General features: G+C 38.9%; 7 protein-coding genes, 2 long non-coding RNA genes and 1 other non-coding gene across 14 annotated transcripts in view; 5 read left to right on the top strand and 5 right to left on the bottom strand.

Annotated features, from left to right (window-relative positions):
• The first annotated feature begins 2,216 nt into the window (after window positions 1-2,216).
• Window positions 2,217-8,766, top strand: LOC143878741 (WAT1-related protein At1g43650-like). Its single transcript, XM_077380984.1, has 6 exons — window positions 2,217-2,356; window positions 3,140-3,479; window positions 4,806-4,967; window positions 8,183-8,334; window positions 8,430-8,514; window positions 8,728-8,766. Exons 1-6 carry the CDS (start codon window positions 2,217-2,219, stop codon window positions 8,764-8,766), a joined length of 918 nt encoding a protein of 305 aa, XP_077237099.1.
• Window positions 8,767-17,312: 8,546 nt separating this feature from the next.
• LOC143879756 (uncharacterized) lies at window positions 17,313-18,708 on the bottom strand. The gene is made up of 3 exons (XR_013251387.1): window positions 18,694-18,708; window positions 17,944-18,200; window positions 17,313-17,791 (listed from the first exon to the last, which is right to left on the bottom strand). It is a non-coding gene; the product is annotated as an uncharacterized LOC143879756 (long non-coding RNA).
• Window positions 18,709-19,004: 296 nt separating this feature from the next.
• LOC143879755 (putative protein phosphatase 2C 59) lies at window positions 19,005-26,873 on the top strand. The gene is made up of 9 exons (XM_077382297.1): window positions 19,005-19,179; window positions 19,397-19,653; window positions 22,660-22,787; window positions 23,084-23,182; window positions 23,304-23,462; window positions 25,239-25,325; window positions 25,459-25,550; window positions 26,156-26,230; window positions 26,344-26,873. Exons 2-9 carry the CDS (start codon window positions 19,577-19,579, stop codon window positions 26,497-26,499), a joined length of 873 nt encoding a protein of 290 aa, XP_077238412.1. The 5' UTR covers window positions 19,005-19,179; window positions 19,397-19,576; the 3' UTR covers window positions 26,500-26,873.
• A 4,898-nt stretch (window positions 26,874-31,771) lies between these two features.
• On the bottom strand, window positions 31,772-33,416 carry LOC143879754 (protein translocase subunit). Its single transcript, XM_077382295.1, has 2 exons — window positions 33,267-33,416; window positions 31,772-32,661 (listed from the first exon to the last, which is right to left on the bottom strand). The coding sequence occupies exon 2, from the start codon at window positions 32,483-32,485 to the stop codon at window positions 31,931-31,933; it is 555 nt and encodes a 184-aa protein (XP_077238410.1). The 5' UTR covers window positions 32,486-32,661; window positions 33,267-33,416; the 3' UTR covers window positions 31,772-31,930.
• Window positions 32,925-33,011, bottom strand: LOC143880539 (small nucleolar RNA snoR128). The gene has a single exon (XR_013251759.1). It is a non-coding gene; the product is annotated as a small nucleolar RNA snoR128 (small nucleolar RNA).
• Window positions 33,417-34,832: 1,416 nt separating the features above from the next.
• On the top strand, window positions 34,833-42,039 carry LOC143879752 (uncharacterized). The gene is made up of 4 exons (XM_077382294.1): window positions 34,833-35,153; window positions 35,243-35,476; window positions 39,204-40,487; window positions 41,144-42,039. Exons 1-4 carry the CDS (start codon window positions 34,897-34,899, stop codon window positions 41,766-41,768), a joined length of 2,400 nt encoding a protein of 799 aa, XP_077238409.1. The 5' UTR covers window positions 34,833-34,896; the 3' UTR covers window positions 41,769-42,039.
• An 89-nt stretch (window positions 42,040-42,128) lies between these two features.
• Window positions 42,129-43,047, bottom strand: LOC143879753 (uncharacterized). Its single transcript, XR_013251386.1, has 2 exons — window positions 42,544-43,047; window positions 42,129-42,434 (listed from the first exon to the last, which is right to left on the bottom strand). It is a non-coding gene; the product is annotated as an uncharacterized LOC143879753 (long non-coding RNA).
• Window positions 43,048-50,928: 7,881 nt separating this feature from the next.
• Window positions 50,929-52,371, top strand: LOC143878392 (homeobox-leucine zipper protein HAT22-like). The gene is made up of 3 exons (XM_077380682.1): window positions 50,929-51,436; window positions 51,536-51,615; window positions 51,883-52,371. Exons 1-3 carry the CDS (start codon window positions 51,122-51,124, stop codon window positions 52,133-52,135), a joined length of 648 nt encoding a protein of 215 aa, XP_077236797.1. The 5' UTR covers window positions 50,929-51,121; the 3' UTR covers window positions 52,136-52,371.
• Window positions 52,372-60,168: 7,797 nt separating this feature from the next.
• LOC143878391 (cysteine-rich receptor-like protein kinase 1) lies at window positions 60,169-64,298 on the top strand. Its single transcript, XM_077380681.1, has 7 exons — window positions 60,169-61,055; window positions 61,444-61,638; window positions 61,982-62,109; window positions 62,204-62,417; window positions 62,835-63,066; window positions 63,255-63,405; window positions 63,497-64,298. The coding sequence occupies exons 1-7, from the start codon at window positions 60,281-60,283 to the stop codon at window positions 63,830-63,832; spliced, it is 2,031 nt and encodes a 676-aa protein (XP_077236796.1). The 5' UTR covers window positions 60,169-60,280; the 3' UTR covers window positions 63,833-64,298.
• Window positions 64,299-64,936: 638 nt separating this feature from the next.
• The window catches only part of LOC143879751 (protein ABA AND ROS SENSITIVE 1-like), an 18,940-nt gene continuing 13,744 nt past the window's right edge, over window positions 64,937-70,132 (bottom strand). For all 5 annotated transcript variants that reach the window (XM_077382290.1, XM_077382289.1, XM_077382293.1 and 2 more), the window contains 4 exons: window positions 68,120-68,471; window positions 65,464-65,539; window positions 65,320-65,366; window positions 64,937-65,209 (listed from right to left, as the gene is read on the bottom strand). In XM_077382290.1, the coding sequence (XP_077238405.1) occupies window positions 65,029-65,209; window positions 65,320-65,366; window positions 65,464-65,539; window positions 68,120-68,471 (656 nt within the window). In that variant the 3' untranslated portion in view covers window positions 64,937-65,028. The remainder of the gene's footprint in view (window positions 65,210-65,319; window positions 65,367-65,463; window positions 65,540-68,119; window positions 68,472-70,132) is intronic.

Here is a 70,132-nt window from a genome sequence, read left to right as displayed (position 1 = left end):
AATCATACTACCTGTCAGCTCTCAATAGTGCTAGCTGTCGCTCTCATACTTTACCTTTTTCCCAAAGAACTTGCTACCTGTTGCTCTCCTCGTTGTCGTTGTTCACCTTTTCCCCCAAATTATGTTTGTCGCCCTTCTAAGGTAGTGCATTGTTCCAGAACCCCACTTCCCTTCATGAAGCACCATCTCCTCACATCCCTTCCACATACATGAAGTGTAAACATTGATTAAGAGGATAAAAAAAGCTACGAGGGTTAGAGAAGAGGATCAAAAACTCTTTCTTTTCTTTAGTTTTCTCTGAAATTGGTCTTTGTATTTTTCTTCCACATGTTTTTTAAATTTTAATGTTTGAGTACATAAGCACCATCGCACATGTTTCAATTCACATTTTAGCATTTCTTTTACCGGTCTGTAAAGCAATTTTTGAAGTTGATGATTGAGTGTTTGAGGTGCTTTCCACTCCCATTTGTATAAATTCACGGTTGGTGGCCTTCTCATTCCCATCTATGAAGAAAATGACATTTACAAGCATGGTAAAGGCAATAATGTAAAAAAACCCGACCCGAGAAATTATATCGGGTAGGGCCGGGATTAAGAATCATGGGTTTTCCAAAAAAAACCCGACCTGACCCGACCCGGGATAGTTCCTCGGGTAGGGTAGGGTTCTTGAAAGCCTGACCCGAGTTGCAACCCTAATCCTAACCCCCTCCGTTCTGAACTGATCTAAAAATGGAGATTTCCATTAAAAAGAGTGGGCCGTACCTATTTTTTTGGACTTCATGTGTTTTCACGGCCACCCATCATATAAATTCTCCATTTACCAAGGCCTCCTCCTCCTGGTGGTTACTCAAATACTAAACGAGGTCACACAACCCTAATGCTCGCTTTGAATGCACGTTACGTAGAAGTAGAAGTAGAAGTAGAAGAAGTAAAATGACATCAGTATGCGAGTAAAAGCAAAGGAGTAAAAATCCTACTCACTTTCTCATTCCTCTTGATCTGATGGAGAATGGCAACCAAAAATATGGGAAAGGGAAAATGATGTCATGCTGCTTACTTTTTCCGCACAAATGTTATTTTATTTGGAGCAACCATAGTTGCTCATGAAAGGGTCCGATTCCAACTCTCCCCTATGCCCTTGTTGTCTTCTTTGGACTCCCCCTTCCCTAGCCATGAATGGTATGGAGATTGTGCATGACCCAGCTTTCAACCCCCGTTATTTACAAGAGAGTGGACCGGAATTCAGTTTCCATATCATTTTCGTTTTTATTAAAAATTTAGGAATTATGAAGGGAATTGATATCAGCACAACCGTGTTTTTATATCTGCACTAAATTATCTTGTCTTATATAATTTAAGGAGCTGTCAAAGGTTAATTACAGTTCCCAAATGGCTCTCACCAGCCAATTAATTAAATACGAAAATACAAGCTAGGTTTTTGCAATTATTTAAACATGGTAGTGCCGATATCTCATTTCCCATTAGGAAATGCTAAAAATGTAAGATATCTGGGTTCTAGGCTCCTTCCCAAGGACACTTAATTGGGTCTCACTTCCACTTATGTCTACATGATTAGATGATCGGAGGGTCCCCACTTCTACTTATATGATTATAATCTACATGATTGGATGATCGGAGAGTCCTAAGCAGTTGATCCAGTACGCCTTTGTATGATCTCGTGACATATGAGCCGGGTCATGTTATCTTACAAGATCAACGGTCTCGATTGCACAAACATATGCCCCTATGAGGCGCAAAAGTTGCTTGCTACCATTGATCTGGACAGTGTGCCATGACTTCGGCGTTGTTTGTGGATCCTCCAGATCAGCATTTGACCTTTTGTGAAGGGCTGAGATGGATCAAAGGCTGATTTTTGAGCGATGAGCTCATGATCTTGATTGGATTGGTAATAAATAACAACTTAGGACCATCTCCATTCAACGCTGGTCTCACATCTGCCGACAAAATTTTTCTCAACCATTTTATTTTTGGGCGGGTCAATTTATCACTGCCCTTATTTTTTGGTGGGTAAGCTAGGATTGAGTCAAAGAAGAAAGCCTTAGCCCTTGAGCTAGAGGCTTAACCCCTTCTGAAAGGAGCACCACTTTTCTCTCTCTCTTTACTTGGTTTTCTGCCTTCTTCTTAAAGAAAAAATGAAGTTAATATCAGGATTAGGGTCTCTATTACGTAGTTGCAAACCCCATCTCTTGATGGTGATGAATGAACTCTTCCTTGCAATTCTCATCATTCTCGCCCAATCTATCGTTGTCAAAGGAATCAGACCCCTTGTTTTAATCGTTTACGAGCAGCTAGTTGCCACCCTCGTCTCAACTGCCCTTGCATTCTATTTAGAGAGGTAAATGAGAAACGTTTTTCTTCTTTCTTCCAATCTACTTTCTCATCTTTCTCTCTTTTTTCCTTTGCAGAGTAAGAAGACCCACTCTCTCCATTCAGATACTATGCTACTCCTTCCTACTGGGATTGTTACAGTAAGTCTTTTTTTTCCTTTAGAAGATTATGTTTGTACTTTTATTTCTTTGCTAATTCGATTATAACACTCCTCTCTTTAATTTGCATTTTGTAATAAAAAAGCGGTGCCTCTTTCTTCGTGTGTTGCCCATCACATTACCTTTTCTGTTGAAGTATAAATGATTAGAGGCACCTGTTAAGGTGCATTGGAAACTTGATTTAGCAATCATTTCACATATGTTTTGAGACTTTTACACATATTTTGATAAAAAAAGTCTCAAAACATGTGTAAAATTAAGTTTCCAATGCACCTTAACCAGTGTCATTCTATGATTAAACAACACCAATTCTAACAACTTAAGCTTTTGGAGTAATTGGTTCAAAACTCAACAACTCTTTGATACGTGTACAGCCAAGCTTAGGAAAAAAAGAGGGGCCACATATGAGGGGGAGTGTTGAAGTATAAATGATTAAGGGAAGTGATAAATCGACCCCATGAGGGCAGCGCTCAGAGAGAGAGATATGGGGGTCGATTTAAGATATTAGGGGGTTGATTTATCTCTGCCCATGGTTAAATAGCACCTGCACTAACAGCTCATGCTTTTGGATTAGTTGATTCTTTCATATTTTCCTATTCTCTTAATTTTGGAAATTGGAACCATGTGCGTAGGATTACGCTTTGCCAATTGTTACTGACCATAAGCCTCTGGTTCGTACCGGCGACATACCAGAGCATCGCCTTGAACATTCAAACCGCGGTGATTTTCGTAATGGCACTCGCTTCCCGGCAAGAGAAAATCCAGTGCACTAGTATTGGGAGTCAGGACAAGCTGTGGGGTGTTGTTATCTCTATTGCAGGGGCCATGGTGATGGTCTTGTGGAAGGGACCCACCTTAGTGACTCTAAAATCGTCCTCTTCCAGTGGGTCCATGGCGATCACACACAGAACCGCCGCTGGTATTATTCTGACTGTTGCAGTGCTTGCTGGAGCCTCCTGGAATATTCTTGTGGTAAGCAATCATGCATGATTCAAATAACTTAAAAAATCTAATGGGGCTCTTCTCAACGTGGACAGAAATCCTTGGATAAAATAAACACCAACTTGTTATCACTGTAGAGAACAGCCCCAGTATAGCAAAAGTTCTCTATTACAAGGACCCAATGGGTCTCTCTTGGCGATGCCATAGGCAAATATGAAGAGACTCATAGAATGAGAGAGGCAAATAGAGCTTCAATCCGATTATTCTTAACAAATTAGTATCTGCAATTTGTGAGGGCCATTCTATGGAGATATCGATGGAGATATCGAGGTAGGATTTAGTTAAGGGAGATGATCCCCCGGTAGCATAATGCGTCCCCCTTGTAACATGAGTTGTGGCCACACTTTTAACACTTTGGACGTCAAATCACATTATAAGTGGGGCACATTATCCTTCACGGGGGCGAAAAAATCATCATATCCTCGAATAGATTTACTATTCTTTGTAACGTTGACCTTTTATTTTTTGGATAAAATATTATAAATAATAATAATAGATGAAAGTATTCCTGCGCACGGAGCTTCCCTCCGCTTAAGCTGCTTAAAAAGCCTCCCATTGGTTCGTTTAGCGGGTCCACAAAAGGTGACCTGGGAGGCTTTATAAGCCACTTATGCGCAAGAAACTCCCTGCGCAGTTGTTTAGGAACACTTTTCTCATAATAATAATATAAGTAAAATACTTTTAAGACGGATCCCGTTTATAAAATAAAGAGCGTGGTTTGGTCAATTTCATATGGCATTTGTGGGGATTTGTGTCCCTTCTGTCTCTTGAGCACGTGTCACGAAATGACACTCATCTTTTTGGGATTTGCTAGGGACCATCGTAAAAGGCATTTTGCGGACCCGCTGTTGCATGAGAAAGCAGCCACCACAGATGAATTAAATGAACAAGACAAAACCTGTTAAAAAGTGAGCCTATGTGGCTGCTCTCTCATGCAACAGCTGGTCCCGAAATGCCTTCTGCTATGGTCCTTGCCAAATCCCAATACTTATGCATATATTTAGTTTAGTAACACGAGAAATTATTTGATGCCCGACTGTCAAAATAAAGGGCAGAGAGAGTCTCTCTCCCTTGATTTTTAATCCAAGGGAAAGCACCGTTTTTCACTTTTCCTTGGTTCAAAAACCAAGGCAAGTTTTTGTCTCCTTCCTCTCTTTACATTTTGACGGTCGGGCATCATATAATTTCTCTAGTAACCCATCATTTATTATTACATAACTATTTTATGCCCCTCTTGAGAAATTCATAGCTTGCTTCAGAGTGGTGGTTGGATGGCTAATGAGGATTTTGGTGCAGGGTCATGTGACTCGCAAGTACCCTGCAGAGTTATCTTTAGCAGCAATGATGAACTTTTTCGGGACTATCCAGTCAGCAATTGTTAAGGCACTTGTGGAGAAGAGGGCATCCTGGGAATTAAAGTGGCATGGAGGCCTTGTTCTCTTCACCATCCTCTTTGGGGTAACTTACCCCTACTCTCTCTCTCTCTCACACACACACAGGACCCTAACAAATCTCCCCAAATAAGAGGCTTATGGATTCCACTAGGGAAATTGTTTTAGGGTTAGCCCATTTGTAGCAGATCCAATGAGTTAAGAAGTGGGATGGTAAAAAAAAAGGTTATCCTACCGTGTTCTTCTCACACTGATATTTACACTTGTATTTTTATTTTTATTTTTGGATACAAGGACATATCATCATTTTCTACGGTTGTTCTATAATACCGGGAAAAGGGAGATGATATATGCCTACCTTTTTTTACTTGGAACCTCTAGTGTTAAAGACTAGTCATAAATACACTTTCCAAATATATTACTCAAAAGAATCGACACAATACACCTAGGGCCCGTTTGGATACCCCTTGGATTTGGATTTGGAGGTGAATTTGGATTTTTAAATCTAAATTCGGCGTTTGGCAAGCCTTTATGACATCTGGATTTGGATTTGAGTGAAATCCACAAGATTTACAAATTCCTCATGTTAGTGTAATTTTTTGGATTTATAAATCCTTTCTGCGAGAGGTTATTTATAAATCTAAATCTGACCAAGGGGTTAAAATGACCAAAATATACCAAAAAAGTATTAAATGACTGAAGTACCAACGTGACATTAAAAACTTATCAAAATACATCGTATTAGGTAAAATGAATAGAAAACCCCGAGTGAGACAAAATGACCGAAATACCCCTATACCAAGCAAAAATGACAAAATACCCCGAGTCGTGCAAAATGACTAAAATACCCTTATGACATAAAAATGATTAAAATACCCAATATCATGAAAAATTACTAAAATACCCCTAGATCAAGTAAAAATGACCAATGGCTCATGAAAAATGACTAAAATGACTAAAAAGACCCTCATGAGATAAATATGATAAAAATACGCCATATTAGGTAAAATGACTAAGATACCCCCTGGTCATGCAAAATGACCGGAATACACTTATACTGGGTGAAAATGACCAAATACCCTGGGTCATGGAAAATGACTAAAGCACCCTTATGACATAAAAAATGATCAAAATACACCCATATTGGGTAAAATGACTAGGATACCCCTGGATCATGGAAAATAGCTGAAATGCCCCTATATCAAGTATTTTAGGACTTTTTGGTTTTGTTAGATTTTAAATTCAAATCCAAAGAGCATCCAAACAAAACAAAAATTAATTTCGATTTGAAATCCAAATCTATACTTGGTCATCCAAACGGCATTATTTATAAATTTGTGAATTTTAAAATTCTTGATTTCAAATCCAAGGGGTATCCAAACGGGCCTCTAGTGAATTGGAATTGAGAAAATTATGTCCTTATTGTTACAAGCATATGATTCACGGGGAGATAAAGAAATAGATTGAATAGAATAGAATGTCCTTGTCCAGTGTAACAAAAAGGTTAAAAAGGTTAAGATATCCTTCCCCAAGATAATATATAAATGGTTGGAAAGTACAAGTGGGGCCCATTTGTTCAGCGATCCAAACCGTTCATCTATCAGGCCTTGTTTCATCTGTCATGCTGTGTTATGGATAGGCCATGCAACAAAATCCACTCCTATTTATGACTTTAACCCTCCAATTTGTTAATGTTTTCTTGAGGAATGGAAACCGTTTTTTTCTATTTCCTCACAGTCCATTGAGTTGCCAATGGAGGACTAGAATCATCCATACGGGTGAATTTTGCTGCATGGCCAAGCAAATAAATTGTTTGAATCATCGGGCAAGTAGCTCCCATTTGTACTTTTGCCCCCATCATCTTTGTCCTTAGAAAAAAAATACGTGCATGCTTCAAATAAAAACCCCATTTTTTTAAGGTTTCTTTATGTCATTTTTAAGTCTATAATAGGCTTTTTCACCGGCTGTTATAACTCAGTAATGGACGTGCTGACAATGTTGCTATGACAACTAAGGTTAAGATAGGCCCACTAAGGCCCGGTTTGTTTTGGATTTTGAGAATTGATTTTTAGTCCAAAACTGAGTATTCAAAATATAAAGGGCATTGATAAATCGACCCTCAAATATCTTAAATCACCCTCTATGCGTCTTTCTCTCTCCTCAGGGTTAGAGAGGAAAGTGGAGAGAGAAAGGCACATAGGGGTCGATTTAGGATATATGGGGTGGATTTGTCACTCCCCAATATACAATAAATGTAATTTTGAGTACAATAATAAGTGGGAAATGATAAATGTGCCCCTTTTCATCACTTGGGACACCAAGCAACAGTGTATCAATGACTGCAGAGGGGCTGATGTACTTCACGTCAGAAGGATTCAACGGATTTGATTGCCATGTACACTGCAGTTGGGTGTCCCAAGTGATGAAAAGGGGCGCATTTATCATTTCCCTAATCAGTTTTTGGACTCAAAATCAATTCTCAAAGGGAAATGTTACCAGCGCAACCATGTTTTAATAATTGCACAAATGCAGCTTCTCTTTTCTTTTTTTAATTGGCTTAACAGAGCTTTTGGGAACTGTAATGACCTTTGACAGCTCTTTAAATAATGTAAGATAAGATGTGTTTGTGCAAATATGGTTCTGCTGATAACATTTGCCTTCTCAAAATCCAATTTACTAGTACATCAGAGCCTATCAACATATTTGATGCAATGGGATAGCATTTTTCTTATCTCTCTCCTGAATTGTTCAAAGTTAAGACCAATGAACACAAATTTTAGAAAGTACTTCAAAAGGGTTAAAACACAGCCAAAGCAAAGCCTAAGTTGGCTTGGCACAATGCGGTCAAGTACTCAGTTGACACAGTCATAACTTGAGAGTCAAAAGGAGTTTTGATTGACTTTGCAGGGAAGAACGCAGATTCAAACAAGAAAGTGGCCAAGGTAAAGGGAGTCGGCTCGAGGTAGTCCATGATGACGCAAAGAAGATTTAGGGGAGTTTTGCAACTATGGTTAGGATACAATAGAAAGGTGTATTTTCTAAAAATTAAAACAATTAGGGCTCTAAGGCCATGTTCTTTAAGATTATGCCAACAGATTGTGAGTGCTAAACTGATTATCGGACTCGTATTTAAACATAATTTTGAGTCCAATAATCGGTTTGGGACTCACAATCGGTTGTCCTAATCTTAAACGAACAGGGCCCAAATATTATCTCAATCATCCTTCTCCCTCTCTAACAGACTGGTTTAAATGCATGGAAATGGTGTGGTGGGGTGAGCAGGGGACGATGGTGACTGGCCTCTCCTATTCCGTGCAGATGTGGTGCATTCACAAGAAGGGTCCTATTTTCACGACGGCATTTCTGCCACTTCTTATCATCTGCACCTTCCTTCTAGAGACGATCTTCCTCAAGAACTCTCCCCACCTCGGAAGGTTTGCCATTTGCACCAATACTGCAATACCCTACAGATTCTTGTTCTTATTCTTACTCTTTTTCTTGTTGTTTGTTTTGATATCTGTATTATCAGCATCATTGGAGCGATGCTGGCTGTTGTGGGTCTCTATTTCTTGTTGTGGGAGAAAGCTCATGACATAGAAAATGAAGAAAGGATGGTGGGTGATGATGAGTCCTTAAGTTCACCTTTAATCTAACAAACTGCATTGCTATGTAATGTATTAATGTGAGCTCAGAAGGCCTTGCATTTCTTGGAAACAAACAACAGATTTCAAGTCAACGTATGACATGTGTATAGGAGCCTCTTTGGATGCCATCAAAATGGGTCCTTGTTTAGAAGTAAAATTATTTTAAGTTAATCTTCTTTGCAGATGGGAGAATATGATGCCTCAGATGAATCAAATGAATAAGATAAAATCTGAGCCTATGTGGCTGCACTCTCATGCAACAGCCGTTACGTGAAATGCCTATTGTGATGGTCCCTAGAAAATCCCTACAAATTATCATATTTAACTTACAAAACCATTTGGATATTAGATTGTATGTAAATAATTTTTAGAGGTATTCAAAGAGGCCCTAACACAACACAGTAATAATGCAGTTCGTATGTGTGCTTCCGATTGAGAGAAATTTTTGGGGTTCTAGTGTTCTACTTTAATTTTGAGGAGTAGAGGAGGTACAAAGCATGCAGGGTGGCAGAATGGAAGAATGGATGGTTTAATTTCCTTTGGCAAGCTCTTAAATTTTTAGGACAATCTAATTATGGTGGGACCAGCTGCAATGGTCTGACCAAGGAGATTTTGAATTTGAGTAGAGTCTGGGGATTTTTGTTTCTTTCGTAAGCAACACCTGCCGGAGATTTTTAGTGGGAAGTACTTTAGGTCATATTTGTTTGAGACTGTGACAACCGATTGTGAGCCCCAAAACGATTAATAGACTCAAAATTGGGTATAATATTGAGTCCATTAATCGGTTTGGGGCTCACAATCGTTTGGTCAATCGACCCATATCAAGGCATAATGTTCCGAGCACTAAATTTGATTATTCCATTCAGAATTTGAAGGATGCGTAGGTAGGAGGGTACGGTCGGTTCGGAGAATGGGTTCTAAGTTATATAACTTGGACGATGCAATCTTAGGGGATTGGCCCAGAATTTGTTTAGACTCTTTTGGAAATGGTTTCTTGTGATGAACCGAGCATTAAGAGGGTGGATGGAAATGTTGCAAGGTAGAAAAAGGGAGACTGAGTTTTTCCTCATCTTACAATTTTTGGCTAGTTTTGTAATTTTGTATTTTCTTATGATTTGTGGACACAGACACGTGTCGTGTATCCGACACAGACATGGAATGTCTCACTAGACAAAACCCCCAAAATTTAGAAACGGGAACAACGCTAAAACAAAAGCTTTATATAATCATGATTTGTGTACACATATTCATGTGTCGAGTTTCAACACTCAACACAGATATGAGATATCTGATACGGCAACCCCTAAAAATCTAGAAAGGGTGAAACACCCATACGCGTACGTACATATAAAATTACTGATTACTATCATAATTTGTGACAATATAAATGTGGTATTTGTTTAATAAACTAATATATCTTAGGATTAATCAACTATAATATAAAAACATAAAACAAACACGAGATAATCAAATAACAACGCATTCATCAATTTAATCTATTCTTTTCAATCTCCAATATGCAACAAGAAATGAAGACCGATAAAATACAATGAATATAATATTAGAATAAAGGTTTGTTTAGGGGAGGAGATATAACAACAAATGCTAGAAGAGCTAAAAGAATAGAAGAGTAAACAATAAAAGCGGTAAACACAATATTCAATAAGAAAACATAATGTCATACTTGACTGGGTACAAAAACGTGTTGACACGCCCACATTAAGTCTGCCACTTCTAGTGGTACATTTAGAAGTGTCGAAAAATATGGAAACACGTGTTGTGTTAGCAATAAATTCAAAGTGTTGGATAAATCATAGGTATTTTCCTTTTTGGTGAGGTAATTTGGTTTTTCGAATTCATTTAAAAAAAAATGGTTATTGAATAGAGGAAAGGGTTCCTGCGCTCGAGTGCAGGAAACAAGGGTGGGGCCACATTGTTGGGGGTGATCCTAAGCATTCATTTGAAAGGCCCATCATGGATGGGGTGTGTATAAAAAATCAGCTTCATTGGATCATCATAGGGTGTCCATTTGTGGGGTGAAAAAATAGGCAGATTAGTGGACAAACAATATCTGTCAATTTTCACCCCCACAAATGAATACCCTAAGATGACCCAATGGAGCTGATATTTGGTGAACACCCTATCCATGAAAGGGCCTTCCAAATGAATGCTTTGGATCCCCCCAACAATGTGGGCCCACCCCTATTTTTGCACTCGAGGCAGTTGAGTCATTTCGGGTATGTTCAGTTGCCATCATGGGGTCGGAAACCCCAAATAGATGACATAGCGAAAAGGGGAAAAAAAGAAGCGGAAAAAACCACAAATGGGTGTTCTATTGTTGCACTTATTGTATGCTCCCATATTCCAAGATGTTCATCTGTGGAACCCTAAGTTTGCATCATGATGAGAGGCATGGTTTTAAATTTCGGTTTCGGTGGAAAACGAAATAAAATTCACAGTGAGTCGGAAAAGTACCAAACTTCGCCGAAACGTTTCGGAAATTTCGGCCGAAATGTTTCGTTTCGTTTCGGTAAAATTTCGGTGAAATTTCGGAAATTTCGGTGACGTTTCGGAAATTTCAAGTTTCCGAAATTTCGGTGAAACGTTTCGGAAATTTGAGTGAAACATTTCGGTGAAGTACAAAATTTCACCCGAAATTTCCGAAATTTCGGTGAAATTTTTACAAGATTTCGTACCAAAACCGAAACCGAGATTTAAAACCTTGATGAGAGGGAAGGGAGAAGGGCCCTTCTCTACTAGGGTAGAGAGTCACAATCAATGGGTTACTCTATCAAATTCAAACTCTCCAACTTGGTCAAGCTCCCCTCCATTTGACGTCCACATGGATGTCCAACACCAGACCCAAGGCTACATGTCCTGCCACATTGACAAATCAGTTCTTCTGCCCGACAATATGGCGAGCCACCTCAGCGTCTCCTTCCTCCCACTCAACTAAAGTCTCATCAACAGCTCCAAGCGCACAAATCAAGCGGCCACATTGGTCGAGTCTTGCATTCTAGAGTGACTTAGTTGGGCGATCTCGAGAGTTCTTCCTCTCCTGTTGCTTAACCCATCGCAGGAGTGGGAATCAGCATGCTTCTCCCATGACCAGGACCCAAAACATCCTCTTCTCCATCTCCAGTTTTCATGTGAGTTCATGAGGGCAAAAATCAAATGACCAAGTACACATGCTAGCGACCCGACCCCCCAACACACACACACACACACACACACACACACACACACACACACACACAAAATATAAATAAATAAAATAAAATAACATGATCTATCGAGAGAAGTGACATCTCCAAGAATCCATCCAATCTCCATGGAAATTCCCAAATCCCCATGTTCTCATATCCCAAGTCCCAAGCATGCAACGGCAGATGTCATGACCTTATTGCCATTTCTCTACCCTTCTAAAAGGGCTCCCCGATAACCAAACGTAGAAGCTAACAGCCAAATCGATGTCCCTCAAAGATGAAAAAGTAATGAGCACCTCAATGGGATTGACTACTGTCACCTACGATCGACTGTGCACCCTTTCGTGATGATCTCAGCCCATTTCTCCAGCTCCTTCAGACGAGATGACCTGTCTCTCGTCACTCCTATCAGGCTCATGAGAAGGACGCTGGTTTTGGTTAGTGATTCTGCTTCAGGGACAGATACCTCCAGGAGACCAAAACTACCCACAACAAGTGTGGACTCACAGGGTACTGGTAACCAGAATCTCACAGAAGGATTTTTCCTGCAACTGGCAAGGCCTCCTACGCCCTACAAGGAAGAGAAACAGAACTTACCCTCGTAGGCTTTGGAAGCATGGCTTGGGTCACCTAGACTTCTGACCGATAGTTGAGCCTGCCAGAGCCACCTCCCATCAGTTTATGAACCAACGGGACCTCTCAATCGATGTTGGACCAGTATTTGCCACAAAAAATGACATGTGATTCTACATTTGAAATTTCAGAATCTACACTGACTATAGATCCACTCCATCATTCTACCAATGACCTTCTTCAGTGTCACAGCACTTGTGATCTTTCTTCTAAAAGTCAATTTGTTCTTTCTGACCAATTTTTTTTTTTTTTGGGAAGTTGCAGCATATGTTCTGAATTCTTCAAATCTCTCTGATAAGGTGTCAATAAGTGAGGATTTTATCTCACCCCGATATCCAACTAAATGCTAACACTCTAGGTGGTGCTAGAATGGACCACAGACTTGCAATCTTTGCCCCTTCCGTTTCTCTACCCATAAATGCTAAGTAAACAGATCTAAGTATTCTCTATTTGCCGTTTTTGTCCAAATTCTTCGGTCTTTGCATTGCATCTACACATTGTTACTGTTCAAAACCTCCATTAGCACAGCTATTGCGTCAACTTCCCAATCAAGAAATCTCCTCCAAAAAGACATGATCCAGGATACAGAAACTGAGAGCTAAACATCACTTACTTATCAACAACTAGTATGAAAATCAAAGGAAAAAGTATCTTTAGAGGAGTTTCACTGCACTATATATCTTAGGGGTGCAACTCGGGTCGGGTTGAGGCCAACCCGACCCAACCCGAAAACATACTACCCCAACCCGACTCTTAACCCGATTTTGCTAACCCAACCCAACCCGGATTATCATTTACCCAACCCGGATTATCATTTACCCAACCCTAACCCGACCCGATTTCCAATCATCCAGCCATGCTCTGTCATCATCTCCCCTTTCAAGCTTACAAGCTTGTTATCATCCTCCCTTTCAAACTTGTACAGGCCACCAAATACAAATACTAGGAGAAACAAGGAAACCCATTTTTACAACAAAACAAGAAGAGGAAGTAGAAAAACCCATTTTACAGTGAGAAAGAGAAAGCATATGGTTACATATCCATCAAAATTCAAAACCCAACTTAAAAATGTAGACAACAAAGGAAAACCCCCATTAAAACAGAAAACATCAAAAGAAAAGAAACAAACAAAGATTAATTTTCAAAAAAAAAAAGAAGAAGAAAAGAAACAGAGATTGGATTTCGGAAAAAAAGAAACCCAAATCCATTGGAAGCAGTAGCAGAGAAAGAGCAACCCACCATCTTGCAAGTCTCGCATGGCGGAAGATGGAGGTCGCGGACGGCGGAAGATGAGATTGGAGGCTGCTTCGTTCCACTTCTCTCTTCTCTGAACTCTCAAGTCTAAAGAGAACAAAACGATTTTTAGGGTTAGGGCTTTTAGAGTTTGGTCTTTTTAGAGTTTGTAAAATGGAAAGTGCAAAATCGTGGTATCTTACTAGGAATTCCATATGGGCCATACCATATATATACCCTGTATCATTGTGTATTTGACTTAATTAAAAGTCTAAACAGGAAAGTGGAAAATGAAAAGTCCCAAAAATTAAAGAAAACGTGAAACGGTGAAAGCTTTTAAAAATACAGCCGGGTTGCAAATCGGGTCGGGTTGCCCGACACCCCAACCCAACCCGATTTCCAGTCGGGTTGCCAATTCCCAACCCGGACCAGAACCCGACCTGAAAATATGCAACCCAACCCGCCCAAAAATCGGGTTCAACCCGTCGGGTTCGGGTTCTACCCAGCCCAAGTTGCACCCCTAATATATCTTCCCAAACCCCCCACCTCATTGTTAACCTTTGCAGACTCCATCGTTTCTTCCACTTTGTACTTACAAAGATTTATCCCACTCCACACCCCAAGCCTCCATAGTCATTTGCTTTAGAGAGCCTGGTTTATCTTCTTCAATCTCCTTGCCCCTAAACCACCCTCTCATTTTGGTTTGCAAAACAATATCCCATGCTACCAAAAGGTATGTGCAACTTTCCTCCCGTCATTCCATGTATATCTTTTCAATACTCTCCATTTGGTCTAAAACACTACATGAACAAGAGAACAAAGACATGTAGTAAATGGAAGATTGGCTAGGCTTGATTTGATCAATGTTGTTCTGCCTCCAAGAGATAACATCCCTCTTTTCAAAGAAGAAAGCTTCCTTTCAAACCTTTCCATTACCAAATTCCATAGTCTTATTTGGCTTACCTGTGCACAAAGGGAGGACAATATATGACCTAGGGGGATCAAGAGGGACATCTATGTGTTGGGAATATCCATTGTGCCCACATTAGAAGGAAAGGAATTTGCATCAAGTGATTTGCTTCATGATCAATACATGTATACCTTGGAGCTCTAGAAGGAGAATATCCAAAATCTCAGTGAATAGTGAGTACTAAATAGTAGCAAAAGCCTCATGGGAAGCCCTTTAATGCTTGAGCATTAAACAATAAACAATACCTTCCCATTATCTTCAACGCATGAATTTCATAGGATTCGATTGCCAACCAAATGAAGATTCAACAAAGAGAAAATTTCTAGTTTAATGAAGTAACAATGTAACTCCAAGGGTGGCCCAAAGCACATCGCTATACAACCATTACCTTCATTCACAATACTTTCTACATGAACATCCATTGCATTACCACATCCTCAACCATCAAAGTAAACCTACAACAAACCACTTGACAGCAGAAATCTAGATGCTTTGCTTTTGTCAAAGTTTCATTACTTTTCTTTTGTCTCAACTATTTTCAAATCCAAGTCATGCACTAATTATAAATTAAGCAATTGGTCATCACAAGATTTAGGATAAAAGGACATCTCAAGCAAGCATCCCTATATAGGTCTAAGCTTGAAGATGGGACTGGCTATTATTCCTAAAAACTCTTGGTAAAAGGAATCTTAACTTAGACCAAGACATTAGATTTATGCAGGGAAGAATCACGATTTCCAGCATGATTTAGGTATAGTTTGATACAAGAAGTATCATTCCGTTACATCTCAGATTTTCAGTGGGACAATACGCATTGAATAGTGCATGTACATCCAAAAAATACACTCTTCACCCAAAAAACATATTGTCTTCTCCAAGAAACGAGAAATAAAGAACTATTCATTCTATGCATATACACATATACACCGAATTCTAGAGCATCTGTTATCCACTGTCTTCCCAATACTTTTGAAATGGTGAAAAAATTATTGAAAATTAGGGAAACCCCAAGACCGAGATGGTCAAATACAAGAAAACAGAAACGAAACACCGACATGAATGGATCTACCATATGAAGAGCTTCCTTTCTTTTTTGCATGTCAAGGCAAGTTTTTGCTCGCCTTGACTGAAAAAAAATCTAGATCTTATGGACAGATATGTTTTCAATTCCGTAGCATTCTTCAAACTTGTGGGATTATGGTTTCCAAAAACCAAAGTCTGCTATATCTGGTGGCATACAGGTAGATACGAGTTGAATTTTCATTATATACACAGTCATGAAGACAGATTAAGCGAATAGAAAGATGCATAGATAGATATTACAAATCGTCCTCAGAGTAGAAGACTAAAATGTCCCTAAAATAATAAACAACAATAGGAAACTAAATTTGCAAGGTGAAGTAAAAATATGTATTGATACTTTATTGAGTTATTCCAATAAAGAAGCATTCTTTTAGCCTCCATCATAATTTCATTGAAACAGTCACCCCAAGATGGCGCATAAAACAAAATGGCAGCCCGTCCTCCTAGTGATAGACTCATCCAAAATGCAATCAAGCTTGAACATCCCTGACTGCTACAATAAAAAATAACTGCTACTGACAGAAAAAAAGAAGGTAAAAACAAGCAGAAGGTTAACCTTATCAACCACCAATGGCAGTGTTGGGGCTCCCTTAGAATGTGCCCACTCCACAAATTCTCTAACTGCATCTCTAATCCCATCCCAACTTATGTTCCTTAAGTTACACCCTTTCAAACACCCTTAAGTTATACTCTTCACATGCTTGACATTACAATGGAAATTGGAAAATCAAAGGGTTCTTCAAAGTTTAGATCTCTCATTCCCCTTTGGAATCCTCCCAATCAACTAGGACTTTGACGGATTAGGCCAACAACATAAACTGGTGACAGCAGAGACAATGCCCCATCACCTACAAAGGGAAGGAACCCAAAACGAGAACATGAGAATTCATCTTTCTGATCGCATTATATATATCCTGAAATGATGACAGATTCCTCTCCTCTGGATAATCATTTGTGAGGATGTGATCGGATAGCTGAGATGAAAAGGCAACTGCCATTTCAGCAGCAATTACTAGAGCTTTTTAAAGCAAACACAAAGATGGGGCACCCCACTCCCTCAAGATGAATGGTTGGGAACAAGCGAACAGAAATGCAGATGGCCCTAATAACTATAGTTAGCCTTTCTCAATGACACAATCATTATAGAACACCTTGAAACTAATATCACAAAAAGCCTAGAGCCTCGTCGATACCCTAAAATCAAGTTTTTTTACAAACAAGTTTGGATCCTGCATTTCATTGATTGATATAACATTTACATAATGTGAGGAAAAACCTAAAAGGGTACTGATTATAATGGAATGCAGGATATATGACAATGAGACAAAACTATCAACAACTCTTGGGTCAACAACCTGATTATCAAATCAAAAGATAAACATAGAAAGATAAGCTTGATTGTGGAAAGGGATAAAGATAGAAACATACTAATCTAACTTAATTACCACAAGTACCTTAGTTGTATATGCCCTGTTTGTTTCAGATTCTGACAACCAATGGTGAGGCCCCAACCAAATTATTGGACCAATCATTTAATTTTGGTCCAATAATCAGGTTGGAGCCTCACCATCGGTTGTCAGAATCTAAAGCGAACAGTGCCTTAATCAAGCACAATTCCCTAATCTATCACTCACGCAATCCAATGGCAAAACTGTGTGGATCTAACATATTCCAACAATGGCAATCCAGGAAATGGTGCTTTCAAGTGATATATCTGTTACAACCATAATTCTGATACTACTAAGTACCATCAATATAAAATTCCATCATGTACACAAATGTCAAAGTTGATGAAAAAAAACAATAATTCAGTAACCCAAGCTTCTCTGTAACAAAACAAAGACAACAGTTCCACCTTTACTTTCTCTGTAAGTGTGAATCCATCTCTCTAAATTGTCAATTCCTTTGGCAGAACTTCATAACGCTACATTTCTTATCATATACCCACTCTCCATCTTGCGTTGATTAATGGACAAAATAGAAGATAATCAAGTGAGTTCCCAACCAAAGATAGGTCTAATTAGCAGGATTTTTTTGCACTTATGTAACAACTCACTGTTTTCTAGTGCACTTTTCTTCGTTGCGGTTGTTTCTGGGTAGCTAACCTGTAAATCCAATAAACCTGAGAGAGAGAGAGAGAGAGAGAGAGAGAGAGAGAGGAATTAAAGAAGGATCCAATAAAGTTGTTAATTTTTATGTTTGAAAACATAAACATAGATAGTAATAATAAACGGAGGTGATTTTGGATGGGTTGAGTGATGGAGATATGCTTACTAAGGCGAATACGTGAACAGCGATGAGAAAGACCACAAGAAGAGGAACAGTATCGAGAATCCATGGCCGAGATATCAACTGTTCCTTCGCCATTAACGCTGAGACTTCTCTCTCACACTTAGAAACCCTAGTTTCAGGCAGGCCTCCGTATACTTTGGGCCTCCGTAATCCAATTACCAAAATGCCCTCTCTATGAATGGAGAAAGAGTAGCGCTTCTCTATCTATCCAACGCGCTTGATGTTTTCGAGCCAATCCACTGGCAAAATTAAGTAATCCAAAATAAATATTAGGAAATCACTAAAAGGCTCCTATATTTTAACAAAATGACCATTATGGCTCTATTACCATAATCAGTTTCGGACTTAAAATCAATTCTCAAAATCCATAGCGAACCAATTTTGTACTCAAAATCAATTCTTCAAAATCCAAAACGAACAAGGCCAACCGAGTTGGATCATTCCTTTTTCTTTCCATGTGACATGGCAGAAGGAAAAGGATTCCAGAGGAAAAGGCTTCGTTTTCCCTGGAAAGCCTCTTTGCGATATATTTAATCGGAAAGCAAATCTCAAGTTACAAGGAAAAAGTTAATGTCTACGTTATTTTTAGCTTTTAAATAAGAAATTCTACATCTGATAATAGTTTTCCTTGGAAAAGAAGTGAACACAGGAATTCTGTTTTGTCAAGGTCTTATTTGGGCACTAGGTAAAAGAAGTGAATAGAGCCTTGTTAAAATCTAGATGTAAACTTACAACTTGAAATGATCAATTCTTCTTTTGTGTATAAATCATTGGCAAAGACATTATCCAAAGGATTTGTGAAACATCTCCGTTGAATTTAAAAAAGGATTGAATGATTGAGAACTGGAAAGGAATTTTGTTTGGATGTAACTTACGGAATCCAATTTCCCTAAAAACGAATATACAAACTGAGTAGTGCCATTATCAAAATGTGATAGTGCGAGACAGGCAGAATCCGATGTTGTGTTAAAAAAACAGCTGGCTTTGACTGAGTCGTGGGCTTATCCATCGGCGACACGTATTAGCCTGTTTTTGGAATGAAGAAACAGAACCGAGGCGTTTTCCTTTTTCTCTGGTTTCATCTTGTTCGCCTCCTCGCGTCACCCCGCATTCAAAATCATCACCTATTCCGAAACCTCAAATCCTCTCTCTCTCTCTCTCTCTCTCTCTCTCTCCTTAATACCACTTTTCCCATGCCTTTCTCCTTCCATCCTCCAGGTAGGATTTCTTCTTCTTTCCTCCTAATCTCTCATAATTTTTTTTTTGTTCATTCTCGTCATCTCTGCGGCAAAAAACGCAGATCTTTTCATTCTCCTGCTTGATTAACCTCAATTTTTTTCTTCTTCTTCTATTTGGGTCGTTGATTTTTGCATCTCAGTTTGTTGAATTCTGTTTAAATTAGACCTTATTTTTTTGTTTCTCTGTTCATGTGCAGGATAGGTTTAGGATCTTATAAACGGAGACGATGAGGGTCTAAAGAGGGTTTCTAGATTAATAGATTTTTTTTTCTATTTGTTTATTTAAATCCCATTTTCTTTTAGCTAGAAGAAAGGGAGGTGGTTTGCTTTTGTATTCTAGAAGAACACAGGTTAGTCTGAAAGTTTGGATTGATATCATGGGTTATCTGAATTCCATTTTATCGACGAGCGGGACCCAGGTTGAGGACTCCCCCGTCAGCGGTGGAGGCCTCAGGTAAGCCCTTTCTTCCTCTGCTTGATCAGTTTTTTTTTATTTTTTATTTTTTATTTGTTGCAATGGATTGTAATTATGAGTGTAATGTGCAATCTTGGATATATTTATGGAAATAATTACCCTTGTTGGTACTCTTGACGAGGCCGGATAATTTGGATTCTCTTTTGATGCTGAAAATCCTCAAAACATCTGAAATTAATCTCATGGAAAGGAAAATGCTGACACACACTACTAGAACTGAAGAGGATCTCCACGCTCAATGATGCAGAAATCATAGATAGAACCTTACCTCCAACAGCACTAAGAGACATAGAAACTAGGGGTGCAACTCGGGTCGGGTTGGGTCGGGTCGAAGCCAACCCTAACCCAACCCGAGATAGCATTCTCTCAACCCTAACCCAAGCGATGGTCAACCCTAACCCAACTCGCCTCCAAATCGGATGGGTTGAGTCGGATTTGGTTCGGGTTCATCTAGGGCCAAATAGAAAAATACAAGGAAAAACAAAAAACATAATCCTAGAAAATCTAGAGAAAATTAGAGGACGGAGGTCAGGTTCGGGTCGGGTTGCCACGGCCTCAACCCTAACCCAACCCAAAATTAAATCGAGTTGCTTTTCCCAACCCAACCCGAGAAAATGCTAACCCAACCCGAGCCAAAATCGGGTTGAGCCCGACCCAAGTTGCACCCCTAATAGAAACAAAGATTTTTATTTCTTGCTCGATGAGAATTTGACCTACAATGCAAAGTTTGAAGTTTTATCCATTTTAATTGCATCTATTACCTGATTCTAAAATAGAACAAAGATTCAGCCACGTGTTCTTCAACCTCTCAGTTTATAGATTGACAGCAATATCATTTTAGCACTATCACCGTGAATCTGATTGGTCTAAATTCAAATTTCCACATGGCTTGAATGAGGGTCCGACCGAGTCCAATAGGATTTGGAGTTCAGTATCGGTTGATTTTTTTTCACTTTTGGGGTTTGACCCATGTTATATTCAATTCAGTTTCTTTAGGTGTTAAAGAAACCAAGTTGCCTCTTTAACTCAACCGGAGTCTTAATTAAGTAAAGTTGACTCGGTGAGTTCGCCAAGTAATTGGTCAAGTTTGTTAACACTTTGCCATGTGGTTTAATCCGTGTCAAAGTGATATACTTTCCGCATTTGATTTCCAGTATTGTTTATTGATACCCCACAATCACATGTTATCATTTTCCTGTTTTATGCATAAGTAGAGAGCCATGAGGACTTGAATCGAGCATTCTAAATGACATGAATCTGTATCAGCTTTCTAAATAGTTTTAGAAATCATCTTCTGTTGCTTTGTTGTACACCATGTGATTAAGTTAATGAAGGTGTATAGGCATTCAGCTAGTTTGGAAATATTGCAGATGTTAGGTGTCTTTTTTTCTAATTTCCATATTTGGAAACCTTTACAAGTGGATGATACCGCATGCGCGCGCATGCAGCATTGTTGCATGGTTTTTTTTATGACATGGTTGTTTTTAGTGCCACATGGATCGGGTGTTCCGTGACTGTAGGCATCTGACTTTCCTCAATCTGTTTCCATTCATATGGATACAATCTGATAGAAATAGCTTTGACCAACTTTTTTCCCTGTTTTGGATATGGCTTGTGGGCATGCCACAGCTGTTAACATGGCCAAGGACCTGGTAATTCAATGTGGATCTAACCTGATCTCTTTCCTTGCCCTTGCTCTCTTTAGGATCTCATTTCTTGTTCTTGGTGAAATAAGACTTCAGACTGCTATCTCGATCTGAATAATTTTTTAATTACATTTTCAAAAGATTTGGTTTACTGCCTTTAGGCCTTTAATTTATGATTATTTTTTTATTTGATTTTTATTGATTTTGTTAATCATGATGGTTGCATTCTACTAGATTGCATTTGTGATATGAAGCATATTAATATTTTAACCATTGTTTTGAAAATCTTACGATTTACGGTTCGATTTACGATTCGATTTACAATTCTTAGGCAAAATGATTTGAATCCCATGATTGAATCTTAATTTGTATGAATCTTACGATTTTTTATTGAATCTTACGATTCGATCGTAAATCGTACGATTAATGCGATTTATCCAAATTAAGTTCTTTCTGTTACCATTCAAAAAAAAAAAAAAAAAAGTTTCTGTATAAAAGAAAATATGTCTTTCTTTCAAAAGACCTCATTTCCTTTTTATATTACAAGAAGCCTCTGAAATTCCTCTCATTAGAAGGAAGAAGACAGAGGAGGAGTAGGACTTCGAACGAATCAAACCAGTAGAGCGCAAAGCATTTGTTGAGAGCATTACTCACATCGAGGTGGGAGTCGAGGTGGGAGACTACCATCATAAGGACAACATTGATTCCCATCTTTTATGATTGATATTTATCATTTGATGTTTGAGACTTTGAGAATTGATATGATCTTGTGTCTTTTTTTAAAGATTATTAACTAAGATGCATGGGTTTGGATGAGAATTAGATGATTAGTATGTGTCAAGTTTGTCAGCAAACCATTCATATTACAATATTGAATGCTAATCATAGTAGTTTCTGTTTGAATTAATGAATTTGGATGAAAAATGAATAATTGGCTATTTTTATTCTTTAATTTATTTATAATTTTTTATTATACATATTTTTTATATTTTTCAATGAATCTTACGATTTACGATCCAATACGATTTGACCCCTATTACGATTTACGATTCGATTCCGATTTTCAAAACATTGATTTTAACTATAGGTCTTTTATACATGCCTTAACTTTTTAATGATGATGATGAGTTGCATTGAGCATGATTCAATCACTCAATAGAACCTGTCTTGGTAAATTCTATTCTAGACTGGTTGTAGACCCGAGAGAAGTTTGTCAAATGTACATGATAACCTCACTAGTTTTCGGACACTTGCTAATTTTTTGTTGTTTTTATATTCACCTGCATTTGCTAGAAATGCATACTCTTATACTAATTCGCTCCCTGTTTTCCCACAATAGTCAGAATGGAAAATTTAATTATGGATATGCAAGCTCCCCAGGGAAAAGATCTTCAATGGAAGATTTCTATGAAACCAGAATTGATGGCGTTGATGGAGAAATAGTCGGTTTATTTGGAGTGTTTGATGGTAAGTATTTATGTTTCTCCATATGTGCTATAGCCTAAAAACTGGGCCATATTTCTATGGATTCAGAAATTTAAATAATTTCTTATCCAAAAAAGGAAAGAGAAATTGAAAACATTCATGCACAAAAAATATGAGTGGTTTCCTTTTCCTGTGCACACTTCCATTATGACGGAAAATCTAATAACATTAGTTGGAATTGTTTTTCAAACGATAAGCTATTGGAACATCAGGAATGGATAAAGTGTTATTCATTTGTCTTCTTTGATTGTTCCATGCATTTGTTATTGTATATTCAGGTCATGGGGGTGCTCGAGCTGCGGAATATGTGAAACAAAATCTCTTCAGTAATTTGATTAGGCATCCGAAGTTCAGAAGTGATACCAAATCAGCTATAGGTGTTTTTCTTTTTCCGATCATAGTATAAATGTTCTTTTTCCAACTCACTTTTTAAACATTTTGTACAATGTTAGCACATTCTTCCTCTGGGATTTTACTGACACCTCTTGGCTTCCTCAGCTGATGCATACAACCATACAGACGCAGAATTCCTCAAGTCAGAAAATTCTCAGAACAGAGATGCTGGCTCAACAGCTTCCACTGCTATCCTTGTTGGTGATCGTTTGCTAGTTGCAAATGTTGGTGACTCCAGGGCTGTTATCTGCAGGGGCGGAAATGGTAGGCAGTACACAACAATATTTCTTCTTTCCTCAACCTTTCGCTATAGTTCTGTGCATGATCATGTCATCTTTTGCTAGAATAATCCTATTTTTTTTGTCGGTGTAGATTTGTTGTTTGGTAATTATTCTAAGAAGCTGGTCCTTGATTTTTTTTTTTTTTGAAAGATAGGTCGCAACTGAACTCAACTCAACTAAGCCTTTGTCCCAAAGATTGGTCTATTATTAGTAAAAGAATAAAAGAAACCTGACCGAGGGGGTCAAGAGTACATATGGTGAAAAAATACAAACAGTAGTCAGTAGGTACAACATTCATAGAGTAGATAAAGGTCAAGGAGGAAGGAAATCAAATAGCTCCAACCTATCCTAGTTGACTCCGGACCTGGCTAGGCGATACGCCTCGCTATTGAAGAAGCTGGTCCTTGATTCTAGTAATCTTTTAATGTTTCCAAGGATACGTAACATTTCTCATGTCATATCGGGAATGACTTTTTTAGGGCATAGTGCCTGTGGCTTTGAATTGAATTCACAGCTTAATGTGATGTGTATGTGCTTTTCAGTGAATTTGCCTCTTTCATTCCATGTTTCTTTTCATCTGTCAAAACACCTGGTAATGTATGTGCATCTAAAGTCTTGTTCTGCATTGGGTGATAATTTCGTGGCAAATTAAACCTATAACATAATACAGGTATGCTTGCTGTTTAGTTTAGTACTTTAATAGCACGCTTTTCACTCTCATGGCATGATTACTCTGACGCATTAGGGGTGCAACTCTGGTTGTGTTCAGCCCGAACCCTACGGGTTCAACCCGAAAAAAGGTCGGGTCGGGTTTGAGTTCGGGTCGAATTTTCCCAACCCGGTGCAGGTTCGGGTTGAGGGTTTGGCAACCCGATCCGAGTCAAACCCGACATTTTCTATAATTTTTTATTTTTTAAGCTTAAAAACTCGGGTTGATGTCGGGTTGGAAAAATGGGTTCCTCGGGTCGGGTCGACCCGAGTTGCACCTCTATGACGCATAGCTGTCAATATAGATAACATCACATTCATTGGCTATGTAACTGATTTTCTTGGATTTTATCAATAGGCACCCTTCCCTCCTTTTTTCTGCTTTTCATCTTCATAAATTTATTGCCTCCCTTTTTACCACTGGACATTGCCATCCCACATTGAAAAGTTTCCTAACATGATAAAGTGCTCACTAAATCTTAATCAGTGAACCATGCTTTTGTGGTTTACTTTAAATCTTAAACAGTGAACCATGTCTCTCTCCTTCGCGGTTGATTTGATGAGCTTTGATGTACTTTAACATCTTCATGGCTAACTTTAGACCTGATTTCTTCTGGTGGGCATTGGTTATCTAATCAAGAATGTCCTGTAAAAAGCTGAAGAAAACAACTTCAAGTGCAACAGCTCACAGCCCACTGTAACCATTAATGGAAGTAGCATTTACCAGGATTGTATCATACATGTCAGGACGGAATATTTAACTTCATATTTGAAGTGAGGAAAGTATGAAGACTTTTATGGCTACATTGTATGCCATTGCCTCAGTTTTGTATGTCATTGCCTCAGTTAGGGACCTTCTCTATAAACTCAAGTACTTTGGCCATGTTTGACAGTTATCCCTAAAATGGTTTGTCAATAACCTAATCCTGGTCTTGGTGATTATTCCCTTCAAGCACATATTTCTGCATGTATATGTGCTGTTAGTTCTGGAAAGATGTTTCATTCTTCACTTACTTACCATCTCATTGAATCATTTTGTGACTTCCTGCAGCTATAGCTGTTTCACGGGATCACAAGCCTGACCAAACTGATGAGCGACAACGGATTGAGGATGCTGGAGGATTTGTCATGTGGGCTGGTAAGTCATGGCTTTTCTGTTATCATCGGGGTTGAATGATACCAACTGTATAAATTTATGGTTATTCCTAACATTTTCTATGATTTTATACTATATCATTTGTGGCATCAATGAAACCACCATGCAACTGCAGGTACTTGGCGAGTTGGTGGTGTTCTTGCTGTTTCTCGTGCATTTGGCGATAGGTTGTTGAAGCAATATGTGGTTGCAGATCCAGAGATTCGGGTATTGATCTTGACATTAATGTTCTTGCTAGGCATGGTCTTTAGATGGTACAGGAATACTTTACAGTTTCCAGTTTTGTAGGGATATGGTCCTATTTGTTCTCCATTGAGGAACATATATAGTTTAAACTATACACATTTGTCTGGAAATGCCAGCATGGTCTATTATCGTGTGTGTGTTTTTTTTTTTTTTTTGATTTGGTTTGGATGCCATTTTATTGGAGTTCAATTAAAGCACAAGTCATAATAGCTTCAAGCTATCCCTGCTAACTCCATTCTGAGCGAGGCAGATCGCCTTCCTCGGGATGGAGTTGGCATAGATAGCTTGGAGCTGTTTGATCATCTTCCCCCTTGATAACCATGCATTTTGTACATCCATCTAGTTATTTAGCTCCTTTGTAGCCCAATCTCCTCAGCCGGGCTCTCTTATCTCTTTTTAATAAAATATCACGTTTTCTCGAGGGAAAAAAAAGAGAGTAATTGTTTGTTGTATGAGCCAATGAAAAATGTCAAAAATGAGAAGACATGTGGAAAGATACCAAACAAGTGGGTGGCAATACTAAAACAATGTTCAGCTCACTTGAGTTTGCATGTTGAAAATTGCAGGAAGAGACGATTGACAGCTCACTTGAGTTTCTTATTCTTGCAAGTGACGGACTGTGGGACGTTGTCACGAATGAGGTTTTGTAACTTTTCATTTCCAAAATGTCTTCTTCATGGTGCAGTTGATGTCCCGTTATATTATTACTTTTGAAAAACCTAGAAGCTTCACCTGGATTTCTGAAAAATTTCAGGAGGCTGTTGACATGATCAAACCCATTGAGGATCCAGAACATGCAGCCAAGAGGCTAATGCAGGAAGCTTATCAAAGAGGCAGTGCAGACAATATTACTTGTGTTGTTGTACGTTTCTTGGCAGGCCAAGGGGACCCTGTTCAGTTCCAGAACTAGAAAAGGATCATTCTATCTCCAATTTGTGTTCCAATGGAGGTAGACATGAAATTGAAAAAAAAAAAACATATTCCGAAGTCATTTTTGAAAAATCAACATGGAATCAAATTCCAAATGTGGAAAGTAAAAACCTCTCCGGCTGCAATATTTAGCTATTATATTTTCGGCCTGTAGAAGGAAATTGTATGAATTGTAAAAATCCTCATTTTCTTCCCTTAGCTGACCCTTTTACTTGTTTATGGAAAGTTGCACGATGATGAAGTATGAATCTGTAAAGACTAATAAAGTACTTGTATGCTTGATGTAGTTAACAGTTCTACTAAGATGTGATAGTATGTTCAATTTAATACGCTATTTTTATGCTTTGAGTTTTAGATGGTTGGCAAGTCAGATTTTAGGGTCATCTCAATATCTCATATGTTTACTTGCTCTGGATTTTGAGAAGTATAACTGATTAATCCTGAGGCCCTGTTTGTTTTGGATCTTGAGAACTGATTTTGAGTTCAAAACTGATTATTGGACTAAAAATTTATGGAGGGAAATGCTGTTGATTACTGCTTTCTCCAGACCTCTCTACGTTACTACTAGCTCTTTGTTCTCACTCATGTTGAACCCAATTTTTTCCAAATAAATGATTAGCTAATTATGTTTTTTTATTGAACATGTCACAGCAGCTTACTCCTTTTTTATTTTGTAGAGATTTTTCCTGTCACTCGCCCACTGCTTATTTGAAAAAGGTTGCTACAATTCCCCACCACTGTACTATCCCTCCAAACTTTTTGCCACCTGCCTTTTCATCAGTAGTAGGCTCTGTTGACTTGCATTCTCGGGAAATCAAATCCTGGGAAAACACCTCTTTTTTTCCGAGAAAGCTAAAATAGAGGTGTTCACGGTGCTCACTTGTTTTCCCGAGAAACTAATAGGATTAGGTGGAAAATGTCAAAAATGACATGGAAAATCCCACAAATGATGTGGAAAAGAGTCTTTTCTCATAAAGTGTTAGAAACCATTTCCCACCATTTTGATGAGATTTGCTTTCCCGGGAAAACAAGTGAAAAAAGATGGGCAAGCAGTTTCTCGGAAACCTTTTCCTGCACAGTTCCTGCGCCCACGAACAGGCACGGGAAACCTTTTCCTGCATAGTTTCTCATGATTTCTTCTCCTTTTGCCACGTCAATTTTTCGGAAAACTTTTTCTTTTCCTTTCCCGAGAAAACAAGTGAACAGAGCCTTAGGGTCGTCTCAGCTCCTGTTTGTTTAAGACTATGCGAAACGGTTGAGTAACCAATTATTTGACTCAAATTTATGTTTTATTTTGAGTACTGTGGCATAATCTCAAACGAACAGAGCCTAAGTCTCACCCCCTTCCAATACTTTTTCAACTTGAGAGATGCTGGATAAAAAATCCTGAGTTCCTGAAGCTGGTTGAGAGGGTTTTGGAAGTGACCCAATTAGTGGACAACCCCAGTTCAGATACCATCAAAAGCTCTTGAAGCTGAAAACAATCCTCAAAGTGCCGAAGCTAGAACAGTTGTCTTCGCAAGACCTTGAGGCTATTAGCGAAGCTAAAGTGTGGCTTCATAGTGCTCTTCATCATGAAGATTTGCACCGGAATCAGATTGCCGGAATTCTTTGAGGGGATGCGAAAGATAGGAATATAAAATTTCTCTCTCTCTCTCTCTCTCTCTCTCTCTCTTAACAGAACCCTAGAAGCTAAATGTTTATATGCAATCAAGATTAATTCTTTTGTTTATAAGCATTACTTCACTTATTTATATGTTTGAATTCATCACAGATAATGAGGTGATCCAACTCAGCGTAGACATTAATTATGGATAAAACATACTTTTTTTCTCTCAAAATTGTCACCGGAGCGCAAAAATCTCAAACGGCTACACTCCCAGAAAACACAAAACTGCCAATCTTCACTTATCAGCTACTGAAGCAGCTGACTCCCCCTTTTTTTTTTTTTTTTTTGCTGAAGTCCTTTTGAGGAAAAATTTTCTCTGCAGTGGTTGAGGTAGCTATAGGAACTGTTTCTTTTGTGCTAGGATTTCTGCCTAGGTTCTGCGGCCATGGAAGAACCACCTCCTCTCGAGGACAATCCCTGTATCCAATCTAAGGAGACTAAAAGCTACGTCTTGGTAGAGGGATCAAATAACTGCTGGTGTGACTAGATAGGAAAATCAGCAGATCATCAAGATGGGATTTAAGGATCTGTTCTTAGATGAGTGGAGATAGGGTTGAAGAACCTTTTAAAAACTTCATCAGGAGAACCTGATATCTATTCAAATGAGGATGATTGTAAAGTTTTCGAGCTCGTATGACAGTCCTGCTATCTTCAAAATCAAGAAGAAAATAATAGATGCATGCTTACCTCAAAATGATTTCTTGATTAGTGCGGTTCATCATAGGCTCTTGTTTATATTAACTGATTAAGCAATGAAAAAAATTTCCTAAAAATCTAGCTAAGAGATCATCTCTACCTTAAAAGGCTTTCTTTTCGGATTTATGTGGCGGAATCTCTTGGTATAATTCGGCCATGAGAATCGGACCATTCCAGTCTAAGTTAGCCTTCCAGTCATACCATTGATATTCTACAACGAAGATGTGTTGAAATCAATGGAAAGAATTATTGGTAAAGTTGTAAAAATTGCCCTTCCAGCACTCAATGGGACAAGAATGGATGCCCGGCCCGTAGTCTTTGCATTGAAGTTGATCTCCTGAAAGACTCACCAAAGATAATATATATGTGGGTATTGCTAAAGATGTAGAAGTATAGCAACATATTGTGTATGAGAAACTTCCATCATAGTGCAATAAGTGTTTTAAGATTATTCATGGAAGCCATGAATGCAAATTAATAATGAGCAAGAAGCCTATGGCATTGTCAAAGGGAAGGTTGTGGTTGTGGAAACATAGGTTCAGGGTTGTGTAAATGAAAAGACCTAGAGTTGTGTAAATGAAAAGACCGGATTCGATGGTAATAATAAGGAATTGGAGCCTATAAATCTCGAAGCTTATACAGATGAACATAAAGGACATGACAGTTGGGGTATACAGAAGGAGAAACGGATTCAGCTAACAGATAGAAGTAACCTGAATGTTCAGGTAGAGGAAGATCAAAATAAAACTTTGCTTGAGGAAAACAATGTGCAGATTTCCCATATATGCCTGGATAATGGATACCAGACCAGAGTAAAGACAAAATGCAAATATAGTTGAAAGTGATTAGGAAGCAGCCTCGGTTCAGGATTGTGGAATGAAACAGACAATAGACAACATAGATTCACTATATATTTTGGCCAAAGAGGATAGTACAAGTCAAGGCCATAAATGGTAATCTGCTGATGAAAACAGAAACGACTTGGTAGAAGCTGTTTAACAGAAAGTCATAAAGGAGCCTCAAAACTCTGAACTACTTGGAAAGGAAATGAGAGACAGATATCCCAATGAAGAATCTGAAATGGCTGGGTGCTAAAAGCTGCAAAAGAAGAATGTTAGCAGGGTTAAAACTTGCACTCGCATAACCTCTAATATAGTATATAAGAGGGATAAAAAATAGGCCCTCTAGGCAAAGATAAAGTTCATGGTCAACACTCGTAATGGTTCTTTGGTAGTTGTTTCTAAACCTCTGGAAGGTAAGGAGGATATCAATGAGATTGCAACTAAGATCATTTGCCTTAAGATTTGGATAACATGGAAAGTAACATATCCATAACGGGTAGCAGTTCGATGAGCCAGGCAGGATCTGCGTCTGTCTCATCTAATGAAGGTACGATGTCTGCTCTTCCCCACTTTGTTTATACTGGCTATGAATTTGTAGAAAGAATACTTCGGGAACATCTTGCTGAGATTTGTAGTAGAGACAGTGACAAATGGAGGGGACTTCAATACTATCCTTAGCCTCCCTCCCTCATTTCCATTTATGATTTTCAAGATGCTTTTGCCTAGTGGATGTCGTCTATATTGGCAATAAGTTTACTAGATGTAAAAACCAAGAAGGAACAAGAGTGAAAGCTAGATTGGACAGAGTCGTGACAAATGGTATTCGGAACGGGCAAAGTATCTACACTATTCACTCATCTGCTATAACTACTAGGCTTATTCAATGGTTTGACTTATCTAAGAGGAAAAATAAACCATCTTTTGGGTTTGTTTTGAAAATCATCCTGTCCATCATCACTTGAGAGACCAGGAAGGAAAGATGCTTTCATCGCATGAAAGGTAAGGTCAAACCTATAAATATTAATATATTATTACCAAGATGGTTATGGAATGGGAGAAGGTACTTACAAGCTCTTTTAAGCCTTCTTTAGATTGCTCGCCTACCGAAGTTTGGGCCCTTGAGGCTATTGATATCAAACCTAACCCAATGAATATTCTCAAGGTGTCAAGTGAACTGCACTAAGCCCAAGGAAAATGAGCTCAAATTGAATACAGGTGCCTCTAAACGCAATCGTAGCATATCAGGTGGGTGAGGAGTCATAAGAAACCACAAAGTTGCAAGCTCTTGTCGCATGAAAGGTAAGGTCAAACTAGATAAATATTATTATCAAGATGGTTATGTAATGGGAAAAGGTACTTGTAAGCTTTTTTAAGCCTTCTTTAGATTGCTCACCTACCGAAGTTTGGGCTCTTGGGGCTATTGATATCAAATCTAACCCAATGAATTCTCTGAAGGTGTGTCAAATGAAGTGGATTAAGCCTAAGGAAAATGAGCTCAAATTGAATACGGATGGTGCCTCTAAAGGCAACCCGCATATCAGGTGGGGGAGGAATCATAACAAACCACAAAGTTGAGATTCTATTTGCTTGCTCTCATTTTTATGATAATGGGACTAACTTGCAGGCCTAGGAGGAGGTAAAATCTTGATCGATATGGTCATTGATAAGAAGGAACCCCTTGGCCATTAAATATTATTAGCAGTAGCTTCAATCTTTAGTTTTAGAGCCAAAGCCGAAATTGCATCAATTCAGAGAAGCTAACCGGGTTGTGTTGCTGACTCCTTGGCTAATTTTGCTTGCAGAAGAAAAGGGAATCAGAGGATCATTGTGGAGAATTGGAAAACAAAGAAAAAGAAAAAAAGCATATTGGCTTCCTAGAAGAGCTAGGGACACCTTAAGATGTGATTCTCGTAAGTGATTTTCATGTTACTTTGGTTTCCGAGGTAAGGAAGGTGGTATGTCCCCCTCTAGTAATTCTTTTACTCATTAATAAAATTTCAGGTGCCCCCCAGGTTCCTAGATAAATTTCGGGATAAAAAAACTAATTGTTGGCAAAGAAGATTCATAAATATACCACAGTAGAATTAAGCAGAAAATCCCACATGTACCTAATTCCAAGACTCAATATCTGATCAAAGTGCATAAGATGCAGCAACATTACCATTCACAAACAGGCTTCCTCCTTGTAGTCTCTCGAAGGATCGTCATGCCACGCTATTCTTCTTCTCAAGTTCGAGTTTCTGCAGTTCCACCAGTCTTTCAGCCCAAGCTCTTTCCCTCGCCACGGCAGCCATCTTACGCTCTATCCTCTTCATAAGCTTTTTCTTTTTTGCTTCTGACATCTGAGCTTTCCGCTTTTTTGCTTCTGATTTTATAAATGCCTTGCGCTGTTTGATCCGCTTAATCCGATTCCTTCCCTTAACGCTTCCTTCATTAGGTCGACTGCTGGGTATTGGCTCACCGGGCACATATTGAACCCAAGCATAAGGTCCTGGGGGTTTCAAGCTCGCCCTTTTTCTTCGAGGTTTAATCCCAGGTCTTCTCTTTGGGAATCGTGTATCAGTTAAGCTGTGAATCTCTTCCCATCTAACAGAACCCAATGGAGAGAATTTGTTGCCCAAGAAGGAACCCAAAATCCCCAAGGACCGCAATAAAGGAGAAGTGGCTGGAGACGTGCAAATTCCAGAAACAATGAAATGGGGAAGGAGGATTTTTTGAGCAAAGGGGCGTACGGTATTTCGCAAGGCTCCCAGACTCATCTCTCTTTTCTTATGCCCGAATACACAAGGTGGTGTTTTAATGCAAACCCTAGGCTATGATACCAATCAATGCAAACCTATGCTCACAAATCAAGTCTATGGCTAATGGATCACATCATATTTCTCTTTTCTATCGTCACGAGCTTTCCATAACAATGGGTTGTGGTTGCCACCACCTGAGGAGATGAAGAGGAAAGGACGAAGGGGTTAATTGATAAGACTACTTGATAAATTTTGTGCTGAATTTAAAATCAACTAAGAGGATTTTAAAAGGGAAATAACCTACAATCTCGGTGAGAAATAAAAAAGAGTATTTAGTGAAAATGAGCTATTGGCACCATTTTTCACTGTTTGAATAGGTGTTCTTCAACCCGAGTATTATTTATGTTACTTGAAATGGAAGGAGATATCAAAACAAGAGTAAATTGAGGAAGAATGTTTGCTCAGGTAACCGCTCAGGATCAACATCACATGAAGCATTTCCAAATGGAGAACGCTTTCGATGAACCAAAACTCATCATCGCAACATTGCATCCAGCAAAAAAATGTTTTACATTTTCAATGTGAAAACATGTCTGTGGCTTACACAAGTAACAACATACCAAGCTTCTTCAATACAGAAATTACAATAGAATCATGGGTTTTCAAAGCGAAAAAACAAAAGGGCAATCAACAAGCAATAAGAAAGAAATTAAGGAGGGAGAGAGAAGGAGAGGCGTTCTGGTTCCTCCATCGGGAAAACCCTGAAGCCATCTCTGAGAAGCCCTAACAAAGAGCGTACCTGATTTCGGCCCGTCGGAAAAACCCGTCTTGAACAAACCCTAGCAAAGAGCCTCTACTTATACTCCTCTCGTCAGACCCTGTTCAAGCCTCTATTTACAAGGGAAACTTTGTAAGCTGATCCAGACCGTTGATTTGTAGACAATCACAATAATTGTTCCTAAGCCTAAAAGTTGAAGGTTTCTAAGCCATCTCTAGACATGCAAAACAGGGTAAACTTTGGGCACTTGGACTTCCGAACCGTTGCTCAGTTTTGTAAACTTTCCATCTACATGTTATCCAAGGAGTGGCTCCACGAATATTGCTTGGTCATCACAAGTGTGGCTAGGGGTGCAGCTTGGGCAGGCTCAACCCGAAACCGTCGGGTTCGACCCGGGAAAAAGTCGGGTTGGGTGGGAAAAAGTCGGGTTGGGTTGAGTTCGGGTCAAGTTGGGGTCGTGCTCGGGGTCGGATTGAGTTCGAGTTCGGGTTCGGGTTGAGGGCTTGGGCAACCAGACCCGAGTTCAACCTGACATTTTTAATAATTTTTTTATTTTTTAAGCTTAAAATCTCGGGCTCGGTCGGGTTGAACTCGGGTCAGGGTTGGGTTTAGGCCAACCCGACCCGAGTTGCACCCCTAAGTGTGCCTTATGGCCTGGTCATATACTCACCTCATGATTTCTCGACCTTTGATCGAATATGATGATCCATCAAATCAATGATCCTAAACACCAAGTACATTTGTCACATGAACATATTTGGTCATGGCTGTTTCCATCATCCAAATGAGATCGTCTTTCTAGTCATTCATAACTAATTTATACTGAACTTCAAGGGCAATTTATCTTTTCACTACCATGTTTTGAAAGTGGAAATAGCTCACCTTGAGCTAATTTTAATCTTTCCTTATAAGGATATTTTGGTCATTTTATGAGAAAAATCTACCATGGAGGTAGCTCACAAATTGATGGCAGGACTGAATTTGCAAAATTCACTCAAACGCGGGAATGCATTTGTAAATTGTCACCGTGGAAGACTGCTTTTGCAAATAAAGCAAAGTGACCTAGCAGACTTCTTTGCAAATAAAGAAAAAAAAAACCAGCCTAAAAAAAAACAAAAAACACAGGCACTCATTGCTGATAATCCACAAAACAGAGGTGCGACTTGGGTTGGGCTCAACTCGAACCCAACTGGTTCAATCCGATTCTGGGTCGGGTTGGTTGGTTTGGGAAATGCCAACCCGATTGAATTTCAAATTGGGTTAGGGTTGAGGCCTTGGCAACCCAACCTGTCCTTCATCCTCTAATTTTATCATTATTTTCTCTGGGTTATGGATTTTTTTTTCTTTTATTTTTTTGTTTGGCCCTAAGTGAACCCTCCCCAATGTAAGTTCAATCCGACCCGATTTTGGGTTAGATGGGCTGGGTTAGGTTTGAGAGATCTGGAGACGGGTTGGGTTAGGGTTGACCATCTCAGCCCGTGGCTCGGGTAGAGTTGGGTTTGGTCGGGTTAGGGTTGCATCCAACCCGACCATAATAGTTGCACCCCTACCCCCAAAAACCCTATAAAAAGTAAAAACTAGTCCTTCTATAAACAAGAAAAGCATCCCTAATCGAGCCGTGCTAGCATTCCCCGGTTTGTTCATTCCATCGATGGATACACACAAGAGAAAGAGGAAAAGCAGAGACACCGCTTCTTCCCCGCCTCATCTCCCTAACCACCACAACCACCACCACATATTCCCGCAGATGCTCGCAGCTTTCGCTAACATTCAAACCCTCTACGCCCAATCCCTCATCAAACGATTACAGAAAATTCATCTCGCCTTCATAATAGAAAACCCTCTCTCCCTCCAACAAATTCTCCCAAACGCCTTACTCTCTTTACTCCCGCTCCTTCTCAATCCCGAGTAAGTTCCCTTGTCCCTCTTTTATTCTCTTATTCATCATCTTGTTGAATTGAGATAATACATATAATCGTGTATGAATTGAAATGCAGATACCATAAGATAGCTATGCGTAGTGCAGAAATAGTAGGCGCAGCTGCTCTCTGCTCTTTGGAGGCAAATGAGAGAATAGCTTGTGATAAGGAAATCATAGACGGTCTGGTGACCGCGTTAGCTAGTGGGATGAAGCCAGTGGTGATGGCTGCAGTTAATGCGGTTTTGGACCTGTCCACCACTTCGATTGGAAGGGAACGGTTGCTAGAATCACGCGCTCTAGAGAAGCTCTTGTGAGTTTTTTTGCTCTTTGATTCTTGTCTTCGTTATGGGGTTTACTCGTGATGTGTTGTAATTGAAATCTCCTCATTTTGATATTTCCATTTTATTAAGATTTTTATACTGGGTATAGCGACTTCACTACACCATAAAAATTTTTTTAAACCCACCTGCAGTTTGTGTTTGATTTTGTTATAACTTTTTCTTGCACTCGGTGATATTAGACCAAATGGGTTAGGGTTTGTTAAGGGTAGAGATAACTCTATTATTCTAACCGAATCACTGCAGCAAACCTCAAGAGATGATCGATCTTATCTAACCTGTTGTGATCTGGTATACTAATCAAGTTGTTTAGATACTAATCAAGTTGTACTAAACTCATTTACTTATCTCATGTAACCACCATACATTATAAATTTTGGCCAAGATTAGATAGATTCTTGTTTAACAAAGAGGGGAAAAACTATTTCAATAATTTTTCTCAAATGGCATTACCTATATATACCTATCCCGACTTCTGACCATTTGCCTACTATTCATATGCAAACGGTTGAACACTAAGAAATTGCTCCATTTAGATTCAACAATATGGGGTTACGATGGCTGGCGTTTAAATAGAAAGTGGTATAGTTATGGAAAGAATTGGAAGAGGATTTTGAAGGCGAGTGGGAGAGCTTCAAGTTCAGCAAGAAGATCTAAAATTGAAAAAGAAAATTAAAACTTGGAGAAAGGAAGTGATGGCTCGTATTAAAGGATCCGAGGTCAAGGCTCTTTCCTTGATTGGATCATTGGACAAAAAGGAAGAAAGTCGGATGTTGTGAGAATAGAGGAATTCTGCTGGCGGCAAAAATCTAATTCTTTGTGGCTAAAAGAGGACATGAACATGATGTTCTTTCATTAGATGACATCTGTTAGGAGGAATTGGAATTCCATTAATCACACTATTGAGTATAGAGGGATGATTATTCATTCCATCCTGGACTGATACAAAAAAGCTTTATATCAATAAAAAGGGGGTGGAGATCTAAGCTTGATAGCCCAAAATTCGAAAAGATTTCTATGGAGTGCAACTTTCTTAGAGAGGGGGTTCTAGGAAGATGAAGTTCGGAAGGCTAGTTTCACCATTGATGGAGATAAGGAAGACATGTACTTTCTGACAAACAGGCTCCAAGAGCATGGATCAGATTATTGAAGATTGATTTTGTGATGTCACATACAGACACGTCTCTCTTCATTTCAGACTTATGATATCATCCTCCTTATCTTATTCTATGTAGATGACGCCACTGTAATAAGGAATTCTATTATAGGGGTGCAACTCGGGTCGGGTTGAGGCCAACCCGACTCGACCCGACCTGAGGAACCCATTTTTCCAACCCAAACCCGACCCGAGTTTTTAAGCTTAAAAAAAATAATAAAATAATAATAAAATGTCGGGTTTCACTCGGGTCGGGTTGCCAAACCCTCGACCCGAACCCGACCTGACCTTTTTTCGGGTTGAACCCGACCCAAGTTGCACCCCTAAATTCTAACCATGCTATTTTTAATCTTTTCAGGGTTCTAAGTTTGGCCATAAAGGATCTCGACACATTACATTTTTTCATGGTTATTGAGGCCATTCCGACAGGTGACAGCTGATGGACTTCTATCTCAACAAAATACATTGTTGAGCTGCTCGGATTCGGATGGACTTCTCTAAATGGATCCAAGCTCGTTTTTATGCCTATGGCAGAGCTCGAGGTATGGAGAAAATGAGGAGTCAAAATAGAAGGGAAACGAAACAAGATATTAATATCGTCGAGTCCCAAGGATGGAGAGAGATGCCATTTCACTAGTAATAGAGAACCATCATTTGGTTCCTCGAAAAGCCAGCCATAGATTTACTGCATGGCGTCCTGATCCAAGATATCGAGGAAAATATGCAAAAAGGTATTTGAAAGGATTTCGTACTAATCCCGCAACCTCCATGCACCGTAGTTACGAAATCGAGAAAAGTTATTCATTAAGCCACTCAACAGTCGGTCCTCTCTTATATAAAAAAGGGAGGGTAAGGGTTTTCGCAGATACGAATCAAAAAAGAGGAAACTCGTCTCTACCCTCCTTGATCTCTTGGAGTCTTGTAACATGGATGGAAGTTGCAGTTCCTCTGATGAAGAACGAAGACTTGATCGAACGGGTGAAAGGAAAATGGCGAAGGAGGAAGGCTTAGGAGTTGACAAATCAACGTCTTTCAAAAAACATGGTCATGCCAAATGATCGAAGTGCCAGCGATCAGCCTCACGTGGTGAAATCGCACAAGCATCTCTGGAGCATCAGTGGAAGAAACTCTTAGAGGAAGGAAGCTAATGGTAAAGAAGATGAAATTGAAGCCCGTACATGCAAGAGAACGATGGAAGAGGTCTGTATCTCTCTCCATGAGCTTCCCCACTTCAAAAAAGCGTTGACTGAAGAAAAGAAGGCTTGGGAAGTAGAGATGGGTTCAAGGGAGAAGGATTGGGAGGATGTAGTCAGCAATCAAGAGACTTCTCAATCCAGAGACTCCATGAATGCAAACCTGAGTGGGAAGATTAAGAGTTGTCTGAGAAGGGCCGAGCATGACTCGGTGGATGAGAATGTGGAAACATTGGACATTGAGAATCAAGCATTTCTGGAAGAATTTGATGAAATGTCAAATATGGGCAAGAATCTAGGAGTTGGTTTTGAGGAAAACGTGGAGAAGACGAAGGAGATAGATATTGAGAAGCTTGATGCGATGGAGAAGTGGACGACGCCAGCTAAGGGGAGCAGGGAGCTAAAGGCTCTTAAGAAGTAAGGTTTTTTTTTTACTTCTCTGGTGTATATGTTTTTTGGGGTCTGCGTGTCTTTTTGTCCTGGAGGTCTCTGTTTTTTCTTGGAAGGGTTGTGAAGGTTGTTTGTTTCTTTGTTTTTTCTTGAAGGATGGAAGGGGAAGCTGTTGATGGTTCTGGTTATGGGACCTTTTACTCTTATTGAGGAAGTGGACGCTAAATGAGATTTTTTGAGTGTGCTTGAGGGACTTTGGTCCTTCGCTGCTCAAGGATTTTTCCTTCGTTAATCTCTATTTTTGATAGGGTAAAAGGGTACATGAAATGTTTTTTATGAAATGTTCTTACGAGCTACCGGATGAAGATACTGTCTGTTTTTGGTGAAGTTGGTAAATGGGGGGGTATGTAAATTTTCTTTGTAGGCTCTGTAGGCTTTTTGGGCATAAGAACCTGTTCTATGCCGTTCATATGATGTAATCAGGGGGACTCTTGTTCCGCCTGCTTTTTTGTAATGACTTCAGTATGTAAATATACTGTCACTTTTCAAAAAAAAAAAAAAAACTAGAAGAAATATCATATGACCTTGTGACAAATTTTGTAAGATCTTGCAAAGTCATTGAGGTTTGTAGCTAGAGTGCTAGAGAAGCATCATCACATGGATAATAATACAGATCTTTGAAGAAATCAAGCGTTTATTATTTGTTGAAACAATTTAAATTTTCAAAACCATTCAGTTGAAGGACATAGATTTTGTGAAATACCCAATTTGTGCAACACTCTTGTAATTGAGATATGAGATATTCTTGTCAATCTCATTTGGCACCTTTCTCATTGTCATTCGTTATTTACCCCCTGTACCTTGTTTAGCATGATATTTTTGTATCATAATTACAAATCAGTTTTGTCGGAAATATTCTTCATGGCTGTACATGCATACTCCTGACCTTACTTCTGATAGATCTTTATTTTGTCAGGTTGCAACCTCTTCCACAGAATCCGTTTCTTGTTGCATTATGGAAAATGGAAGCAATACCTTTTCCATGATGGGTTTTATTGAAGATAATTTTCCTGTATTAGTCCTTAATGCTGTCATAACCCTCATCAATTCCTGCACTGAAGAGTACTTGGCAAATTTCCGAGGGGAACTGGCTTCAACCTTCTTGATTTATTTGAAAGAGTTGTGGTTCGAATTACATGGTTCAACTTCACCAAGTAAGGTTGCAAATTGCTGCCGAGAAATAAGCAGCTTTTGTAGCAACATGAAAATACATGATCTGGCTGAAACTATTTTCAGACTCTCTATGAATCATGATCAACACACAACTTGCACATTTCATGCAGTAAAAAGAAGTTTGTTTGGCGGCATAGATTCTGACTTTGAACACTTTATGTTAAACTACTGGGAGGATAAACCCTTACTGTTAAATCGAACCTTGAAGACAATGGAGGAAGATGATATTTTTAGTCCTTTGGTTCTATCTCTTAACTGCAAAACCATTGATGCCATCCTTGATATTATCGTTGGAGGGTTGGTTTCCTGTCCTCCAATCACTTCAGATGAATTAGACATCGTTAGTTTCCTGAAAGAGGTGAAAGGTGGACTGGGTTATCCAATAATTTATGGGCAGGATATACGAGTGGTAAAAACTGTGGAGTCGATTTCTGAGTCTACAAAGGAGCATTTGAAAAAAGAAGTGCACTTTTTTAAGGATTTTGTGGGTTCTCGCAACATCAAAAGTTCAGGGTCTAGAGATATTTGCCATCTTCAGAAATTAAAAGAAGCATTTCAAAAGGGCTTCACATTAGCCCTGCGTGGAATGGAGTTCCGATCCCAAAAGATTGCCTCCATTGCAGATGGCTTAGCAATGCTGACCGGTCAACCATCAGTAGGTGCCAATATATACCTGACACCACCTAAATCTCAGGGCTTGGCTCGGCACTATGATGATCACTGTGTGTTTGTTTGCCAACTAATCGGAGAGAAGCAATGGACTGTTTTCCCACGATCTTCAGTCCTATTACCTCGATTGTACGAACCTCTTAGCATGGTTGTTCCAGAAGGTGATTCTGATGCATGTGAAGGCAAACAGTTTTTGCTTAAAGAAGGGGACATTTTGTATATTCCTAGAGGTTGCCCTCATGAGGCACATACAGTCAGTTATGACGGTGAATCTCAGATTGATGAATGTGCCGGGTTTTCCTTGCACTTGACACTTGGGGTTGAGGTTGAGCCTCCATTCGAGTAAGTGCATCATCACACTTATTGAATAAATTCTAATAAATTGTCACACTTATTGAATCACATTCTGATCAATTTAAACATTAAAATAGGTGATTAATGTCCTTTATACAAATTTCTTTTTAAATTACCTCTATTTGCAACCAAACTCTGCTACTATTACTTGTTGCATTTGAATTGCATGTAGGTGAGCTTTACTAGTATATGTAGAAGAACTTGGTTTGTTGGGCAGGCTTTTACAGTATTCTTGGTTTATTGAAAAATGTTTGTATTTGTACTTATGTTCAAGAATTGGCGTTTCAATGTCACTTGGTAAATGAGTTGATCTCTGTGTATTGCAATATCACTTGACTTGATTGTATATCTTTAGGAATTGTTTTTTGGTGTATATCTTCACTTAGGCCCTGTTTGTTTTGGATTTTGAGAACCCATTGTGAGTCCAAAACTGATTATTGGACTCAAAATTACATTTAATTGTTAGCCCAGTAATCAGTTCTGGACTCACAATTGGTTCTCAAAATCCAAAACAAACAGGGCCTTAGTAAATGAGTTACAGTCTGTGTATTTCAACTCCCTACACATGGATCCATGTAGACACTTGCATTTTCAACCCTTGAAATTTTAGTTTCTAGTGTCCTCATTGGGTACCGTGTCTACAGGTGGGAAGGGTTTGCTCATGTTGCCCTTCATTGTTGGAGTCAGAAACTTACAGCCCGTCATCCGATTGATTCAGTATTCAGCATTCTAGAAGTTACATCCATAAATCTGCTCCATGTTGCGATCAAATTGATTGGAGATCGCGATCCTACGTTCAGGAAAGCTTGCATGGTAGCCGCATTCTCTTTGCCATTTGATGCTCAAGGCAAACAGCGTATGCATGCACTTGATCTGAACCAGAGAGCTACTTTCAGTTACATAATTAATAGAATTAATGTGGGGTCCAGTTTCTTGGATGCGTTCAACACCGTACAAGCGACTGTTGATGAAAAGGATGATGATGATTTGTTCCAGTGGATGAGATGGCTCCGGAACCTTACTCTGGAAGGAGACATGAATGAGGAAATGGATCTGGATAATCCGGTGAAAGCATTCAAGGACCTTGTTCTGTTATATAATGGCCGTGTGGAGGAAGCTGAAACTGATTTTGTGCAGATAAAGTTCGAGTTCTGCAGGGATGTAATATTTGAGGATGTTTGTAGGAGCTATGAGGTGCTCCAGAAGAAGTACAAAAAGACCAGAAAGCAATACATGAATGGGATGCTTTCACTGCATTGTACCAAGTAGAGGATGCATTTTAAAGCTCATGTGTCTTTTTTTGTTCTTGAATGGTTCTCATATATCTTCAAATTTCATTTTGTGCCAATATGAAAATATGAAACATTCATATTGTCTTTTCCTTTTTATTGTAAGGGTGTTGGATCAGAGATAACTGGGAACTGTTGAATATTGTTGGCGATTTGCCGCATATACCTCTTTCTTTACTAGACCAGGTTAACTGTAAATCAGTTTAAGAGCCAGCATGATTTACTTGAATGAAGCCTGGTATCTTGTGAGCTGCAACTTGACCCAATTGTGATATTTTTATAGCACATGGTTCCTTCTATTGAATGGCTTTCACTGGTCTTGTTAGTGTATGCAGCGATGTGAAAGTAAAACAGCTTAAAGTGGAGGGTGATTTGGGATTGAGTTGGGTACATCAAGTGATAACAAGATGGCGTAATCTAGTACCAGTATAATCTAATAGTACATTATTATACCATATACATGATAAGCCATGGTAAGCTATGGCTAGTTTCGCCGTTTTGGATCTTTGGGAGACGGCGAAGGATGTGTTGAGACTCCATGATAATCCACATTGTAAATTAGCCCTTCATCATCACTACCCTTGAATTCTCGTTCTTCAAAACTTCCTCTGATGTCGCCTCTCTCCGTCCTCCATCCACCAGCAACCTGGATTAGTGTCAAGATTATCAGATACTTAATTGTTACCAAAGCTCAGTATGACACTTAAGGTACTAGAGAGAAATATATCAATGTATTCACCAACCACGAAACCAACCTTGAACTTCTGGCCTACTTCTGGAAGGTTCGAAACGGAGGAACTCAATCGTCTAACCGGGTGCTTACCATCTCTACCTAGAGAAATAGGGTCTTGACGAGCATGTGCGGTTAGCAACGTAAATTCGAAGGTCATCATAAGCAGACATAGGACTATACAGAAGGATTTCATTGTAACTGAGGGGAGAAGGGAATTCTTGGGAGGAAAAGGATGGGAAATGGATATAAATAGATGGAGGGTGAAAAAGTTAATCATCCAAGAGAGGGAGAGAGAAGTGCAATAATTGAATGTGGGATGTGGGAATGGAACATGTCTGTGCCCATGCTTTTGTATTCTGCTCATACTGTAAACAGAGGTTGGAAAGTCTGTCTGGAGGAACGCTCTACCTTCCAATTATTTCTGAGAGTGGGGAGGATAAAAATGGGAGAAAGAAGATATTTTTATAATTATGGAAATGGGGCTTGGGCTTTGGGAATGGCTGTTGTTTTCTCAATTAAAGAGCTGGTTGGGATGTTGGTTTCACGTGTGATCTTCCTAGCCAAACAAGACCATTCACGTAACATGTCTTTAGCCATGTCTTTGTCATCTGTATTCACTACCAGAGTAATTGATTGTCGCCTTTCGGCTTCATTTTCTAAGTCTGGACCTGTCAATGAACCTCATTTGGATCGAATCAACCTATCTCTGTTTCATGATCCATTTGAATCCTAACTCGGTTTGTTTTTACTCGGTAGAATCAGCTGATCCTACTTTGTGTTGTGTTTGTTCAATCTTTTTAAGAATCAAAGTGTTAATCGGAGTGTCCCATGTCCTGCTATTTTTTTATTTTTTTTACAAAGTTAAAATTGTGTACAATGTAAAAAATTTTAGTGTATTTTCAGTGGCAGTTGAGGAAACACTATCATACACTGGTGAATGGAGACAAAAGAGCTCGTCCACTAGCGTCAGATGGTTTTTTGGGTTCAACCAAAGAGAGAGAAGTAGAATTGGTTCGATTCATTCGAATGAGATTTGCGTGGTGCATGTTATATTAGATATTTGTACCAAAATATTCCTAATGTTTAGCCTGTTAGTAAAAAGACATAGAGGATATTTTGTACTGTAGCAAACTTTATTTAGATCTAGAACAATCAGACGGACATTCTTGGCCGTGTCTAGGCCCTATCCGTAACAAAAAAAAAGGGTTGTCTATGTCTCACATGAGACACTTCATCAGAGAACCACATCATCTGTCTATCTTTAGGTGGACGATCAAATCAGATTTTGCCGGGCAGATTTTCCCAACAATGTGAAACCCTAAAGAAGGTGGTTCATAGGAGTCTCCTAGGCTTTGTTCGTTTCAGATTATGACAACAGATTGTCAGCCCTTAACCTATTATTGGACTCAAATTTAAGGCCATGTTCGTTTCAGATTGTGAAAACCGATGGTGAGGCCCCTACCGATCAGTAGGGGCCTCACCATCAGTTCTCACAATCTAAAACGAACAGGGTCTAAATGTAATTTTGAGTCCATAATAGGTTTTGAACTTACAGTCGGTTGTAATAATCTGAAACGAACAGGACATTAGTGTAGTAACTTCAAGTGGTGATGAGAAATGTGATGCAAATGACTCCTATTTGATTTGGCTATTTAGCTGTAGATAGTCCCATTTTGCCTACTTGGCCGATCTTCCTTTATTTAGTAAAAAGCCCGGATTAAAGTAGGTAAATAAAGAGGGCTCCACCAAATTTCATCAAATGGTAGATTTATCTAATTTGGGAGCAAATGATAGAAAAGAGGGATATACGTAGGCAAGAAGCTCGATGAGCAAAAAATTCACATAGTAAGGCTTCATGAAGATGAGGGGAAACGCAAGGGGAGATCTTAACTGCCACATATGGGGTCCATACTAACAATTAAGCACTAGAGAAGTTGGACATGATTTCTAACATAAATATAAAAGAAGGTGGTCCTTTGCAAATCTTTAGCTTTAAAAAGTTATAGTTGGTGGCCTTCCAAAAGAGACCTATGCCATAAGATCAAATTAAAATAATCTTATCTGCAAATAAAGGCATGATTTGATATATATTCTAAAATTTATTTTCATATAATCTTAGGCCATTTCTGGTTGGAATTTTTTTTCATGATAAATTAGTTTCTCCAAGCGGTGCGAGAGGGTAGAGCAGGCAAGAGAAGGAGAGACTTGAGAGGGCACGGTTAGTAGAAGATGAGAAGTGGCTTAAAAACCAGGAAAGAGTGAATCATATTTGGAGTTTTTTTATATTCCTGGTTTTATAGCCTTTTCTTATTACCCTCTCCTCACTCAGTCCCACTCTTATCTATCCTTCTCCCACCCTCTTTCATCTTTGGGTAAGCTAATATTCCAGGAAAAAATGAAAAAATATATTCATGGTAGCCAAATGGGCACTTGTATGAAAATGGTTTTAAAAGTTAAATATAACTGGCAATAATGGTTATAATATTTTCTGACATGTTATATAAGCACACATTTATCCTCTTGTAAATGCATCCAAGTTTAGTGAAATCTCTAGAATTCTTCAAAAGGTCACATATGTATTCATTATTAGAAGTATATATAGAGTAAGATAGTAATATTATAAATAATTAGGGTTTTCACCTATAAATCCCTATCTTTAGCATAGGTCCCGATTACTTCTCAATTATCATGATTTAGAAAAAAAAATACTCCAATTAGTCCCAAAATGCTACAGACGCTAATGCATATTAGATATTAAACATTATTTTCAATAAGAATGTCCATTAAATTTTATGGCACTAGAATGTGAAGTCCAGTGCAGGGTATAACCGAAGTACCCCCTTGATATTTGATCCAACAGCTGCCTCTTAAAAAGTGGGCTGCTGTTGGATAAAATATCGAGTGGTACCCTTAGCCATGGTTTTAAATTTCGACCGAAATCCAAAATTTTGGAACCGAGATTTCGGATTTCAGTCGAGACCGACACCGAAACCGAAATGGCCGAAACTTACCAAATTTCAGAAATTTCGGCATTCTCGGCTAAATTTTGAAAAAAAATACCAAATTTCAGCAGAAATTACCAAAATTTCGGTCCCAAAAACCGAAATTTCATGCGTATGTACTGAATTTCGGACAAAATTTTGGGTTTTTGGCGGAAATTTCAGTTTCAGCTAGGTCCGAATATTTATGCCGAAACCGAAATTTCAAACCATGCCCTTAGCACACTCACCTCACGAGCCCAGGCACCATATAAGATCTCAAAAATGTACTTCCAATGACATTAAAAAGTCAACTTTATTACTCAATTTTTTTTAATAATACCCTTATGAAACTACAACTGATTTTTTGGTGAGAAAAGGGTATTTTTCATTTATTTTAGAAATGATTAAAGTTTGGTGAAATATTTAATGCTCTAAAATTTTTCAAAAAGTAAAACAAAAAAAATGTACCATTATTTTCAATCACTAATTAAAAAACATTTTGCTTATAGGCAAAAAATCCAAAAAAATAAATTAAATTTTCTAATAAAGTAAAACTTTTACTTAAATTTGGTAATACGTCATTACTTAAAAACTGGTAATCCATCGTGATAATAAGTAAAGGTTGTCATATGGAGACGATGATAGTATACAGATATTTGCAAGTTTGCAGAAGATAACAGCCACCAAAGATGAATAAGCATCAAATTATTGGCAATATATTGTACACCTTGCTACTCCGGTCTTAAAGCACCAAATTATCAATCAATCTGAATGTTTAAAACCTGAAAATTTACCAGATCATATATGGTGTCCAATCTAAGCTGTCCATTAAGAATCAAGAATATATGGTAATAGTAAGCCATTGTTTAGACAAAGAGTAGAGATTTTATATTTGGTGTGTGCGCAAAGTCCACTATTTTTACAGAATTACAATAGGCCTCTACTCAAAGGATGATCCAAACTGTTCATTTGTTGGGCTACAACATATATAGGATGTAAACCGTAAATCATCTCCATTGGATGATCCTAACCCTCCGAGGTGAAGAGGGACTGCATATTATAGAAAACTCTGTGTAGATACGAGGGCTAGGATCATCCTACCCAGATGATTTACGTTGGGGACCAACAAATGATCGATTTCAATCATCCTTTGAAGGGGGATCACTGCACTTCTGGAAAAACACTGGGCTTCAGGTGCACCCATCATATAATTTCTCCCAAAAGCAAAGGTGTAAGCCAAAGAGAACCGAAATCATTGAAGCACCGACGAATAAGAATAAGATAGGGCAACGACTACTGTCTCTAATTTAGGAAGCTGAGAATGGCGGAAGGTAAAATGATTGGGGCAGAGGAAGACTACATCGTGCGGTCCACACGCGACAATACAAAGATGCAATAATACACAACAACAAACCCACATGTCCTGTCCATCTATGTCTTAATCAAAGTCAGCAAATTATTTTTCTTTCACAATATACTATTAATTTCCTTTTTTATTTCGGATATATTTTATTAACGTCAGTAAAACTCATTCTAACTTTGGAACCTGGATAATTTTCAAAAAACACTTTATTGGCGCATTTAAAAAGAAAAAAAACACTTCTGATACCGGGGCAAATTCACCTTGTTTTACTTTGTTTAACTAGTTGTAAAAAGGCTTTATAATTCCTAATAGGTCTCAGCAGCAAATTCAATTAATGTGTAAAGCAAGTTGAGTTTGCCCATTATCAAACATGGTCGACATGCATATGTCAGTCTGTGCGCACGCGTACGAAAAAAGTGTTTCTAGTCGACCAATCGGATAACTTATCTGGTCCGTCGACCAGAGATAAGGTGGGGCCTACAGTGTTTGGGTGATCCAAACCATTCATCTGTTGGGCCTGGCGTAGATAGGGCGTGCCCGAAAAATCGTGATGATCCTTACCCTTTGATCCGTGGAGGTATCTATACCGTGGATTAGGATAGGACGTGCCCAAAAATCTTCTCAATAGGATGATCCTAACCCTTTGATCCGATTTACAGAGTTTTAAAATTTGCAGCACAATATAGATACCTCCACGGATGAAAGGGTTAGGATAATCCTATGGAGAAGATTTTATGGGAACACCCTATAGTAGCCCACTCTATTTATGGGATCACCCAAACAATGTGGGCACCACTCTATTTCGGGTGACGGACCGGATAAGTTTTTTTATTTACAAAAGACCACCTATCACATGTCAAATTCTTAAATAACGACATCTCTTTTTAATAAATAACTAAATATAGAACCCACTAAGTCAAAAACCACCGACAATGGAACCCACACTTACCGTTTGCGTTATAATGTCAAAAAACCAACAACAATGGAACTGTAAGTAACACAAACGTAAAGGGTCTTTCCCATGTAAACATATATACAACACTACCTTAGAATTTTCACACACGGGGGTTTTAAAAGTCAGATTTTTACACTCATACAGGGTGAAAAGTCGGATTTTTACTCCAATATGAACAAGTTGAATTCTTAGTTCTTACGCCAATATATATTGGTTTAAAAGAGTAGATTTTTGCGTCAGTAGAATAAAAATAGTCAAATTTTTAATAGTAACGATCTGGTGAAGAAGAAGTTGGGCACTGATGATTGGAAATGAAAAACTAGTGGTGAGTGATGGAGAGTCGACATTGGGCGAACATGGGGCATCACGGCATTTATGGTCCACCAAGAGGACTTCAAAAAGAAGAAGCATTCATGGTCCACCCAACGTGATAGGGTAATATGAGGCGTGGTAGTATTTTGTTTTTTTCAGGTATGCAGATGCTATTGTACAGAAAGTTTTTTTGGAAGTTTTTGACAATGAACAGTAAAGTCTACACGTGTGCGTGACCTAGGGTTTGACGGGATTTGCTAGAGATTTTCGCAGAGAGGTATTTCGCAGCTGGCCGCTGCATGGAGAGCAGGCACCTCTTATGTCTTAAATGAATAAGACAAAATCTGGTGACAAGTTCTCTCATGCGCACCCAAAATGCCTTTCTGCTAAAGTCCATAGCAAATCCCGGGTTTGACAATCCTACGGTTTTGTTTGTATGACCATGCTTTTGAATTTCCCTTCCAGTAAAGGCTACATCATTTAGTGACTAGACCTGATAAGAAAGTATGCGAAAAGACAACTTTCTTCCGTGGAGTTCCCGGCAGACGATGAAAATGGTGTGTTAGCCTTTGATTAGTGCTCTAGCAAGTAGCATAAAATATAGTTAGAAGCATAATTATATCAACAGACTAACAACACCACCCCCCGATCCCCCCCCCCCCCCCCCCCCCCCCAACGAATCCAAAACGAGCCCTTTTTTTTTTTTTTTTACGTAGGATGGGCGTGTGATCAACGTCGATGATGATACGATAAAAAAAGAAAATAACAAAAGATAATTATGGTGCTCAAAAGCTAACCCATGCTGAATGGAAACACCAAGAAAGAAGTGTAAAAAAAATACCTTTTCTCTAGAAGAAAAATTACTTTTCATTCAATATTTTTAATTGTCAAAAAACCCAGATCTTCTCTATTACATTGAGTTTAAATAGGCTAATGAGAGTCTTCTCCTAACTTTGAAAATTAAAAACAAACAAAGAAAGTAGCAACTCTAATCTAGGTGTAAACATCTTACACAATTTTTCATTAAAAAATTATATAGAAAATAAACAACGTTTTAGATCTCATTCCTATTATGTACTGATAGAAAAGTAATTTATTACTATTTAGCTAGACTTAAGAAATGAACTGCTAAACTATTAAACTAGGAAAGGCTAGTTTCCTAAATCTAAATCCCACGGATTGTCACTTGTTGCCGTGGTTGGTAACTTTGTAAAATGAAATTGATGTCTTTTAGGTAATGATGGTACGCGAATGACAAAATTGGAAAGCAAGATGCTCTGCATCACTTTTGATGGATGGCCTAGATCATTAGACTGCTTGAGGCATATCAAAATGAGCATCATTCAACTCAAACTAAGAATTAAAATTAGGTTCTTGGATATGCCATTCCATGTCAAAGGCAGTTAGCAGAAGAGAATGAGACAAAGCCACTACGTCAATAGGCCGTTTGACTCAAACCTAATTTTAAAAAGAGAAAGGCTGGTCAGACTAACTCTCATCGTTTTTTTCTTCATTCGCTACGAGGGAAGGCTCCTTGGATGACTCTTCTAAGTAAAAACGTAGAAAGTTTTTATTTGTTGACCACTGTAGCTTTGATACGTGGACAAATGATAAGTGGGGAGATATTTTTCCCGGGTTGGGATTGCAAGGTGGACCACATTATGAGTTTGTCAGCGGGAATGGAGTTCTTCTCCGTTTCCTGTCCACATTATGGGAAATAATAGTCTCACAAGCGTATTCAACAAGAATCTCTCTTCTCGTGAGATAGAAGATATAAAACATTATACTCATTTAATATTCCTTTTCAATTCTGCGTTACCATAATTTGTTCCCTTGAATTACTATGTTTTTTATTTTATGAGTGAATAATATGTACTCATTTAATATGTTTATTTTGATGCGGTAGCAGGGGGTCTGGCATACAGGAAGGTGTACAGCCATATGCTGTCTACCTTCATGGAAATGATTTCATTTTCAAGAGAAGACAAACCGGGCAGGGTGGAAATGAGGGAAGGGGAGTTGGAAATATCATTTCCTATTTGTTTAGAGGGATTTGCTAGGGTCCTTCGCAAAAGGCATTTCGCGGCTGGTCTGTTGCATTTCAGACCAGCCACCTCGTGAATGAAGACGACAGCTTTTGTCTCCATTCACTAGTTGGGTGGTCTGACATGGACATACCTGCCGCAAAATGCATTTTGAAATGGACGCTAGCAATTCCCTTGTTTAGATCGTTGCTCATTGTTGTTTTCTTGATTCATCTGGGGCCTACTCATTGGGCAGTTAGGACGTCTAATAAGTGTGACTTTTCTCAGATAGGCCACCTCGTTGGGGGCTATAACTCAAGAAAACAGATTGGCTAGATTGATTTAATATTTTAATGGGTGCACTGAAGATAGTGTAGTGCATACATCAAGTTTCTGTGCATAGGCTCTCTCTCTCTCTCTCTCTCTCTCTCTCTCTCTCTCTCTCACAGACACTTAAAATGAGGTATGATACCCATATCAGTTTGTCCTACATGTAAAAGTAAAAGCAAACTAAATTAGGCAAACGGACATTTGGAAAATGCTTAATTTGTGTTAATAACAGACATAAGGACTGTTTAAATGCATATTTTTTAGGCAAAATAATGTGTATCGAGGAGTTACTGATCAGTTTCCTAGAAGAAACTGTCTGGAAAATTTCATGTGACTATGACCATCAGCTTTGAAATCTCTCTGTCTATAGTCAACATTTTGTCTAGGAATTGGGGGTTTTGTTTCTTTTATAGTATTCAAGTCCAACGCACGCTCTTACTGTTCGTCTGTTCCCATTAAAAGACAGAAACCCCTTTCCCATTTCTCATCACCAACTCCTAATTTCCTCTTTAAATTCCCTAATCCCAACTCTCATTCACAAGTTTCTACTCCTTCTATATAATACCCCAAAATCTACAAAACTCACTTACAATCTCTCAACTCTTGCTTCTCTTTTTGGAGAGAAATAGAAGAGCATGGAAGAAGAATATACATGCAATACGGGGCTTGTTCTTGGAATAGGCGGTGGGAATTTCTCCGATGAGCCGAGGCGAGATCGACCGCGTAAGACTCCTATTCAGTTTCATATCTTGTTTCCCACTAGAACAATCAGTGAAGAACAAGACGTAGATAGATCGAGTTCTAAAAATACAGATGAAGACGAAGAAGATGATGCTACCAGAAATGCCCATAACAATGGAAACAATAGCACAAGGAAGAAACTCAGACTCACCAAAGAGCAATCCAGCTTCCTGGAAGACAGTTTCAGAGAACATAGTACCCTTATTCCGGTATCCATTCTCTCTCCCTCTCTCTCTCTCTTATAGCTGTATGTACGAATTTTTGTTGGACTGTTTGTTCATATACTAAAAAGATGAATATCTTGACAGACCCAGAAGCAGGAATTAGCCGAACGATTGAATCTGCGCCCACGACAAGTAGAAGTTTGGTTTCAGAACAGAAGGGCAAGGTACGAATGGAAGTCATAGTGCACCTTTATAAGTTGACCAGGACCGTCAATCTGATATACCATGGCCTAAAATTGTGGCAATGGACTACACTCTATCCATCCAACACCAACCCTCGATTCTGGCAACTGATTTTTGCTGCAATTATTGGGCTGATGGGCTCTTCCCTTTCTAATCACCTTAGACATTTTCCATGTTGTAATAAACTAGTAATGGAACTTTATGTTTTAGATTTACTTAAGACATGTATGGCTTGCTGGCTAATGCAGGACTAAGTTGAAGCAGACTGAAGTGGATTGTGAGTTCTTAAAGAAATGTTGCGAAAATCTGAGCGATGAGAACCGTCGATTGAAGAAGGAATTGCAAGAATTGAGATCAACAAAGCTCGGATCGCCGTTCTATATTCATCTTCCTAAGCCAACGGCCACGACCATGTGCCCATGTTGCAAGAGGATCACGTCCAACGATGGGAATAATGCTAAGTTCTATGGTGCCATTAAAGATTCCTCCTTGGCATGTTAAAAAATCTCTTAATCACTTGTAAATTCTTAACCTGTCAGCATTTAGCTCTAAGCTGTAATTAATTCACAAGGATGATGGTCGAGAAATGTATGTAGTATGGTGTCATCATTAAAGACTCTTCCATTAGATGTTAAAAGGCTCTTAATAGTGGAAATTGTTCAACCCCTTTTCTTATTTTTCAGGAATTACATGGAAACTATTGATGCTTTCTGAATTGAGCCAAACAAGCCGTAATATATGTTTGATTGAATTTGAAAATTTCTGTGCATTTTGAGGGGGAGGTGAATTGGGTCAGTTGAAAAATGCTCAGGGCACTTTTGGCAAATATGTTGATATAAACGGAAGAGTTGGTAATTAACTAACTAATAACTAAAGTAAAATTTTCCTTTTCTGATTTACTATGCCTAAAATGGCCACACAATATAAAAGCGTGTTTGTGACACTGTTGACCTTAAGAAAAGCTTGCATGGTGAATGTATCATTTCCCTAATTATTCCTTTAATTTTATAACTTTCAGTGCCATTATAAATGCACTTTGCTAAGATGGTGCAATGTTGTGCCCTTGAAGCTGAATTTTGCAACGGCGTTCTTTAGTTTAGAATTCGTAAAAATGAAGACATTCGTAAAAAAGTGGGGGTGGCACTAATTGAGGAGAAAATGAGAGAGCACCGCGCTTAAGATGGTTTGGACATATGCAACGTAGGCCTTTGGATGCTCCGGTGAGAAGAGGCGACTTGTGCCAAATTGATAGAGTAAAAAGAGACATGGGCAGACCGAAGACAACTTGGGTAGAAATAGTGAGGAAAGACTTGATAGCTAGGAACATAACAGAGAACATCAGGGGCGGAGCCAGGAATTTACACTTAGGGGGGCCAGGCTAATTTACACTTGCTTGCATTGGGCATTTGGGGGGGGGGGGCATAGCCACTAAACTACCTAAGCATGCATGGATGTACATGCACCTTTAAAGGGAATTTTCAAGTCATTGGGGAGGCCATGGCCCCCCTCATGCTATATGTGCCTTCGCTCCTGAAGAACATGACCTTGGATATGATAGAATGGAAGAAAATGATCAACGTAGAAGAACCCAACTAGAGTCGAGATTAGAGCCGGATAGATTCCCTTTGCCTTCTTCATGAAATTTTTCTAAAGGATTCATTTTAGCCGACGCCACAACTAGTTTGGGACAAAGGCTTTGTTGAGTTGAATCGAGTTGAGTTGTTCTTTAGTTTAGACTTCCTCTTGGTTTAGTAGGGCAAAACTCAATCTAAGATAAAAACTGGGACTAGGTAAAATGAACTTGGCAAATCGATGATTGGCTCAAGGAGTTTTTAAACAACCTAAAAGACACGTTATAACCACAAAAAGGTATGATGAAGTTGTCGCTAAATGTCGGGTTTAGTGGGTCCCATGTTTTGTCAAGAGAAAAAATTATTCTTTTGTAGGGGTCTAGAGACTTGGGTTCGAAGCAAGAAAGCAAAAGCTTTGGAGAATGAACACCTTCGAAAAGCTTACCTAAACATGTAACAGTCAACGGGGACACAACGGTCGTCTCAGAAACGGATGATTCATGGCCCAAAGAAGTCATCTGTTTTACATATCTCTTTTTCCTCAACCCATTCAACAATCTCATTACCCAACACCTGACTATAATTCCTCCTTTTCTCTATGTAAGTGGACCCTACTGTTGTTAGGGTTAGATTGCAAGAGGCTACAAACATAAACCACGAAAACACAAAGCTAATGAAAAGAAAAAGGGGACTGTCATGATGCGTGATTACTGGAGAAGGGAATGCAAGAGAAAAACGGAGGAAATATAATATACGAAAAGAAGTTAGTGAGTATTGTGCAGAATAGGGGGAGGTAATGGTGTATAGGAAAAAAAAGAGTCAGTGCTTAGTCTTCTTTGTAGTGATGGTGAAAAATCTTTCCACTGCGTGGGGGTTTATCTTGCTTTTGTAGAGAAAAGACTGGACAGAGACAAGTTTAGGTTTCAGTCTCGTTTTGTCGTGTAAAAACAAAACACGCACAGTTACTACTGGGAGACGAAGAAACTTTTGAGGATGCGAGGAAAGAAAAAACAGTCGGCAGATAAATATTAGTAGAAGGGATGGGACATTTTAGATTAGGTTATGTTTTTGAAATAACATAGAGTTTAAGGTTTATGGCCTTGTGCCCTTGTGGATATTTGAGGGAGAGTTTAGGTTATGTTTTTGGAGCACAGTTTTGAAGTTGCCCATGAATTTTAAATTTTGCTTTTACGGGAGTGTCTTTGTGTCTGGGTTGTTTTGACTGGCCGGCGTGTTTGCTTTTGTTTATCACTAGGATCGTGGTTTTGTTTATCAGACTAAGAACCAACATTGTTCCTATGCTGGTAATTCATACCCTTATTTCTAGTACTTCATACAAAAATACTATGATATAAGATGTAATAGAGTTCTTTCTTAGAAAGAAAACACTGAATAAATTTTTTATTCAAAGTGCATATTCTATGTAGGTATATAATGTAAATAGGTATATTGAAAATGTTTTTCATTATCATCAATGGATTGGAGGTGTCTCTACCTATTATATCATTACTAAACATAAATTTAGAGTTCTGTAAGCAATTTAGACACCTCCTTTTCTAAAAAAGAAAATTCTAAGGGGTTTGTAAACTATTCCTAAGACACTTATTAGACCCTGGTTCTGCCTCATTTGCATGATTTGATCCATTGATCTGAACGACAACTATTGATCTGAATGGCAACTATAAATGACCAAATGCCTTTGAAAATACCTTGATCGGATGACCCTATGGCCTTGATACATCAGGCCTTCTTAAGGGTTCTGCTGACTGCTCAGAAAAGATGAACCATTCATTTTGCGGTCCTTTATCTTACACATGAGGTGTTTGTTAGGGATAGGCCCAGGACCATGTGGGATTAGAGGGTCCAAATCGTGCTCTACAAGATCAACGGTCGTAATTTCAGCTACATTTCCCCTAGTTGATCTTGAAAGTGGCTTTTTGTACGGTAATATCTTCTTCCGCTCATTTTTCCAATGGGTGAGTCATAGAGAACGTTGATTTTTTCACATTCGATTCAAAATAAAAAGTCCAATTTTTGGTAGGTAAGCTGGAATCGAACCTCCCACCTCAAGGTTGAAGGCCAAAGCCTTTTTACCATTGAGCTAGAGGCTCAATCCTAGTTTCACGGATTTTTTCCATGGCACCTTCGTACTTGTTATCCAAACAAAATTTTATATGAGTTGCAAGAAATTTCTGGAAAAGTTTGGAAAGAAAAAATATTTCTAACATTTCCTAATTTTTTTTTTCCAAACGGAGAAAGGATAAAATTGAACCAGCTAAGAATTATTTTTTTCCATAGAAACGTTTTTTCTAGCAATCCAAACAGGGCTTAAGGTTAAAATCAGCAGAGAAAACTTAATAAAGCTATTTAAGTCACATAAATGGTGATTTTAATAATTAATTGAAGAGCACTGATAGGAAAACGGAATCCCATTTTGGGAAGAAAAAAAACAGGCATTAACCAGTGGAGCCACGTTCACTAAAGACAAATGGTCGGAACTCAAACCCCCATAAAAGCAATCAATACACATTGAAAATGTTCAAATCAACGGACATTTCAGTCCCCTTTTTATTTACAAACGGAATCCTGTTTTCAAAGTGTTTTCCTTAATTGCATTGGTATTTTTTCCAATTTAAAAAGATTAGCGTGGGCACCCAATGCAGCAGAGACATGATAGTACAGAAGAAATCAAGAAGCATGCAATATTGTGAAATGAGACTAGTGTCATTTTTATTTTTATTTTTTTGGTAACGAAGGGTGTCCCACCCCCTTCGGGGTAGGACAATTTCCCTACGGATTCACGCAATCACCCGGAAACCACGCGCATCGGGTAAGCAAGGGGGGATTTGAACGCTCGTCACTGGGGAGCAAACCCATGACTTTACGCCAAAGAGCCACACCCTTCCGGGTTGACTAGTATCATTTGCAAAAAGTACTGGCATTAGAAAAACCCACCAAAAATGTACATGTTGTACTAGAGAACCATCTAGCATTACTATTTACCAAATATCTGAAGTTATTTTGATGTGGACATTTGATTGTCAAAATCAAGGGCTTTTGAGTTTTTTCGCATAGATGAATCTAAGGCCATTGGATCAAAATTGATTAACTCTTAGATTAATTTCAACAGCAAAACAAAGAGTATCTAGTTTCATTTAAAAGAAAATTCCTCCTTTTCATGTAGATTTTTCTACGTTTTGACAAAAACTATCTAGTTTCTACTAAAAACCTTGATAATTTGATTGCTTTTCCACCAACTACCTCGAGAGTGTTTCCTCACTTGTGAAGGCTACCTAATGCACTTGGGACATGGATGGAATTTATTAAAAAATAGCACAGTCTGGAAAAAGAATGTTTTGAAAGTAAATTTGACATTTTTAGAGGAAAAGTGAGGGTGCCATGAAAAATTGGACTTCAAACTGAGGGCAGCCCCATAATTGTTTGAGCTCGGATCAATTATGTCTGTAGCAATGGACTCACATAATCTGATGGATCCAAAGGGTCTGAACCTAATTGGACTGGACTTGGGCACAATGGTTGGGTCAATTGGTAACGATTCAGATCCACATCCTAAGGTTTGAAATTGTGTTAGATCGGATTCAAGCAACATAACCACAAAATTTGTTGGAGCATCCTAGATTTAATTGGAGGGTACTATTGTGAGAAATACTCTCTTTTTTTGTGTGATTAAGGTGACTTTATTAAATAAAAACTGCCTTACAAGAGGATGAAGGGGACAAGGTGTCCCCCATCACTAAGATAATGTGCTATTTAGAATCTGAAATATATACAATAAAATTCTAAATTCCAGCCAAAAACACCTGTGCGGAGCGCTAGAACTAGGGCTGCAACTCGAGCCGGGTTTTACCAGACCCGCATCGACCCGACCTGAAAATAGCCTGGGTTGGGTTCAGGTTTCATGGGTTTCGGGTCGAGCCGGGTTGAGCATTCAAAAGCCCGCATGAATCTCGGGTCGAGCCGGGTTTGAAAGGGCCCGACCCGACCCGACCCGAGTTACATAAGTTATAGTATGTATATTTTTTTTCTATTGTTAGTTAAAAGTTAAAAGTGAAAACCCACGCACCCAGTGTTACTGTATGTGAGTGTAATTTCTGCTTCTATGAGTTGAGTTGATTCAAGTGTTTGATTCAGCATTGTTTGATTGTAATTACAACATTGTTTGATTACAACATTGTTTGATTCAAGTGTAATGTGAGTGTAATTACATCATTGTTTGATTCAAGTGTACTGTGAGTGTAATTTCTACTTCTATGAGTTGAGTTGCCTTGCCAAACAAGAATTTCCCTCAAAAAATTGCGTCAACGTGAAAAAACCCGACCCGACCCGACTCGAGATTTATCATGGGTAGGGCCGGGTTTGGGAATCATGGGTTTTCCGAAAAAAACCCGACCCGACCCGAGATATTTCTCGCGTAGGGTTGGGTTCTCCAAAACCCGACCCGCCCGACCCGAGTTGCAGCCCTAGCTAGAACAAAACTCTTCTGTACAATGAGAATCCACCCTCTTTATTTTATAAATAAAAGAGTATGTATTGTGAAACAACCAATTACTCCAAAAGCTCAAGCTGTTACAGTTGGGTTTTGAACCTAGGACCTGCGGTGAGGCATTAGCGCCGATACTATGGGAAACAACCAATTACTCCAAAAGCTTAGGCTGTTAGAGTTGGTGTTCTTTAATCATTTATACTTCAACATGTGTGAAGGGTATCTAAGTTATAAAATCCTTAATCAAAACCATTTTCTGTCATTTCGATGGAAAGGAGCCTCTCTCTCTCTCTCTCTCACACACACACCCACACTTCTTTCTTCTCGCTCCCTCAGCTCTTCTTTCAACCTTAAGTACTAACCATTTAGACATTAACGTAACAGAAGACGCTAGATGCTTGTATGCAGTTGATATTAATTTCCTTGTTTATGAGTGCTATTTTACTTTTTAGGAGTTCAGATTAGTCACAGTAAAGAGACTGATTCAATTAAAAATGGACTATATGAGCCCAACCACTGAAAGTAGATCCGAATAACGCTTTGAATTGGATCCTACCAATAAGGCTCCATTTGGATGCAGATAGTTACCTTGTAGATTAGTGGTATAAGCATTCAATAGGGATGAGACAAACATTTAATGTGTGATCTACCTAGGATTTACCTGGCAGAATATTGATTTGTGTTTGGTTGTCAATCTAGTAAAAGTAATAGGAGGGGGTTGTTATTACCAATATATAGCAAGAGAAGAGAGAGAGAGAGAGAGAACGAAAGAAAGAAAGAGAGAAAAAGCAAATTCTACCTGAGCAATTTTCCCTTTTTGAGGAGGATGGCATGGAAGGTATAATTAGGGTACATGGGTGCCACGTCACCATACAAGCATTAATTAGCTTTGAATATTGCCTAGTAATCTCTAGGGATTGTGGTGCTAAATTGGCTAAAAAAGCATTTTTCTACTTGGGACATCCTTGAGGATCCCAAGCATGTGGCAACCAAACAGAGCTTAAAGGATCCAATAAATGGACTATATGATGCCAGATGCAATGCTCTAGGTTTTCCTAACCAGTGTTCAGAACTTAAGTTCCTCTAAGATCAATTTTGTATTAGGGTGGCTCCTCCACAGTTTACTTTCAGGCTAGGGGTTTTCAAGGTTGTCTTAGCACCCACCAGATAATTTCTATAGGTTTTGTATTAGGGTGGCTCCTCCACAGTTTACTTCAAATGTGTATGCTAGTGATACTGGGTCAATCTCACATGTTGCTTATTCAGGTTCGCAATCAGACTGTTCCACAATCGGATTTTAGCAATCCATGCCTTCAAAACGAGATGGAATCATTCGTATAGTCGGGATCAACTAGATTTTTGCGGAGATGAAAAACAAATTTCATTCTTCAAATTATAATTTCCAGTTGATCGTGCATTCATCATTTCAATCAACGCCCAGTCAGATTGTGATCTCCAATTGATCTAGTCCATCATTTCGGAATTCAGTCAGCTGCTCTATTGCCTAGCTGAACAATCAAAGCCTATCTTGAGGTGCAGATGCCCATCCAAACTCATTTCTAATGTTGAGATGACATGATTTTGGCTGATTTATGCAAATTGCACTATTCATCATATGCGTGCCCACCAGTGTTCTTATTTCTTTGATCAGCACTGGGTCCCACCAGGGACATGTTCATTTAATCGGGTCCATTGATCTGGAGACAAATAATCTTGTTCCCATGTTGAAAGACATTCCATCCAAAATGTAGTACTAGCATATGGAATTGAAAACTTTAGCCATGCTTTCACATTCCAAGCGAAGGAAATAAGGATTTTGTCATTTTTCTAATAAGAAGGTACCAGAGTGGATTTGCTTTCTCACCCAAACTCTAGGAAACAACGGGGAAGAGACCACAGAAAAGAATATATGCTAATATGGTAGAAATTTCTTCTTTGTAATCAACGTGTTGGAAGGTTTCCAGAGGACTCTTGCTGTCTTGGAATAGATTAGTTTATCCCACTTTTACATTAATTAATCCATATTAATTAGACCAACTGTTAATCACTGTTAATTATGCCACCTAAACTTAAACCACTCGATCATTAACAAGACGACTAGGTCAGCTGGGATCCAGTAAGTACTAAATATTTTAGAGGTGCCAATATAAAAAAACAAGGGGTGCGATAGGAATGTCATGGCCGGCAAAGCTCACTCAAATACTCTTAAAAGGTCTTAACGCGCTTAATACAGTTGTTAATAATTAATTAGCTCAGGACGTACAGTTGGATAATTCCCACCAGAGTAAAAATTCCAAGGAAAAGGCAAATATCACAACATGATTAATACTAGATTAAAATCATTAATTAGAGTAATTAACCGAGATTATAAAAAAAAAAACAAAAAAACTCACCTGGAGCTTCTCGCCGTCTGTAACTGTCAATTTGGATCCATTCTTCGTATTCTTCGTTTCCTTGGATAAAAAACAACAAAGAGAGCATAAAAAACCGACATTCCCTTCCTCATCGATCATTTCCACGTTTCTACTTTAATCCTTAATCCTCTCTACTTTATTTTTTTTTTCTGATAACATGAGAAAGGAAAAAAGAAGAAGAAGATACAAACTTGGAGCCAATCCAATGTCTCGATTCCTCTTACTCATCTTCATCTTCACACTTACAAATCCTTGCTTTTCGCAAATCTCCCTTGATACGACTCTATGTGATCGATCTGATGGATCAGGAGCCTCAGATGAGATATTGAACCAGACACTCTCCTGTCTTCTTGTGGGAGCTGGATCTGGAAATTCAACCTACTGCGTGAGAGGGAAAGAGAAGAAGATCTACGGTTTCGCACAGTGCAGAGGAGATCTAACAAGTGGAGATTGCTCTACTTGTGTGCGAGAAGCAGGGCTGAAAGGGCGAAGAGAATGCGGAGGAGGTAAGGCCGGAGCTAAGGTTTTCAGAGAGGAGTGCGTTGTTTTCTACCAGCAGTCACCGTTTTCGGGCGAGGGATATGAGAATCCGGTGAAAGGACCGGAGTGCGGGATGGAGGAAGGGAAGGGAGATCCAGGGAGGTTTTGGACGGGAGTGAGAAAGGTATTAGAAGATTTGAGTTTGGAAGCAGGGGCGAAGGGAGGGAATGGTTTCGGAGTTGGGAATAGTGGGGGGATTTTCGCCATTGGTCAGTGTTGGAGTGTGGTGGGGGAGCGGTGTGGGAATTGTTTGGGTAGAGCGAGAGACGCTTTGGCGGGAATTTGCCTGCCGAGAAGCGAAGGTGGAATGGTTTTTGATGGATGTTTTATTCGTTACCAGAGCTTTCCGTTCGGTTTAAAAAGAGAGATCCCTCGTTCCATGCCCCCTCAGCGTATGTTCCTTAACTTTGTAGAATTACCTAAATATCCATAGATCTAATTTTAAAGACGAAATTGCCTTTATTATTGCCCCCCTTTTTGCAAGGGCACCTCTGAGTCTAGACTCCCGCTTTCTATAATTCACAAGGGCACTAAGGGCCCAAGATTAAAAAAAAAGAGAGAGTCTTTGATGGTATCATTCTGCTAATAACATAGATTAACATAGGATACCCTCTTATGCTAGTTTCTTCAAAATTTAAGTTAGCTAGTTTGAATTAGGCCGCCCATTTAACTATGTTTCTAGAATGAATTGCCTGTTAACTGTACATTAATGTCATTTGTAGTTTTTTTTACCACATTTATTGTTTAGATCCATGATATTTTTTCATAAAACCTGTGCAGTGATCTCCCCATCACCTTCTAAACTTCAGTTACGTAGCCCATCACTGCCGCCTCCGCATGGTGCCTCAGCCAAATATTTTTTCCTTGGAGGGATAATATTGCTTGTTGTCTCTGCAATTCTCATATTAGTGTTCTGCAAATGCATCAAACCTTCAAGGTTGAGGAAGAAGATGGTGACGAATGAGTCTCTACAAGGTAAAATACCTTACAGCAAGATATGAAAGGAATATTTAAAATTTAACTAAAAGCTTCTGTGTGGCATTAAATTGGTGATTTTTTATTTTATTTTTTCAAAAAATAACTTCATATATTCATACCATGAAATATTCATGGGGACCAGTAGTCCCTCTAGCGATTACATAGTGTGATGATCCAAGATCCCAAAAGAAGAACCATAAAAGAAGAAATATAAAAGACTGCATATAAACTTCCTTGAGTCAAATCACAGGACACTTTCAACATCAGAACAACCTCTTTTAACAATTATACCATTGACCCTGCACTGTATTTATTAAAATGGTGAATTTTGTGTGAGCAGCACCGAATTTCTTTAGCGGTAATCTTCGAACAATAAGCTACTTTGACTACCAGACTCTAAAGAAAGCGACAAGGAATTTCCATCCCAAATACCAGCTTGGAAGAGGAGGATTTGGGCCAGTCTATAAGGTTCTAAAGACAAAAATGAGAAAGCTTCTTTGATGACTTTTGAAGTATGCATTTGATTTAAGTTTTAATATGAAATGGAATTGATTTTTCACAGGGAAAGTTAGAGGACGGGATGTTAGTTGCTGTAAAGAAATTGGCTGCAGAAAAATCCCTACAAGGGGAGGAGGAATTCCTAGCAGAGGTGAGGATGATAACAAGCATCCAACATAAGAACCTGGTTCGCCTACTTGGGTGTTGCTCAGATGGGTCTCAGAGACTGCTCGTATACGAATACATGAAAAACAGAAGCTTGGATCTAATAGTATATGGTCAGTTTAATCTCTGTGCTCATTCCAAAGTAATCCAGAATTTATATGATTCCAATTATTTAGTTACCCGCTTTGGAAACTTAAAGACCTGTGACTTGCATGCACTTCAATTTCTTGTAGGTTCCATATTTTATAATTGGTTTTTTGGGTAGGCCATATTTTATAATTTTTAACATGTAGAGCAAGTCAGATTAAGAAATTTTAAGTTGAGATTTTTTTCATGCAATTTTATCCATATTCTGGACCTTATTGTTCAGCATAACTATGTTATTGCCCATACATCTCACGCTGCATTCTCTCCTATGTCAAAATAAAAACCTAAAGCTATTCCAAAACTAGAGTAAATCCAGAATATAATCGCATGCATTAAGCTTTGGAGTGTACTTTATTATCCTCACTGATAGTTTTATGGAACAGGAAAAAGCGACCAGTTTCTGACCTGGAAGACTCGGTTCCAAATAATTCTTGGCATTGCTCGAGGGTTACAGTATCTTCACGAAGATTCACACCTAAGGATCGTTCATAGAGACATCAAGGCAAGCAATGTTCTACTTGATGAAAAATTCCAACCAAAAATCGGAGATTTCGGATTGGCCCGATTCTTCCCTGAAGACCAATCTTATCTAAGCACCAATTTTGCGGGAACTCTGTAAGTTTTTAATGAGTTTCTGTGGTTGTTGATGAATATTCATATCTTTACGTTTTGGATAGATATTTTTGGGTTCAACCCTTGATTCCTCTAATCTATCATTATACACAGGATTCATAATGATAGTTGAATCATCTGTTATCATGGAAGTTGTTGATCTTACTGTGATTATTGATTTTTTCTTTCAGGGGTTATACAGCCCCAGAATACGCCATTAGAGGAGAGCTCTCTGAGAAGGCCGATATTTACAGCTTTGGAGTTTTGGTGCTTGAGATTGTTAGTTGCAGGAAAAACACAGATCATACATTAGCCTCGGACCTGCAATATCTCCCCGAATATGTATCATTTTTACCCTTAAAAATTCTTTTTTCACTTATCATTTCAGTGCTAGATTAAAACGCAAACTTGAGGTTTTTACTTTTGATTTCAGGCTTGGAAGCTCTATGAGACTTCGAGTGTCATTGATCTAGTGGATCCGAGACTGCAAGCAGATGGATTTGTGGAAACAGATGTCTTACAAGCAATTAATGTGGCGTTGTTATGTATACAGTCATCCCCAAGCCTAAGGCCTCCAATGTCAGAAATCGTTGCAATGTTAACGTGCAAGGTTGAATGTATAGGGACTCCTATGAAACCAGCCTTCTTAAACCGAAAGTCTCGATCTAAAATGAAGCAATCTTGGGAGAACTTATCAGAAAGCCTCACTTCTTTTGGACCAAGCGACTCCCCTTCCTTCCCACATCCAGACAAATCATCGTCATCCTAGATATATATGCCTTTATTTGCAGTGTTCAAACCATCCAAGTCAAGACTGAAGAACAAAAGTTAGCCATGAGACAGATTATTGGTACAAGGTTCTGGGGTGACCTGGCGACATTGCAAACATGTATTAGGGAGTGAAGCCTTCTATTTTGAATCGGAGAAGGTCTGGTAAAGACTGAAACAGAGAGTGAGTTAAGAGGATAGGGGATGAAGCCCATTACTGGTTTTGAAGATTCCAATTTAAGGAAAGTCGTTCGTTCTGGGTCAGCTAGAATATAAAAAAATAGGTATAGAGAAATAATGTTGAAATTCTTGTTCAAGAGGAGATGTATATATATTGAAGAAGATAGAGTACCCCATTATTTCGAAAGTTTAAATTATAAGAGGATCCAGTCTTCAGCTCTGATTTAGGGAACATTAATGTATTATATGATTACTGTGACTGATAAGGTTTGAGATAAATGCTACTATGTTATTGCTATAGGAGCTGTTTAATTTCACTCTTAATGGTGATACATATGGTAAAAGATTGAATGAATCTCAGAGAAGGATTTTATAGAATTGGTGGGCTATACTGGGGAAAGTTTTCATTTGACTATAACAGGCTTGGGCTTGGCCTTGTCATCAAAGATATTGGGGGGCCAAGTGCAGCTCTGTAGTGAGCTTAGCTAGGCCCATCCCATTAGATCCCACTAATGAGAATTGTCCTCTTTAAATAATACATTTCATTATGTGAAATGGTATCCCCCCAGCCCCGCTCAGCATATTCATCTCTTTAGGGCTGTTCAGGTGAAAATTATTATAGCTCTAAGTCTAGATCACTGTGAGACTACCAAGTAGTCCTAACTCGAAATAAAGCATACGTGTTCTGGCTGCAAAAAATTTAGTTTCTAACTTATCAGATTCAGACTCCAAACTTTTGCGACAATGACATCGCCTACCATATATAAGGTAAGGCACCTCAGTAGGCAGTAAAAATGTATTCTCTTTTAGAGAATCAATGCTTCTGATTTTTAAGAGAAGATATTTTGTGTGTGTGTGTCTGTGCGTGCACGCGCTTATTAGAGACTCAATGGATAGAAATTTATCAGAAACATGAGGATATATGAGATCGAACACAAAATTTTATCCCAATGAGTAAATTGCATTTGATATCAATCTCTGCCCGGATGAGAAGAAAGAGCAGAAAGTACCAAGTGTTTACAAATGTTTTGCTCTCCAATCGACAGTAAAATTTTCTTCATCCCTGTCTCCGTCACTTGAGGACTCATCGCTCGATTCCTTGCCCATGAATGAAAGGCTTTTCTTCCCATTAGCAAACCTTTCAGCCTTTAACTCCATTTGCTTCTTCTTTAACATCTCCACTCTCTCCCTATAACCCCTGCACGCGCGCACACACACACACACAAAAACATCCTTTAGCCAAGGGAAACAGAAACAACGGCATGTATATATATATATATGAATGGATTGTTTCAGTTTTGAACTCACTTTTGCTCCAGGGATTCAACCACCTCTCTCGTCTCAGCTGCATCAAACTGCCAATACACATTGCAACTCATGTTATTACATTATGGCAGAACTTTGCTTTTCTATCATGTTTTTTTCGTAATGACAGAAATGGGAAGATCTCACCTCTTCTTCCTCCAACCGGTCATCCACTTCCTTCAAGTCCTCTTGAATCACCTTCTCAAATTCTTTGTACTCATCCCTGCACCAAAAGTTAGCAAAAGTAATTAATCAAATCTGTTTCCACGAGATGTACCTTTAGGGCCCGTTTGGATGCCGCGAAGATTTTGATTTGGATTTCTCACATTTGCAGCCCTTTTTGTGTTGTGATTTGGATCCGGATCAAATCCTTTGATTTCCAAATCAGCTACTGACAGTGAAAAAAATCAGATTTCCAAATATGATGTGGAAATAAGTAATTGGAAATCCACAGATCTGGCAGTTTCCTTCACCCTCTTTGCTCCTCAACCTCTCCCCTCCAGTAGGAAGTGCCCCCTTCCCTCTCTGTCTCCCTCAACATGAGCTGGCGGATCTATTCATTTTGTATTCAAAACTCAATTCCAAATCCAATTACAAAATATGAGGTATCCAAACGGGCCCTTGAGGAAATAAAAAAAAATAGAATTTTGGATATAGCTTGTATTTATTCTTTCTTGTATTCTTTGATCATCTCGGTCCTATTAATGAATCTATTACCATTCAAAAAAAAAAAAAAAACTACACTTTTATTATTACAGTAGAGGGTATAGAAGATAGAATAGAAACACAGACTCACACCAGAAAACAAGGCCAAGACAACTCAGCAGTATGGGTCATCATGATAATATTGCCCCTCAAAACTCAAGTGAGCAACCATCTGCTCTTCCTTACAACTTCAAGAATAGTATTGGGCCCAATTTAGATACAAAACCCTCATAGAATGATGATCCTCAGAAGAACCCTAAATCTGCTTCTCTTTCTTCCATCCCATCTTCTGTTTTCTCTACTGAAACCTTATTTTTTCCATCCTTTTAATCTCTCTTTATTTCATGAGATTTGCTTCAGTTTCATCTTAAGTCTATATCTTACAGTCTTACTACACTCAGCCCCAGTATACTCTCTTCAATTCCCTTTTGTTCTATCAAGCCTATTTCAGATCTGATTTTTTTTTCTTAATCTTTCTTCAGTTGTTTTCCTTTCTTATCTGGATCAAGATATCATTTGATTTTTGTGAATGCTAGCTGTTATACATGTATTTTATTTTCAGAAGATAAAACCAATGTGTTTACTACCTTCAAACGTATTTGTACTTATATGTAGAAATATATCTGTAACAAACTTAACACTGCATAAAAATCGAAAACCATACACTTGGAATCTAAAGCTACTGACAGCTATATCAAGCTAAAAATATGGCAATATCTGTTTTATAGTTTTTCGGTCTCCAATTATCAGTTCTCGTTGACAATGGCCTATAGAACCAGGCTATCCACAGCTTTTGACCCCGTTTGTACCTGTTCAATAATTCCTGGGGCTTTCACTTCGACACTTCTTCGTTCACGATTGCTTAGAGCACTCTTCCATCAATAGACACTCTTGCGTCGACCACACGGCCTAACATATTATTTTAATTAATGAGACAATAATTCACAATGCATTGCAACAAGGAAACTTCATACTTCATTCCATGGTTCATCAAATTGATGAGTCACCTTGTTGATAAGAAAAGTCCAAATACATGAGCAACCTCTTGGATGAGATGGCCCAAAAACAGCATTGACCAAATTATCTTATCTTAACCATGAAATAAATCAAGGAGGTAGGAATCGCACAATGCATCGGGGAATCGTGATTCCGAATCGGGATCCCAATGCTTCCCCAAAATGGGAATCACGATTCCCCGGAGCTTCCCTTCGCACTTCCCCAACAATGGGAATCACGCTTCCCCCGTGCTTCATGCTTCTTGCTTCCCACCATCCCAAGAGCCTTCGCTTCCCGCTCTGGCAACCTAGAAATAAATCACATTCTTTTGGGATGTCAATAACATTCCTTTTTTTCTTTGAATCGTAGTCAATAACATTCTTTGACCACTCAAAAGACTGGCCGATTGAATGTAGTTCAAATCATCCAATAAATGTGATTTTCAAGCAACGGTCCATCCAGAACATCGCACATTAATTGGAGAGTTCAGACTTCAGACTTTTGAGATGTCACATCTATCAGCCAGCAAACAAGGAGAGGTAGGGGATTCTCATAATACAGTATGAAAGACCACCTATTAATTAATTTAGTAAAAAATACAGATACACCCCCTCAACTATGGCCAAATTCCACTCTTAACCTCGTGGTATCGAAGGTACCAAAGACACCCCCTCAACTATGGCCAAATTCCACTTCTAACCTCGTGGTATCGAAGGTACCAAAGACACCCCATCAACTTTCTGACATTTTTAAGTAGACCCCCTGACTTTTCACCCTATAGTTCAAAATTCATCAAAGACACCCGCTGACAATTTCTTCGTTCCCATCCACCCCGTCACGTAACAAGCATTATCGAAAGATGAGGTGGGTGTCTTTGGTGAAGTCGATACCACGGGTCAAAAGTAGAATTTGGCCATAGTTGAGAGGGTGTAAATGTAATTATCCCATTGATTTATTCCAAAACAGATGATTGTCTCTACCTAAGCGGTAATGATAGGTGGATACAATCAACTATGATGTTATGAATCTTAGGATAGGAATGCAAGTGTTTTAAATAGAGATGAAGAAATGGAAAATATGGAAGGCATTCGAAGAAACTTACTTGATATCAAGCTTAACAGGTTCGATGCCTCGTGCACGTAGATCGGCATCCTTGTTATCAAAGAAGCCTTCAGGAAGTGTTCCCTTTCCTTTCTTGGCTTCTGAAACCTCCGTCTTTCTTGATGGTTCATTGAGGTGGCCCGAGGGAATACTTTCACTTCTTCCCTTTGTCTCTACTAAATCAACATTGGCCAACTCATCTGTCTCTTTTACAAAATCAGACAAATCAAAAGGATGACTTGCTATAGGAAAACCTTCTATGTGTCCATCTATGTTAGGTGATGAACCAGCAACCGCTGGCTTTACAGATGTTTGAGAAATGACAGGGTTGATCTTGCCTCTGTAACTTAAACCTAAAAATATCGTAGTATGTTAGAGATTTACAACTCCAATGACCACTGATTGAAGTATGACTGAGAAGGCATCGTGAGTCAGCATTCATGAATAGATATATAAATGCAGAGCAAATAACTTAATATAACTACTGAAGATAAAGGTACTCTTACATAGCTAAGATGCATATAGTAAATACATAAGCCACAGAACCATTCGAAAAAAAAAAATACATTAGCCACATATAAACAAGCGACACCACTAAACATATGAGCATTCAAATATAACAAGTACCACATTGCATTTTTCACATTCCATAATGATAAAACACGAGTTGAGAATTCACAAATTTCCAACAAAAATCAAGGAAACATACAGAGGCTTGATAGAATTCACAAAAACCTGAAGTCATCACCACCAGGGCAGAGCTAAACTTCAAATCTGAGTCATTCCTCATTATTATTATTTTTTTGTTTGAAAGATAACGATTTCATTCCAAAAATTCAGCAGTTACATAAGGGGACGAGACATCCCCCGTACAATAAATCATCAGAATGAAGTAGAGAATTCAATTACAAACAGCTCAGAGTTGTTAAGTGTTAATATCTTCCCCCAACACCGAATCGCATATTGAGATGGTCATAGAAGTCATATGAGTTCCTTCTTTGGCCAAGCCATCAGCCATACCAATTGCCGATTGTCTCCTATGACAAATTTGCGGTCTAAGAGATCGGATCAAATCCCGAATCTCAACCAGTGTGTGAGCCAGGGGCCATGGTCTGGAACATCGGTCCCTCGCCCATGCGATAACATTAGCTGAGTCACCTTCCACAATGAGGGGGCCACAGTTGTGCTTTACATACCATTGAAGACCATACAAGAGAGCACACGCTTCAACGTCATTTGCGTCGCAGGTGCCCGCTGGGCCAGCAAAGGACATCACCATTACACTGTTTGAATCGCAGAATACACCACCAATGCCCGCTGGGCCTGGATTCCCAAGAGAGCTTCCGTCAAAATTCAATTTGATCCACCCATCGGGTGGGGACCTCCCATTTTGGTGCAGGGGAGCACCTCATCCTTTTCTCATTGATAACAGCTACCCAATTTCGGAGGATTTCCCCAGTGGGGTAGGGTATGCCCACCTTTTCCTTTACCCAGGCTATAATCGCGAGCTTGACGTCAAGTGCTACATGCTTCCAGTGCCGCGATTTTTGAAGGAATATACGATTATTCCTTTCGTTCCAAATGAACCAGATAATTGCATATGGGAGTGCCATCCACATGCTATTTCCAAAACATCCATGAAAAGCTCCCGCTATCTTTTTGTGCAAAACCGTGGATATTCCAAAGAATCTGTGAGTATTCATCCATATTGAATAGGCATAGGGGCACCCTAGAAGCAGGTGGTCCAGTGTTTCCTCCTCACCGTGACAGATAAAGTCACCAACTAGCCACACTAATGCATCGTTTAATCGATAGCATGTGTTTATGCAACGGTGGATGCGAAAGCCCCAATCCGTGGTGGGATGTTGGCTCTCCATATCTTTGATCTCCTGGATGGTGATCTTGCATCATCAGTCATCTCCCAAAAAAACGATTTAACCGAGAATTCACCCTCCGGTTCAGGTGTCCAGATCCAGCGATCATCCACATTTTCAGATAAATAGATATTCGAGAG

This window comes from Tasmannia lanceolata, unplaced genomic scaffold (genome assembly GCF_043159265.1).
Source record: "Tasmannia lanceolata isolate RefF3 unplaced genomic scaffold, GAP_Taslan_0.1 ptg000006l, whole genome shotgun sequence".
In the NCBI taxonomy this organism is placed as follows: Eukaryota; Viridiplantae; Streptophyta; class Magnoliopsida; order Canellales; family Winteraceae; genus Tasmannia; species Tasmannia lanceolata.
The sequence above is the reverse complement of the archived record's forward strand: the minus strand, read 5'-3'. Positions and strand labels throughout refer to the sequence as shown.

Coding starts and splice junctions, on each gene's coding strand:
- LOC143878741 (XM_077380984.1), top strand. CDS start 2,217: ATGAATGAACTCTTCCTTGCAATTCTCATCATTCTCGCCCAATCTATC. Junction 8,335..8,429: donor AACTCTCCCCACCTCGGAAG/GTTTGCCATTTG, acceptor CTGTATTATCAG/CATCATTGGAGCGATGCTGG. Junction 8,515..8,727: donor TAGAAAATGAAGAAAGGATG/GTGGGTGATGAT, acceptor TCTTCTTTGCAG/ATGGGAGAATATGATGCCTC.
- LOC143879755 (XM_077382297.1), top strand. CDS start 19,577: ATGGGTTATCTGAATTCCATTTTATCGACGAGCGGGACCCAGGTTGAG. Junction 19,654..22,659: donor GTCAGCGGTGGAGGCCTCAG/GTAAGCCCTTTC, acceptor TTCCCACAATAG/TCAGAATGGAAAATTTAATT. Junction 22,788..23,083: donor TTTATTTGGAGTGTTTGATG/GTAAGTATTTAT, acceptor TTGTATATTCAG/GTCATGGGGGTGCTCGAGCT.
- LOC143879754 (XM_077382295.1), bottom strand. CDS start 32,485: ATGAGTCTGGGAGCCTTGCGAAATACCGTACGCCCCTTTGCTCAAAAA.
- LOC143879752 (XM_077382294.1), top strand. CDS start 34,897: ATGGATACACACAAGAGAAAGAGGAAAAGCAGAGACACCGCTTCTTCC. Junction 35,154..35,242: donor CCGCTCCTTCTCAATCCCGA/GTAAGTTCCCTT, acceptor ATTGAAATGCAG/ATACCATAAGATAGCTATGC. Junction 40,488..41,143: donor GAGGTTGAGCCTCCATTCGA/GTAAGTGCATCA, acceptor CCGTGTCTACAG/GTGGGAAGGGTTTGCTCATG.
- LOC143878392 (XM_077380682.1), top strand. CDS start 51,122: ATGGAAGAAGAATATACATGCAATACGGGGCTTGTTCTTGGAATAGGC. Junction 51,437..51,535: donor AACATAGTACCCTTATTCCG/GTATCCATTCTC, acceptor ATATCTTGACAG/ACCCAGAAGCAGGAATTAGC. Junction 51,616..51,882: donor TTTCAGAACAGAAGGGCAAG/GTACGAATGGAA, acceptor TGGCTAATGCAG/GACTAAGTTGAAGCAGACTG.
- LOC143878391 (XM_077380681.1), top strand. CDS start 60,281: ATGAGAAAGGAAAAAAGAAGAAGAAGATACAAACTTGGAGCCAATCCA. Junction 61,056..61,443: donor TCGTTCCATGCCCCCTCAGC/GTATGTTCCTTA, acceptor AAACCTGTGCAG/TGATCTCCCCATCACCTTCT. Junction 62,418..62,834: donor CTTGGATCTAATAGTATATG/GTCAGTTTAATC, acceptor TTTATGGAACAG/GAAAAAGCGACCAGTTTCTG.